The 70,840-nt window shown below is 45.3% G+C and overlaps 3 protein-coding genes across 5 annotated transcripts; 1 reads left to right on the top strand and 2 right to left on the bottom strand.

The window, feature by feature from the left end:
- Positions 1 to 2,560: 2,560 nt before the first annotated feature.
- On the bottom strand, positions 2,561 to 8,650 carry LOC115128665 (transformer-2 protein homolog alpha-like). Its single transcript, XM_029658732.2, has 9 exons — positions 8,498 to 8,650; positions 6,751 to 6,878; positions 6,439 to 6,583; positions 5,900 to 5,959; positions 5,445 to 5,633; positions 4,049 to 4,164; positions 3,571 to 3,762; positions 3,255 to 3,325; positions 2,561 to 3,141 (listed from the first exon to the last, which is right to left on the bottom strand). Exons 1-9 carry the CDS (start codon positions 8,531 to 8,533, stop codon positions 3,131 to 3,133), a joined length of 948 nt encoding a protein of 315 aa, XP_029514592.1. The 5' UTR covers positions 8,534 to 8,650; the 3' UTR covers positions 2,561 to 3,130.
- Positions 8,651 to 15,644: 6,994 nt separating this feature from the next.
- Positions 15,645 to 20,356, bottom strand: ccdc126 (coiled-coil domain containing 126). 2 transcript variants are annotated; one of them, XM_029658729.2, is made up of 4 exons: positions 20,003 to 20,356; positions 17,037 to 17,911; positions 16,648 to 16,880; positions 15,645 to 16,517 (listed from the first exon to the last, which is right to left on the bottom strand). In XM_029658729.2, exons 2-4 carry the CDS (start codon positions 17,260 to 17,262, stop codon positions 16,506 to 16,508), a joined length of 471 nt encoding a protein of 156 aa, XP_029514589.1. In that variant the 5' UTR covers positions 17,263 to 17,911; positions 20,003 to 20,356; the 3' UTR covers positions 15,645 to 16,505. The 2 variants fall into 2 exon arrangements, with proteins under 2 accessions (XP_029514589.1, XP_029514591.1); XM_029658731.2 differs by having other exon boundaries at positions 15,645 to 16,880; positions 20,003 to 20,354.
- A 194-nt stretch (positions 20,357 to 20,550) lies between these two features.
- fam221a (family with sequence similarity 221 member A) lies at positions 20,551 to 46,907 on the top strand. 2 transcript variants are annotated; one of them, XM_029658727.2, is made up of 7 exons: positions 20,551 to 21,367; positions 21,999 to 22,172; positions 22,394 to 22,584; positions 22,747 to 22,953; positions 23,126 to 23,227; positions 23,608 to 23,705; positions 46,575 to 46,907. In XM_029658727.2, exons 1-7 carry the CDS (start codon positions 21,303 to 21,305, stop codon positions 46,713 to 46,715), a joined length of 978 nt encoding a protein of 325 aa, XP_029514587.2. In that variant the 5' UTR covers positions 20,551 to 21,302; the 3' UTR covers positions 46,716 to 46,907. The 2 variants fall into 2 exon arrangements, with proteins under 2 accessions (XP_029514587.2, XP_029514588.2); XM_029658728.2 differs by lacking the exon at positions 23,608 to 23,705 and having other exon boundaries at positions 46,575 to 46,667.
- The last annotated feature ends 23,933 nt before the right edge of the window (positions 46,908 to 70,840 follow it).

Genomic DNA, 70,840 nt, shown 5'->3' with positions numbered 1-70,840 from the left:
ACCAATTGTGCAAGTTCTCCCGCTTAAAAAGATAAGAGAGGCCTGTAATTTTCATCATAGGTACACTTCAACTATGACAGACAAAATGAGAAAAAAAATCAGGAGAATCACATTGTAGGATTTTTTATGAATTTATTTGCAATTTATGGTGGAAAATAAGTATTTGGTCACCTACAAACAAGCAAGATTTCTGGCTCTCACAGACCTGTAACTTCTTCTCTAAGAGGCCCTTCTGTCCTCCACTCGATACCTGTATTAATGGCACCTGTTTGAACTTGTTATCAGTATAAAAGACACCTGTCCACAACCTCAAACAGTCACACTCCAAACTCCACTATGACCAAGACCAAAGAGCTGTCAAAGGACACCAGAAACAAAATTGTAGACCTGCACCAGGCTGGGAAGACTGCATCTGCAATAGGTAAGCAGCTTGGTTTGAAGAAATCAACCTTGGGAGCAATTATTAGGAAGTGGAAGACATACAAGACCATTGATAATCTCCCTTGATCTGGGGCTCCACGCAAGATCTCACCCCGTGGGGTCAAAATGATCACAAGAACGGTGAGCAAAAATCCCAGAACCACACGGGGGACCTAGTGAATGACCTGCAGAGAGCTGGAACCAAAGTAACAAAGCCTACCATCAGTAACACACTACGCCGCCAGGGATCCTGCAGTGCCAGACGTGTCCCCCTGCTTAAGCCAGTACATGTCCAGACTTACAGAAAACGTTTGACCTCTGTCATTGCCAACAAAGGGTATATAACAAAGTATTGAGATAAACTTTTGCTATTGATGAAGTACTTATTTTCCACCATAATTTGTAAATAAATTCATTAAAAATCCTACAATGTGATTTTCTGGATTTTTTTCTCTCATTTTGTCTGTCATAGTTGAAGTGTACCTATGATGACAATTACAGGCCTCTCTCATCTTTTTAAGTGGGAGAACTTGCACAATTGGTGGCTGACTAAATACTTTTTTTGCACCACTGTATATCTCAGTGGTCACCCCCAAAGCCAATTCCTCCTTTGGTCGTCTTTCCTTCCAATTCTCTGCTGCCATTGACTGGAATGAACTGCAAAAATCTCTGAAGCTGGAGACTCATATCTCCCTCACTAACTTTAAGCGCCAGCTGTCAGAGCAGCTCACAGATCACTGCACCTGTACATAGCCCATCTGTAAACAGCCCATCTACCTACCTCATCCCCATACAGTATTTTTTTTTATCTTGCTCCTTTGCACCCCAGTATCTCTACTTGCACATTCATCTTCTGCACATCTACCATTCCAGTGTTTTAATTTAATACTTCACCACCATTGCCTATTTATTCCCTTAACTCCCTTATCTTACCTAATTTCCACTAACTGTATATAGACTTTTCTTTTGTTCTACTGTATTATTGACTGTTTTGTTTATTCATGTGTAACTCTGTGTTCTTGTATGTGTCGAATTGCTATGCTTCATCTTGGCAGTAGCCTACCTGGTTAAATAAAGAGCAGACTCTAATGCCCCAAAAAGTTTTTAAATGGTCAGCGCCATTGAGAACTTTCACAAATTTGAAGTAATCAACTGGGGAGTCTTGCTATGGGTTAAGGAAGGATCACATAATTCCATCCAGGTTATCAGTAGGTATCAGCCAATGAAGTCTACTCATGAGGCAACATTCCATAACTGCAGGTAGCAGTAAATCACCAACCTTTACCTATTCAAACACACTCCAGGTGGCAGTATGCACCCTTTGTTTACAAACTCAGAATTGAAGAGACTTGACTACTTCAAAATGGAGATGGCCTCAATGGCACCATAATGGGGCACAAACAATGCTGTGTCCTCTAGCTCTATAGTGTATTGCTATCTGCAGTGTTGTGAATGCTTCACAGTGCTGAACACATCCTAAAAAAGGAGTTGGACTAGTGTATCATTACATAGTAAAACAGAGAGGCAAATAGGAAGCGTGATTTTTCACTTGTTTGATCAGAGATTTTTTTTTAACTAGGCAAGTCAGTTAAGAACAACTTCTTATTTTCAATGACAGCATAAGAACAGTGGGATAACTGCCTGTTCAGGGGCAGAACGACAGATTTGTCGTTCTTGTCAGCTCGGGGATTTGAACTTGCAAACTTCTGGTTACTAGTCCAACGCTCTAACCACTAGGCTACTCTGCCGCTGAATACAATGAAAAACAGGAAAGAGGATATAAGCTTGAGAAGTAGGTATATTTCAGTAAAATGATACATGTCTGAAAAGCAATGGCCACATTTATCAATCATGAGCAGCACAAATGTTTGTACCATTCTTATGAGCATTTCTTTCACATGTTATCACATTTGTTGCTCCAACAGGAAAACATAAATCTTGTGTGGGTTTTGGTATTTCTCCACAGAAGATATTTGAAATTGTATGCATGTTGATTAGGATGTGCATTGTGGTCTAGAAGTTCTTAATATCAATATAAACAAAACATCTGTAATGACTAATGCATATCTATGAGACATTTTTAGTGGTACCCCCACAGCTTCACTTTCATATCAGAATCAAGCTCAATCACCATCACACATCAAGATTTGGGTTTTTATTTTCATAAAAAGAAAAAAATCATACATCTAAATAAAAATCTCCGGAGGTATCCCGACAATAAACAACCAACTCAAAAACGAAGACCCTTCTCAATCCACTGATTCATTTCACATTTCCTCCTACTAAAACCAAAAAGCCTGTTTGAATATTAAATACATATTTTCTTCCCTTGAGGTAATCACTGATCTGTCAAGGCTGGATTGGTGAAAGCAATAAAATGTATACCATGCTTCCACTTATACAGTCACTTACAGATCAGGGATGGAGAAGGGTACGTTTTAAAGACACTCAAAACAGGCTCAATTAGTTTCATTACCACCCTCTAGGTCTTTAGCAAACACTACATGGATGCATCGAAAAGTTTAAAAAATGAAGACATCTACAGCACGTAAACAAACGACTGACTCCCTGTCCGAACTCTGACTTTCGTGCTAAGTCAGAGGAGATTTTGTCTGTTGATAAACACTTTAGTTAGCTTGACAAAGCTCCCAAACGGCTCCGTTCCAATGTGGGTCACGAAGAAGGAAAAGTTCATCTTGATGGAAGTCTGTTAGTATCGTCCTGCAAAGAGACAATGACGCATGTTAGTGTCTAAGGCTCTCTCAGACATCAAACACCAGAGTATGGTTTAAAAAGTTTACAAAAACTGTTGAGGTGTTTGTGTGTGTACTTACGTGGGCTGTATGAGCGAGACCTGGAGCGTGACCTGTATCGACTGTAGTAGGGAGAGGGAGAGCGCCTGCGACTGTAAGAGGGAGCGAGAGAACAAAAAGATGTACACTAGCGTAAGAAGGAATAACTCACAATATTAGCCAGCATTGGACAAGTAACCCCATTCATCCCCTCAAATTTAACATGAACACCAGCAATGTTGAGTTAGCCCTGGGGGAAAAAATATAATATTTTTTATTCCAAATATATTCGTAGATACTTAAGGTTATCTCCAATGTGAATCTCTTGAATAAAGTCAACATCCTGAGTATAACTCACCTGTACTTGTCGTACTCGTCATATCTGTCATATCCCCGGTCTCCACCTCTGTCTCCCCGATCGTATCCACGGTCATATCCACGGTCGTAGCCGCCGCCCCGTCGATCATCGTATCGGTCGTACGAGTCCCGGCCCCTCCTCCCTCCACCACTGCTGCCACTGTTTCGCTCTCCTCCTCCACCACCACCATTTCTGAAGAAGGGACAAGTTTATGTTTACTGAGCGTTACAAGATTCCCTAAAACAATCCTTGTCTGCATCCGATATGGCATCAGGTTCCCTATAAGGGACAGGGCGCCATTTCAGACACCCCATAACTACCAATAGGCTAAGTAATACGATCCCCCAGTATCACTACTTCACACAACGACATCCAAGAAAGAAAAAACAGACACACAAAACCCACAGGAGACAGAACACTGGCAGCAAGACATCTGTAAAATCACACAATGAGCAGAGATTAACCATCCCATATTTACTGTGTGGGTCGGCCCATGTAGATGCCAGGCGTAGGGGTGTGGGCCCTCTTGGTGATGGAAAAGTCCACTCTGATACGTCTCCCGTCCAGCTCCATACCGTTGGCACGCTCCATCGCCTAAAAAAAAAAAAAGACGAGGAACCAAATGATAAGAGTTTAAAATCAGTTACTCTGAAAATGAGCTTCTCTCCATGTCAACTCTGGGTTCTACTTGCCCAGGGATAGTTTTGTGGTGAAGGGTAAAGACACGGTTTAATGCGTGCGCATACTGAGCACGGCTTGCACTGTCCCATTGAGCTAGCACAGCCATTGAGACTGCTTCTCCGATAGAAATCCCAGATCACGCTTGTAGACAATGTCATGGTGACGTTGGCTAGCTATGCTCATATGCAGAAACACGTCATTGGGTCTAACGTATCACACCGAAACTGCGCATGTTGCAGGCCTTCAAATTAAATGCATTCCTTCGATATAAAGTTGTCACTGTCACGAGGTTTGAGCAACATTTTCAGTTACTTAAGACATTGGCGCAAATCCAAGCTGTGCCTTTAGATTTCAAGAAAATGAAGGAAGAATGACTTCTCAAACCGCAAACCCAGTCTACAGAGTCTGCTTCGCAAGCAATCCTCAAAGTCTTGCGATGATGGGCCTCTGGGTTTAGAACCTTCATCACAGTGAAGAGTTCCATGTGACTGGTACCACAGCAAACTTGGAGTGGCAGGCCTGACACCTGCTGGTGCTTATGAGAAGTCACACCTAACACGACAGATACAATATGAAAGCTAATACATAGACTAGTCCGCGTACAATATCAATTGTTCAAGATGAATTAGCAAATTAACAGGATTTTGAACCTTTTAGAAAGTCAAGGATTGAGGAATAAGGCGTTTGACACCACAAGTTACCGTCGCCTCTTAGGTATTACTGTATTCCCCAATGATTAACAGCACTTCTTATGACGATAAAATTGGTTCTGAATAAGACATCATCTTTTCCCCCAAACTCTCTCTCAATGAATCTTTCCTAGATTCCCATTTCCTTTCATCTTTATAAAAACCCATTGGACAAGGTGGTTTGATGGCAGGGACTTAGACCTCTCTACTCCAATAGGGGCGTCAGGTAGCCTAGTGGTTAGAGTGTTGGGCCAGTAACCGAAAGGTTGCTAGATCGAATCCCCAAGCTGACACGGTATAATTCTGTATTTCTGCCCCTGAATAAGGAAGTTAACCCACTGTTCCTAGGCCGTCATTGTGAATAATAATTTGTTCTTGACTGATTTGCCTAGTTAAATAAAGGTTAATTAAAAACATTTTTAAAATGGGTTGAGGAGCAAGGATGCAATAATCGAGGAAAGACAAATTGCGAAAGAGGTCCAGACTGCAACGTTTGTTCCATACCTCCTTGGAGTCGTCGATCCTCTCAAAGTAGACGAAGGCAAAGCCGCGGGAGCGCCCGGTGCGCTGGTCATACACCACGTTAACCCCGGCCAGCGGGCCATACCTGCCAAACACTTCCCTCAGGTCCTTCTCCGTGGTGTACAGGCTCAGCCCAAACACCCCCAGGCACTGGTTGGGGTCAGGGTTCGCCTAGAGGTCAAAGGGGTCAGATTTCACAGCAGCTGATAGGAACAAGTAGATTACCAGCCACTGGGAGTAGCATGTGAGTTACCTGTAAATCACTCATCGTCTCAGTCCCTCTCGCTCACACAACCCCTGATCTGAGTCATACATGGGACGGTATTCAAGAGCGTTACTGCTAGACCACAGGATTTGCATGTTGAGGTCCCCCTTCACATTAAAATACTCCAGTGCTCTTCTAATGTAGAAGATAAAAGGTAAGAATGTTTACATACCCTGGCATCCTCATCACCTCCTGCTCCCTGACCGAATGTCTCTTTTCTGAAGTCATGGCTCTATTGACATAAAGAGAGGGAGGGTTAAATAAAAGGGTTATTAAATAAGTCACAGCATTCTGTTTTCTGTAACAGACAATACAGCTTTGGTATTTTCTATACCATACTGAGCTGTAAATTAACACTACCTACAATTACCGATGTACACACATCCTAATAAAGTTCCACAATTACATAAAGCAGCGGCAAGCCCTTAACAAATGTGACAATTTTGTATTTTCTACACCCTACTGAGCTGTTCCTCCACCACAGGGTTTCCCAACCCTCTTCTTGGTAACCGTCATGTTTCACATACTAAAAACTGGAACACTTGCTGTAACTAGTCCACTAATAATCAAGCCCACGACTAGTTGAACCAAATGTGACAATTTAGGATTACAATAAATGTGACATCTGGTGGTTACCAAGGAGAGAGTTGCGAAGTACTGCTCTACTCATTCAGCAGTCAGACCCTGACCTGTCAGCAATGTGATACTCACTCTGCTGCTGGTATGGCGGCGGTTAGGTGACTCGCTTTGGCTCTTCTTCTTCCGGTATTCCGGGCTGTAGGAACGGGACTTCTTCCGGTTGGAGGGGGAGCGAGAGTGGCTGTACCTGCGGTTGGAGTGCCTCCGAGAGCGAGACCTGGAGAGAGGTTGGAGGAGAGAGGGCCATAGGAAGGAATGAGGGAAAGGGGAGAGCAAGAGAATTGTCAACTTGACCCACAGCACATTGAGACATCACTCTCCACAAATAGAATGGAAATCAATGAGTTATTTCTGCTAAGAGAAATAACAGGAGGACAGACTCACCTGGACTTAGAGCGGGACCGAGACTCTGAGTGTTTGGCGGCCCTGGATGGGCTCGCAGAGCCGGATCTGCTCTCTGACTTGACCCGGACAGGACTGCCACGGTCCGATTTGGATGGGGAGCGAGAGCCCTAATGTTACAGTAGCCGCGTGTTAAAGAGGCCTCCTCTTATACTTAAAACACACATTACTCAGAAGGAACACACACTAGCAACTTTTCAAAGCCAGACATAAACCACTAGAGCGCATACACTGTGGAGGAAAGGGTTAGCGCTCCACCACGTCTATTACATATGATAGAGAAGATTAACAAAAAAAACAAACAAAAAATCCTTCACTTGGATTAATAATATGTTAGAACCCTGTCAATGTTAACATATCCCGTGTCTCATTTCTTCTACCTGGGTCAAACTAAAGTCAACATGCATTTTTAAACTATAGAAATGGAGCATAGAAGTGTAAAGACACTTGGAACATATACTGTACATTTACTTAACCTAGGGATACATTCATTCTTTCTTCCAGATTCTTTATATACTCTACTTCCTTCTCTCAGGAATTCTACTGTTCTTCGTCGTTCTTCTTTTTTCCATTTTCATTTTCTGATTCCGGGTTCTCTTCCCCAAATAGAAACCATTTTCACCTTTAGCCATACACACTGCAAGCGCTTCTATATCTGACCACCAATCTTCCAGTTTCATTCATTTTCCCCTTCCCACTTCTATGTTCTGCTCTGTAACTGTTTTTCAAAAAAGCCTTCGTTTATTCTTGGATATTTTCTTCCACATTCTTGGATAAAACTCTTCACATCCTTCACGATCAATAACCTTAATGAAAAAAGAACATTCAATACAATTAAAGATCATGAATTTATAGAAAAATAAAAAATATTTCGTGAAATAACGAATATCTACAGCATCTCTAGTATATAGCAGGACAAACTATACTTGCAAAAATTGTTTAGTTATTACCCATCATCTCATAAGGGTTTAGTGATGAGTACAATTTTTCAATAGAACAACATTGTAATACATTGTTGCAGCATAACACTGAGTAAGTGAACATTGCGAGAGGACTTTAGAAAACGGTTTCACTCTCACCATTAGCTACGATGTGGGATGTTACGTTACTTTGACCGCTAATTTATTTAGCTACAAGATTATAATGAAAGATTGCTGTAAACAGGAAAGGAAGAGCGGCTTGAAGCTCAGATTGCCTGACTGCAACTGGTACGACAAAGGCACCAAACTTACCTCTTATAGCGAACTCGCTCATTTCTGTGTCATGTGCATAAAGTTACGTTTATGCTACCGATAGCATCATGTACGATAACCAAAGATAGCGATAACATTAGCCAGTTAGCTAGCTAGAAACGTCACCTAGCTAGCTTGCGAAGTAGCTAGTATTGTATTGTTCGGCTGGCAACTAGCGAAAGGTAAACGTTACGTAGCTACTACTATACTAGCTAACAGTAACGAACCAGTGTATCCTAGTAAGATTACAATAGTGTGCAGAACATTTTGTTTCTGTCTTACTACCTTTTTTAAATTACGAATTTTGTTGCGTTAATTAACGTTAGCTGCTCAAACCGCTAATTAGCCTACTAAGCTAGCTTGCCAGAACGTTGCTAACAAAGATAGCATGTTATTAACTTCGCCTGTTAGTTAGCTAGCTAGCTAGAGTACTGTATATAAGCAAGGGAGGGAAGATAGGACATTGTTTTGGGTTCCGTTGCAACGCTAATACTTACTCGTCCATCGAAGTTTCCATCCTCAATGTCACTCATTTTGCCAAGAGATTAACGATATAGCTAGTGAGCTAGCTAACGTTTCCAGACAAAATACAGTGTCCTCCTTTGCGCTTCTCTGCTCTTTCTCGTGGTGGAAGATGGCGGAGGAGGACGGAAGTTTTTAGTTTGTTTATCAACTGCAAATTTTGTGCCGACGTCATCTTGATTCCTGCCACGCCTGCTTTATACTACGGTTCCATAGGCCATCCATTTATTGATTCAATTCAAATGCGGATCTTGTAGGCCTATGTCTGAATAACAAACTAAGATTTACATTTACATTAAATTTAAGTCATTTAGCAGACGCTCTTATCCAGAGCGACTTACAAATTGGTGCGTTCACCTTAAGACATCCAGTGAAACAGCCACTTTACAATAGTGCATCTAAATCTTTTAAGGGGGGGTGAGAAGGATTACTTTATCCTATCCTAGGTAATTAAATTAAATTAAATAAGATTCTTGACCAGATGTAGCTACGGTATTACAATAGTGTTCCTGGCCATTTCTGTATGACCCAGAGGGTCCCCAAACATGTGTAAGCCATTGTAACTCTACTCATTTGCCATATGAACATTGTTGGATACTGACCACCCATACCCAGCCATGGCTATTTGTCTCTTAGTTGATCAACTGCTTTGTGAATACAGAACCCATGAAATAGGAAAATATTATCTACGATAATCGATAACTTCAATGATCGATTATCCTTCACCCAAATCCAGACAGCTGATGTTCTGAAAGAGCTGCAAAATCTGGATCCTAGACAATCAGGACCCTCTCTTTCTAAAATTATCCGCAGAAATTGTTGCAATCCCTATTACTAGCCTATTCAACCTCTTTCATATCGTCTGAGATCCCCAAAGATTGGAAAGCTGCCGCGGTCATCCCCCTCTTCAAAGGGGGAGACACTCTAGACCCAAACTGTTATAGATCTATATCCATTCTGCCCTGCCTTTCTAAAATATTCGAACGGCAAGTTAATAAACAGATCACCGACCATTTCGAATCCAACCGTACCTTCTCCACTATGCCATCTGGTTTCCGAGCTAGTCTGCCACGCTCAAGGTCCTAAACGATATCATAACCGCCATCGATAAAAGACAGTACTCTGCAGCCGTCTTCAATGACCTGGCCAAGGCTTTCGACTCTGTCAATCACTGCATTCTTATCGGCACACTCAATAGCTTTGGCTTCTCAAATGACTGCCTCGCCTGGTTCACCAACTACTTCTCAGATAGAGTTCAGTGGGTCAAATCGGAGGGCCTGTTGTCCGGACCTCTGGCAGTCTCTATGGGGGTGCCACAGGGTTAAATTCTCAGGCCTACTCTTTTCTCTGTATATATCAATGATGTCGCTCTTGCTGTGGGTGATTATCTGATCCACCTCTACGCAGACGACACCATTCTGTATACATGTGGCCCTTTTTTGGACACTGTACTAACAAACCTCCAAACGAGCTTCAACGCCATACAAATCTCCTTCCGTGGCATCCAACTGCTTTTAAATGCTAGTAAAACTAAGTGCATGCTCTTCAACCGATTGCTGCCCGCACCCTCCCGCCCGACTAGCATCACTACTCTGTCACCTAGAGATGAATGTACTTTGGTGCGGAAAGTGCAAATCAATCCCAGAATAACAGCAAAGTGCCTTGTAAAGATGCTGGTGGAAACCGGTACAAAAGTATCTATATCCACAGTAAAACGAGTCTTATATCGACATAACCTGAAAGGCCGCTCAGCAAGGAAGAAGCCACTGCTCCAAAACCGCCATAAAAAAGCCAGAGGTAGTTTGCCCCCGGTGATGCGTTGTGCAGACCTCACTACCCTCTGGAGAGCCTTACGGTTGTGGGCGGAGCAGTTGCCGTACCAGGCGGTGATACAGTCCGACAGGATGCTCTTGATTGTGCATCTGTAGAAGTTTGTGAGTGCTTTTGGTGACAAGCCGAATTTCTTCAGCCTCCTGAGGTTGAAGAGGCGCTGCTGCGCCTTCTTCACGATGCTGTCTGTGTGGGTGGACCAATTCAGTTTGTCTGTGATGTGTACACCGAGGAACTTAACACTTACTACCCTCTCCACTACTGTTCCATCGATGTGGATAGGGGGGTGTTCCCTCTGCTGTTTCCTGAAGTCCACAATCATCTCCTTAGTTTTGTTGACGTTGAGTGTGAGGTTATTTTCCTGACACCACACTCCGAGGGCCCTCACCTCCTCCCTGTAGGCCATCTCGTCGTTGTTGGTAATCAAGCCTACCACTGTTGTGTCGTCCGCAAACTTGATGATTGAGTTGGAGGCATGCGTGGCCACGCAGTCGTGGGTGAACAGGGAGTACAGGAGAGGGCTCAGAACGCACCCTTGTGGGGCCCCAGTGTTGAGGATCAGCGGGGTGGAGATGTTGTTGCCTACCCTCACCACCTGGGGGCGGCCCGTCAGGAAGTCCAGTACCCAGTTGCACAGGGCGGGGTCGAGACCCAGGGTCTCGAGCTTGATGACGAGCTTGGAGGGCACTATGGTGTTAAATGCCGAGCTGTAGTCGATGAACAGCATTCTCACATAGGTATTCCTCTTGTCCAGATGGGTTAGGGCAGTGTGGTTGCGATTGCGTCGTCTGTGGACCTATTGGGGCGGTAAGCAAATTGGAGTGTGTCTAGGGTGTCAGGTAGGGTGGAAGTGATATGGTCCTTGGCTTGATATGGTCTTTTTAAGTGGGAGAACTTGTACAATTGGTGGCTGACTAAATACTTTTTTGCCCCTTTGCTATGAAGCCGCTAAATAAGATCTGGTGCAACCACTTACCTTCAGAAGTCACATAATTAGTTAGATTGCACACAGGTGGACTTTATTTAAGTGTCACATGATCTCGGTATACATACACCTGTTCTGAAAGGCCCCTGAGTCTGCAACACCACTGAGCAAGGGGCACCACCAAGCAGCACCATGAAGACCAAGAAGCTCTCCAAACAGGTCAGGGACAAAGTTGTGGAGAAGTACAGATCAGGGTTGGGTTATAAAAAAATATCAGAAACTTTGAACATCCCACGGAGCACCATTAAATCAATTATTTAAAAAATGGAAAGAATATGGCACCACAACAAACCTGCCAAGAGCGGGCCGCCCACCAAAACTCACAGACCAGGCAAAGAAGGCATTAATCAGAGGCAACAAAGAGACCAAAGATAACCCTGAAGGAGCTGCAAAGCTCCACAGCAGAGATTGGAGTATCTGTCCTTAGGACCACTTTAAGCCGTACACTCCACAGAGCTGGGCTTTACGGAAGAGTGGCCAGAAAAAAGCCATTGAAAAAAAATAAGCAAACACGTTTGGTGTTCGCCAAAAGGCATGTGGGAGATTCCCCAAACATATGGAAGAAGGTACTCTGGTTAGATGATACTAAAATTGAGCTTTTTCGCCATCAAGAAAAATGCTATGTCTGGCGCAAACCCAACACCTCTCATCGCCCTGAGAAAACCACCCCCACAGTGAAGCATGGTGGTGGCAGCATCATGCTGTGGGTATGGACTAGGAAACTGGTCAGAATTGAAGGAATGATAGATGCCGCTAAATACAGGGAAATTCTTGAGGGAAACTTGTTTCAGTCTTAAGAGATTTGAGACTGGGACAGAGGTTCACCTTCCAGCAGGACAATGACCCTAAGCATACTGCTAAAGCAACACTTGAGTGGTTTAAGAGGACACAGCCTCCAGTATTTATGCTGCAGTAGTTTGTGTCGGGGGGCTAGGGTCAGTCTGTTATATCTGGAGTACTTCTGCCTTATCCTGTGTCCTGTGTGAATTGAAGTATGCTCTCTCTAGTTCTCTCTCTCGGAGGACCTGAGCCCTAGGACCATGCCTCAGGAGTACCTGGCATGATGACTCCTTGCTGTCCCCAGTCTACCTGGCCATGCTGCTGCTCCAGTTTCAACTGTTCTGCCTGCGGCTATGGAACCCTGACCCGTTCACCGGACGTGCTACCTGTCCCAGACCTGCTGTTTTCAACTCTCTAGAGACAGCAGGAGCGGTAGAGATACTCTTAATGATCGGCTATGAAAAGCCAGCTGACATTTACTCCTGAGGTGCTGACTTGCTGCACCCTCGACAACTACTGTGATTATTATTATTTGACCATGCTTGTCATTTATGAACATTTGAACATCTTGGCCATGTTCTGTTATAATCTCCACCCGGCACAGCCAGAAGAGGACTGGCCACCCCTCATAGCCTGATTCCTCTCTAGGTTTCTTCTTAGTTTTTGGCCTTTCTAGGTAGTTTTTCCTAGCCACCGTGCTTCTACACCTGCATTGCTTGCGGTTTGAGGTTTTAGGCTGGGTTTCTGTACAGCACTTTGAGATATCAGCTGATGTAAGAAGGGCTATATAAATACATTTGATTCGACACATTTAAATGTCTTGGAATGGCCTAGTCAAAGCCCAGACCTCAATCCAATCGAGAATCTGTGGTATGACTTAAAGATTGCTGTACACCAGCAGAACCCATCCAACTTGAAGGAGCTGGAGCAGTTTTGCCTTGAACAATGGGAAAAAATCCCAGTGGCTAGATGTGCCAAGCTGGGGGGGGGGGGGGGGGGTGAATAGCTATGCACACTCAAGTTCATTTTTTTGGTCTCATTTCTTGTTTGTTTCACCCCCAAAAATATTTTGCATATTTAAAGTGGTAGGCATGTTGTGTAATTCAAATGATACAACCCCCCCCAAACACAATTTTAATTCCAGGTTGTATGGCAACAAAATAGGAAAAATGCCAAGGGGGTGAATACTTTTGCAAGCCACTGTATGTAAATAAGGTATGTATTTTGTATGTGTGTAGATTGCTATGGATTTAAAATATATATTTAAGAATAAGGCTGTAATGTAACTAAATGTGGAAAAGACCTCGGTGTCTGAATACTTTCTGAAAGCACTGTACAAACATGTTAACATACAAGCATGACTCACAATTGCAAAAGGGCTAAATAACTGAAATGCTTCTCACATGCTGGACTGACAGGAAATATCCAGTCATTTGGCAGCAGCAAATTAACTTTAAAATCAACTAAAAAGGATCTTAAAACCAACATTTATAGACATTAATGGAAAGTCAGTCACACACAACATGGAAAGGAAAACATAAATTGGCCGCCCCATGCATTCACCAACAGGAATAAGCAAGACTGGAGGGAGAAACTGCTGCTTAAATATTCAAGGGTGCGAGTGAGCAGAGTTGAGAAACTTGATGTGAGTGGCAAGGGAGGGCCGTGGCCAGAGGTTATGGGTGAGGACATGAGCCTTAACACTTAGACATTCATTTAAATCTTGAATCCTTAGTTGCTACATCCATTTTGGGACTTGTAAATTAATGATATATAGCCATTAATTCTTGAATAATATAACTTATAAATTACTCATGAGTTTAGGTCAACTGTCGTACCCTATCAGAATCCATAATATTAGCTTGTTTTACTCCAATGATTGTAAACAAACATGTATAGCCTCAAAACATGGTTCGTACTACACTTTTGATATCATGTATGGTGAGTCCTTGCATCCATACCTCAGTCTATGAATTTGAGAGTGGTTACATTTCGCCTGGCCCATCCTTTAGCGTTGTTACCAAAACAGGAGCAGACAGCTTGTTGTTTCAATTAAGGATTCTAGGTTTATTAAATGATGGAAACACCCTCCAGCCAATGCTTAAACCAATCAAATGCTTTAAATGCATGCTGGTAAGGGTAGGCAACAACACATCTGCCACGCTGATCCTCAACACGAGGGCCCCTCGGGGGTGCGTGCTTAGTCCCCTCCTGTACTCCGTATTCACCCACTACTGCGTTAACACGCACAACTTCAACACCATCATTAAGTTTGATGGACGACACAACGGTGGTATGCCTGATCACCAATGATGTGACAGCCTACAGGGAGGTCAGAGACCTGACAGTCTGGTGCTAGGACAACAACCTCTTCCTCACCGTGAGCAAGGCAAAAGAGCTGATCGTGGACCACAGGAAAAGGGGGGCCGAGAACGCCCCCATTCACATCGACAGGGTTGTAGTGGAGCGGGTTGCGAGCTTCAAGTTCCTTGGCGTCCACATCACTAAGAAACTATCATGGTCCAAACACACCAAGACAGTCGTGAAGAAGGCGCGACAATGCCTATTCCCCCTCAGGAGACTGAAAAGATTTGGCATGGGTCCTCAGATCCTCAAAAAGTTCTACAGCTGCACCATCGAGAACATCCTGACCGGTTGCATCACCACTTAGTATGGAAACTGCTTGGTATGGCATTCCGACCAAAAGGCGCTAGAGTGTATTGCGTATGGCCCAGTACATCACTGGGGCCAAGCTTCCTGCCATCCGGGACCTCTATACCAGGCGGCGTCAGCGGAAGGCCCTAAAATTTGTCAAAGACTCCAGCCACCCTAGTCATAGACTGTTCTCTCTGCTACCTACGGCAAGCAGTACCGGAGCACCAAGTCTCAGTCCAAAAGGCTCCTTAACAGCTTCTAACCCCAAGCCATTAGACTGCTAAACAGTCCATCAAATGGCTAACCGGACTATTTGCATTGACCCCCTTTTTTTATGCTGCTGCTACTCACTGTTTCATCTATGCATAGTCACTTTACCCCTACCTACATGTACATTTTACCTCAACTAACCTGTACCCCCGCACATTCACCCGGTACCAGTACCCCCTGTATATAGCCTCTTTATTGTTGTTGTGTTACATTATTTTGTTTAAATATTTTCTTACTTAAAAAGAAAATCGGCATTGTTGGTTAAGGGCTTGATAGTAAGCATTTCACAGTAAGGTCCTATACCGGTTGTATTCGGGGCATGTGACAAATAAACTTTGATTTGAAAGATCATGTTTAAGTGCACATTTCTGTAAGGGTGGAGAATCAGGATGCAGCCAATGGTTTGTAGTAAAGGGGGTAAGGGTGTTCCATAGACAGGCAGTCCCATAAGTTAAAAGTATAACCATTGGGTTAGCCCACAATTTTTAGGACATCCCCCAACAATCGCTGTGTAATATGAGCTCAGACTGATATGTGGAAGAAATAGACAAGCAACTTCATCAGAGGGCTAAACTGAGACAAAAAAACAGGTTGTACATTGATTGGGATAAGATTTTTTACTGGTCAGTCAGGAAAAAGTCCTGGCCCTAACCATTCGTATCTGCAAGGGGAATCAACAAGGACTAACAGTCTGGGTACTGACAAAGAGGATAGAGATGAAGTTGGAATTGATCAATTGTAACCACTTGGTAATCATCTGCTTATTGACAGTTACATTCGACTTGTTATACACAATCTAAAATCAAAGTAAAAATACATTTTTGAAGCCTTCAAGGAGAGTGCAAATAAAATTCTTTGGATTATCACTTTTATCCTTAAAAAAAAAAGTATAATGTACAACAGCTAAATAGTTTTTTATATCATATATATATAAAACAGCTAAAAAGGGACTCTTCAAATCTACATATTAACACCAGGAGCTTCTGCAAACTCAAATACATAATTTCCAAAACTACCATGAGTGCATTCTTTAGTTGAGCAACTTCTGATATGGATGAGATTTAAAGAAGCAGTACAGCAAATTCGTAGTCGGTCTGTCCAAGGGATAAAATATCAGGGTGGCTGTGCCATTCATATTCATCATCAGCTTCCTTGAAGACTCCACAGAGTACAAACATTTGTTCATTTCCTCTACTGTTGTTGATGCTTTGTTGCTGCCCACAGACATCCTCAAAGACAGCCGCAGTTTGTAGACCCTTTCATGAAAAAACAATTAGGGAATCTAAAATGTATGCCTAAGAGTCCATGACTGAGTATTAAAAAAGATGCTCAAATGTCTATGTAAAAAAATGTCAATCAACCAAGTAGTTATTGGAAAGGTACAGGCAGTCAGTCCTTTCTCGGGGTTAGGTTAGTTTTAAATGATCTAGAATACATCCTCACTCTTTTCTTCCTCCCATGAGCTAATCACTGATCTGTAAATGAATGGATAAGCGAAAGGAAAGTTACCACCTGACCATCCTTATTAGATCAGTGACTACCTAAAGAAGAAAGGATGCACTTTTTACTTGAACAAGGCCTCAATCACTACCCACACTACTATACCCCTGGGCGAGGTCTGTTGGGTGTTTGTGGAGGGAGGCGAGGCGTTTCCAGGCGGTGGTTGCCTGGCGTGTCCTGCTTGTGTAAGGCAACTGGAGCTGAGGCCAGGGAGCCTGCTGCAGGATGGGAGGAGTTAGTGGCTGAAGTGTTGGCGACTAGCTCCATCTTCCCCTCCAGCTTGACCAGGCGCGTCAGGATGTCGTCCAGCAACACTGCTATGGTCCTCTTCAGATCAGCTGTGTGTGTGTGTGTGTTTGTGAGAGAGAGCAAGAGAAAAAAATAAAACAATCCATTTTTGTTCAAGTAGTAAATTAGCATTCCCTTTCATTTCATTTCCAGAGCCATAACCAGAGAAAAGTGTAGCTTCAGGGTTTCTCTAAAACAGCCCTTACCATAACCGGCCATGGAGGGGCCCTGCGGTCCTCCCAGTGTGTTCTGGTTCTCCTCGTTGAGCACCTTGACATATCGCCGGCTCAGCTCCAGGATCTGTTGGCGTAGCTCGCCACTGCTCTTGTGGCGCGGCTGCTGCACGGTGTAGCGCAGCAACATGAGCCCCCACGCCAGCCCCAAGATTATCAGCAGCCCACTCAGCTTCTGGGACATGTTTCTCCCCAGCATGGTACGGAGGCTGGACGTGGGCTGGAGATAGATGGTGGTGGGCCAGGAGAGAGGGGTAGGGGATAGAGCGTTGGGCTGGCGGATAGAGTGTGCGGCTGGGGGAACAGGGTTGGGAGTGGGGCTGGTGCTAGGTCTGGAAGTGGGTGATTTGAATTGAATGGGTAAGGGGGCTGGTGTGAGGAAAGGAAGGATAAGGATCTAGGGGAAAAGGTGCACGGGTTTGGAGCTGGGGCTAGGGCTTAAGACAGGGGATAGTCCAAGCAAAATACTCTGACACAGGGTTAAGCGGGCTGGGGCTAGGACTGGGGGATATGGGGCTAGGGTTTTGGACTGGGGGATATGGGGCTAGGGTTTTGGACTGGGGGATATGGGGCTAGGGTTTTGGACTGGGGGATATGGGGCTAGGGTTTTGGACTGGGGGATATGGGGCTAGGGTTTTGGACTGGGGGATATGGGGCTAGGGTTTTGGACTGGGGGATATGGGGCTAGGGTTTTGGACTGGGGGATATGGTGCTAGGGTTTTGGACTGGGGGATATGGGGCTGGGCTTGGCTATGGAGGAGCACGGGGAATAAAAACACTACACACACCTGGCAGTCAACCATGGGGCCCAAACACATACATAGCTGCGTCACTCAGAGACGGAGGATCTGAAGGAGAGAGACAGACAGACAGGCGAGTCATCCATGTCACCTTTCACTGTGGGGAATCCATGACACAGACACAATTAATCATGAACCTGGGCCGGGGTCAGACAGGCACAACAATGTTGTAGAACATACTTCGTTCTTCAGATAGAAAAGCATTGTGTAGAACTGACATTTCTCTCAGAAATGTAAAAATCATGAGTGAAGATGAATCATGTCAGCTCTATCATGGCATTTATATCTACAATGTTCAGTATTGCATCATTCGGAAGGCTGTTTAGAAAGAAAAGCATGGAGTAGAACTGAAATTATGCTCTGTTGTGCAGATTAAGAATACATGAAAGTTGCTATATAAATTATATTTAGCAAATATCCTATGTTTCTCTGCATTGTTTAAATCCCTGGCATGGATTTGGCCTATGGATTATAAACAGGGCCATATTGCCTATCCCAGTAGTAGGCCTATTTTCTATTTATAAAATAATATATTTTAAAAAACATTTAATTTAACCTTTATTTAACTAGGCAAGTCAGTTAAGAATTTGTTCTTATTTACAATGACAGCCTACCCCAGCCAAACCCGGACGACACTGGGCTAATTGTGCGCTGTCCTATGGGATGTGATCCAGCCTGGATTTGAACCAGGGACTGTAGTGACGCCTCTTGCTCTGAGATGCAGAGCCTTTGACCGCTGCGTCACTCAGAAGTAGTCAGTGCTATCCAGGATCCTCAGGACATCCCTACCCTAAACCATCAAGTAGGGATGTCCCAAGGATTTCACAGATCATGTTCTAATACAGACAACAATATATAGGCTACCTTCATTTTCTAATCAAGGCTGCGTAATACATGCAGGTAAAAAAAAAACAGAAATCAAATGATCATATTTCGCTTTTCACAGCAGCTCTGTCAATGCTTTAATTATTTCTCTGAGATCTCATGAGTGTGGGAGTGGCATACCCTATAGAGAGCAGATATGCATTGGAATAGCCATGGCATTGGCTTAGAAGCACAGAATGCTTGGTCATTCTTAATGACATTAGATAAGAGTGCAAAGGCTCTCATCTATCTCTTACTGCTTTCATGGGAGGATCTAGTTTGCTGCATAAAAGCAGACACTTGGTGTTTGACATCAAGGCCTAATTGTGTCATCGTGAAAAGGTCTACTGAAGAAGTGAATGCAGAAACAAACACCTAGGCAATCCTACTTGCACAGGGCTGAGATGACAATGGAAAGGACCACTGTCCACTGGACTTTTGTGCTTATTCAGTGTATCATTGTTCTTTACAAAAGTACACTATCAACTTCGGACACTGACTTCCTGTTCCACGTATGTTAGTGTTCAAACAAAAAGGGCGTGTGCGGGGAATGATGTGATAAGATATGCTGCCCACTTCACCCAATCATCTGTCAAGCATTGTTATAGACAGCACAAGTTGGGGCAACAAATCCACCAGTTAAACATTGACCTACACAGCTGCCATCTGGGGGTTTAGGTTTGAATTTATTTTCAACAAAGAAAATAAGTGATAAACAATACAGATCAAACAAATACATAAAAACGGTGTGCAGGTGTGGTTGGAAGCCCGAGGGTTTGTATAAAAAAAACAGTATAGAATACATAAGTACAAAAATAAAAAACGGTATTGTCATCACCTCAACTAGGCAACGCAAGGTTTGGCTCAGGTTTGTGGAAGGAAAAGTTAGCTAGCTAGTGCATGACAGAACAGTTAGTGGAACACTAAGTAAGCTAGCCAATAAGACATAACTAGCTATGTTAGCAAATAAGTAATACTTTAATAGTTTCTTAAACACACATTTAAGCTTGATGGTAGCAGAGACATGTAGCGAAACAGTTAGCTAGATTTCTAGAAAACTAGCTGACTATAGGCTCTTGCAGTGCTGAGTTTGCTAGCTAGCTGCTAGACTAGCTTGTTGATAGCGTGCATGATGTAGAAATGCTAGCTAGTCTTTATAGCTTATCGAACATGATAACTTGGCCAGTAAGACATCCACAAAGTTGTCTCACACCTCGAACAGTACTTCATTGACTTGTATCAAACCAATCTAAAAGCAAACTAACGTTATATTACCTGGATTTGTTCGTTTGAATCACTAAGCTGTTCGGAACATCAGTTTGTGATCCCATTCCAAGAAGGAGAACACAGCACAAGGCAGAGACATAAATGTCACTGTCAGAAGATGCTTGATAGGTAGCTAGCTAGCTCACTGCTAACACGGAATCTAATATCTCAATAATATTAAGCATTACAACTGAAATAAATGGCCTGTTCTTAAATTGAGTAGCAATGCATAATTGTTCGCATGCCTAGGCGAAATTTGTTCATAATGCAATCGGTCTCGAGCACAGTCCGTTTCCTGAGCGACGAATAGCGGTCTTGTGTGTACTGCGTCACCGCTTTTTTTCTGTATGGATTGAAGGGAAATGTATTGCGCATAAACACAGAATATCAGAGAGTAAAAGGAAGAGAGAGGCCCAACTCGGCGGAAAATCTGTCTCCCTCCAGCAGGTGGCGGTTTTTCGTTGTTTCGCCCATCAAACAAGGAGCTAGGGGGTAAACAGAGGACAAAAGGGTGGACAATCTCGAAGAAATTCGTTTTTGTATGGAGGTCAGTGAGTTTAGAATTTGGTCAACGAAAAAAACTGTTGCTACGTGAGATTTATATGATCGATTAGAAGTTCCACACGGCTTAAGTTGTTACAAGTTACTGATATATGTACGACACGTGACATCCCGGGCAACTTTTAGAAAAAAAAACACTTTATTTTGGACTTGAGTTGGCTATGCATATTCATGTCATGAGGCCAGCATCTCTCTCCATTGTTTACAGGTGGTTAAAGTCAACAACCCTCATCGAATATTTACAATACAGAAGTTATCACCAAACCAAAGAAAGGATAGGCGGGTGCTAGACAGGCCGCCGTGCCGCTTTGTGAACAACGACTCCATTAGGGCGGAGAGACGGTTTAACCTTTGGTGAGAGGGTAGATACGCAGGACCACGACGGTTACCACAGCCACAAAGTAGAACATATTTAAATTTCACGAAAACAAAAATGAATTCATCCTCGTGGCAATATTGGGAAAAAAACTAAAACAATAACTTACAAACATTATTTTTCTTTGCTGATTGTAATAATTTTGGAAAGGAATGAATGGATGAAATATGACCCACTGAAAGAATAAACCAAGGACAAGGTTCCCGCCCACCAGCCTAAAGCAAGGGAGAGAGAAAGGGAAGGGGGAGAATGGTGCAGATCGCTTAGCAACGTGGACGCTTGGTCCTCAACCGGATACGAGCACAGGATTTCAGTCGAAAAGCTGAAGGATTTTACAACATCTAGCTAAAACAGTATCTCAAAATTTGAGCGATGGAGAGAATATGTCTTGACAAGACTGCATCTAAGGCAGTGGACGACTATCTGGAGTACAGGAGGTTTGTCTTGCTTGCCAATGAAAATGTGTTCTAGGATTATATTCAATCTGGAGCACTTCAGAAAAGTTCCTCTGTCACCTGACTGACTTTATAGGCCTATTTGCTTTGTTATGTTTGCCTTCAGACAATTTAGAAAGTGCACACATCCCTTGTATGTAGAATGTCACTACTGGCATTTTTTTGGAGTCAGTTTATTTTACACTAGCCTTCCTTCCTTTCCTTTCTCAGCAGATCAATCTAATGGTACTACATAGGTGGAACTGTAATGAAGTTGAAAGTATAAGCTTTGGAGTGTGAATGTCTATTTCACCATACTACTTGTGTATCAGTGTTATATTTGAGGAGGAAATGGGAAATTAATAATTTGCAGAATCAGGCTACTCTATGATCAGAACTACTAATCATGAACACCATTAACTTGGAAAAGATTTGTTGTAACTGTCACTGTTGCTCTATTCTTGTCCCATGTCTTGCTTATGCAATACTTTATTTCATATGTCTGGCAGCTGTGTTTTTGTGTTATTTTTTTGTGTGTTCTTGTTTTGAACTAAATTGCAAAAGAAAATCCTTTAAAAAAAAAGTTGACTTCTAATCATACCCCTGTGCTCTGGCACCTGTTGTTGTGTGTCAGGATCGTGGGTGAAGACGATGGCGGCAGACTATTCTCCCCAGAGGAATATGAAGAATACAAGAGAGCAGTGTTTCCCCAGAGACTACACAACAGGCTGTATGTGAGCTTTGGAGTGCCAGGGGGAATAGACTGTAAACTCATCGGCCCAGAGACACCTTGCTTCTGCACACACAGGTACGCTTTAGCAACATCCTCCATCGCTAATACAACACTGTGATTAGTTCATTAGTTGTGTGCCTCCAAAATGCAAGTGCACTATGACCTCTGCAAAGTGGTCTGAACCTTTATGGCTGAGGAGGAAGCATGGTTTCCCAGGAACTGCATGGTCACTGATTCAAGCATCACTCCAGCTATCCTTCTTATTCGCTACACTTGTCTTGGTTGAATCCCTCCAGGTACAAACAGCATCAGACAGACTTTGAGGAGGTTCCTTCGGAGCGCCCGATAGCACTACCATGCCGAGTTCAAGGGTGTCAGTGTTTGGCCTTTCAGTACGTGCACCTGAACGGGTCGCAGCCTGTACGTTGCAGGTGCAAACACTCTGCCTACGACCACAGTGAGACCTCAGAACACCTCTGTGGGAAATGTGAGTCTCAGTTGTCCCCTCGCTTAAGCACTGAGGTATTGTTATAATACTCCTTCTATACTCCCTGACTTCCAATTTGTTGTGTTGAAAGTAGTGTCAGTGTTGTATAGGGTATGGTTGAGGCCACATTGACCTACCTCCCTATTTACTCTCTGTCCTCAGGCTCATCCTGCTCTGGGTTCCGGAGCCCCTACAGCTGTGGGTGTGGCCAGCCTAGCTTCGCCCACCAGACGCTGGTGGAGACGAAGGCAGAACGGGAGGCCCGGGGTTGTCCGGTGGGCAGAGACGTTCCATACGCAGCCATGGGGGGTCTGACAGGGTTCAGCTCCCTGGCTGACGGGTACCTGAGACTGGACGATAGCGGGGCAGGTGAGACCTCCAGGCTGCATCACAGACTCATCACAGACTCACTGACAAGAGACAGCCACAAGATGAATTACAGCAAAGGCATCCCAGTCATTCTAATGAGTCTAATTTCAGCCTTTAGATATGAGATATCTAATTGTTACCCATGACCTTGTGCATGCGTGTGCCTGCGTAGGTGCCCCTCACCTGTCTGTTCTGTCGTCTCAACAACCAAGAGCTTTCCAGGAGCATGTGTTTGAGAAAGCCTCAGGACCAGCAGCAGCCTCCGGACATACAGGTCAGAACCCAACCAAGCTATAGGAGGCTTTGGAGGGCATAATTATGACTGTGCTTTGAAGTCTAGCCTGGGAAGCACATGCTTGTCACGTACAATCTTTGGAAGGGTGGCCAGGAGAGACTATGAAATGCCTAATCTGAGTGTAAATGAGGATGCAATTATCCTGTAGGTCAGCATTTCCCAAACTTGGTCCTGCCCCCCCAAGTTGCCCTAGTACTACACAGCTGATTCAAATAATCCAAGCCTGAGTATGAGGTGGCTATTTTAATCAGCTGTGTAGTGCTAGGGGGAAAACCTGAAGCGGAAATCCTAAACAGAGATGATATTTGTCTCATAATAGATGTATTGCGTTAATTGAATAGTTTCCCTCTGATATGTAGAGGAGAGTTCAGTGATGTCCGTGACCAGGGCTCTGTCTGACCTCAGCACCAGAGAGGAAGAAGACATGGCGTACTTGGAGAGACGCTACCAGGACAGGGTGAGGAGGACAGTTCTCTAACGAAACACTGGAGGCCAGCAAAGAGCAGTAGAAACAGAATTGTACAGATGAAAAATAAGTGAGATCAAGGAAGCAAGAGCGACACATACTGTGCCTTCAGAAAGTATTCATACACCTTGACTTATTCCACATTTCGTTGTGTTACAGCTTGAATTCAAAATTGATTAAATATATTTTTTTCTCTGACCCATCTACAAACAATAGCCCCGTAATGACAAAGTGAAAACATGTTTTTAGAAACTGTTGCAAATTGATTGAAAATGAAATACAGAAGTATTTTGTATTTATTAAGGATCCCCTTTTAGTTGCTGCCAAGGCAGCAGCTACTCTTCATGGGGTCCAGCAACATTAAGACAGTTATTAAGACAGTTATATCCAATTTAAAATATTATATGACATTTCATAACACTTTTCACAACACATTAAGTATGTTCCCTCAGACCACTACTCTACTACCACATATCTACAATACAAAATCCATGTGTACGTGCAGGGGCGGGCTGAAACAATAATTCAGGCTGGGAATTTGACTCCATCCCAGGCCAACCTGTTCACGCAAACCACCAGACCGCTAATTTTGTAGGCTAAACCCTATTTGTTGATGTACTTGGTTTAGGAGACTCTCCTGTGAGCAATGCAGAGAAGCCCCTGTAATGTCCCTGCATATTAGCTGCTCCGTCTGTTGCATTACCAACACACTGTTTGATATCTATATCCATCTTCTCAAGAGTGTTTCACAAGGTCCACAAAGTACTATCTAGTCGATGACTCACAGTCAATGACCGCAATGAGTCTCTCGTGGACAACATCAGTGACATATCGCAGAACTACTGCACACTGGTCTTTGGATGTTAAATCCTGTGTTGTGCCCATTTGTATTGAGAACATCCCTGCTTTTCTCACTTCAACTGTTATGCAGGTGAGTGAGGACCCAACAGCGAGTCAACAGAAACAGTCTTTTAATGTCCAAACAGGGAAAACATAAATCCTCTATCTTTGCAGGGGAGTCCTCCTACTAGTAGTAGAGGAGAATTGCAGGGCTAGCGGCAACAGACTGCAGGTCCCTCTGGGTAGGTGCGGGCCGTAGAGGACAGAGACACCTGCTCACACGCAGCATCTAATGAAGAGGCAGATAACGACAGGACGGGACAAGGGCAAAGCAAACAAGAATCCGACAAGGACAGAAGCAGAAACAGAGAGAGAAATAGAGACATAATCAGAGGGCAAAAGAGGAGACAGGTGAGAGAGTAAACGAGGTCGTTAGGAGAATGGGGAACAGCTGGGAGCAGGAACGGAACGAAAGAGAGAGAGAAAGATAGTAACCTAATACGACCAGCAGGGGGAAACGAAGAGAAGAGAAAGCACAGGGACAAGACATAACATGACAGTACCCCCCCACTCACCGAGCGCCTCCTGGCGCACTCGAGGAGGAAACCTGGCGGCAACGGAGGAAATCATCGATCAGCGAACGGTCCAGCACGTCCCGAGATGGAACCCAACTTCTTTCCTCAGGACCGTAACCCTCCCAATCCACTAGGTACTGATGACCACGGCCCCGAGGACGCATGTCCATAATCTTCCTGACCCTGTAGATAGGTGCGCCCTCGACAAGGACGGGGGGGGGGGGGGAGACGAACGGGGGCGCGAAGAAAAGGCTTGACACAGGAGACATGGAAGACCGGGTGGACGCGACGAAGATGTCGCGGAAGAAGTCGCACTGCGACAGGATTAACGACCTGAGAAATACGGAACGGACCAATGAACCGCGGGGTCAACTTGCGAGAAGCTGTCGTAAGGGGAAGGTTACGAGTGGAGAGCCATACTCTCTGACCGCGACAATACCTAGGACTCTTAGTCCTACGCTTATTAGCGGCTCTCACAGTCTGCGCCCTATAACGGCAAAGTGCAGACCTGACCCTCTTCCAGGTGCGCTCACAACGTTGAACAAAAGCCTGAGCGGAGGGGACGCTGGACTCGGCGAGCTGGGACGAGAACAGAGGAGGCTGGTACCCGAGGCTACTCTGAAAAGGAGATAGCCCGGTCGCAGACGAAGGAAGCGAGTTGTGAGCGTATTCTGCCCAGGGGAGCTGTTCTGCCCAAGACGCAGGGTTTCGAAAGGAAAGACTGCGTAAGATGCGACCAATCGTCTGATTGGCCCGTTCTGCTTGACCGTTAGACTGGGGGTGAAAACCGGAAGAGAGACTGACGGAAGCCCCAATCAAACGGCAAAACTCCTCCAAAATTGAGACGTGAATTGCGGACCCCTGTCCGAAACGGCGTCTGACGGAAGGCCATGAATTCTGAAAACATTCTCAATGATGATTTGTGCCGTCTCTTTAGCAGAAGGAAGCTTAGCGAGGGGAATAAAATGAGCCGCCTTAGAGAACCTATCGACAACCGTTAGAATAACAGTCTTCCCGCTGACGAAGGAAGGCCGGTAATAAAGTCTAAGGCGATGTGAGACCACGGTCGAGAGGGAATGGAAAGCGGTCTGAGACGACCGGCAGGAGGAGAGTTACCGGACTTAGTCTGCGCGCAGTCCGAACAAGCAGCCACGAAACGACGCGTGTCACGCTCCTGAGTGGGCCACCAGAAACGCTGGCGAATAGAAGCAAGCGTACCCCGAACGCCGGGATGGCCGGCTAACTTGGCAGAGTGAGCCCACTGAAGAACGGCCAGACGAGTAGGAACGGGAACGAAAAGAAGGTTCCTAGGACAAGCGCGCGGCGACGGAGTGTGAGTGAGTGCTTGTTTACCTGCCTCTCAATTCCCCAGACAGTCAACCCGACAACACGCCCCTCAGGGAGAATCCCCTCGGGGTCGGAGGAGGCTACTGAAGAACTGAAGAGACGGGACAAAGCATCAGGCTTGGTGTTCTTAGAGCCCGGACGATAAGAAATAACGAACTCGAAACGAGCGAAAAACAGCGCCCAACGAGCCTGACGCGCATTAAGTCGTTTGGCAGAACGGATGTACTCAAGGTTCTTATGGTCAGTCCAAACGACAAAAGGAACGGTCGCCCCCTCCAACCACTGTCGCCATTCGCCTAGGGCTAAGCGGATGGCGAGCAGTTCGCGGTTTCCCACATCATAGTTACGTTCCGACGGCGACAGGCGATGAGAAAAATACGCGCAAGGATGGACCTTATCGTCAGATTGGGAGCGCTGGGACAGAATGGCTCCCACGCCCACCTCTGACGCGTCAACCTCGACAATGAACTGTCTAGAGACGTCAGGAGTAACAAGGATAGGAGCGGATGTAAAACGCTTCTTGAGGAGATCAAAAGCTCCCTGGGCGGAAACGGACCACTTAAAGCACGTCTTGACAGAAGTAAGGGCTGTGAGAGGAGCTGCCACCTGACCGAAATTACGAATGAAACGATGATAGAAATTCGCGAAACCGAGAAAGCGCTGCAGCTCGACACGTGACTTAGGGACGGGCCAATCACTGACAGCTTGGACCTTAGCGGAATCCATCTGAATGCCTTCAGCGGAAATAACAGAACCGAGAAATGTGACGGAGGAGACATGAAAAGCGCACTTCTCAGCCTTCACATAAAGACAATTCTCTAAAAGGCGCTGGAGGACACGTCGAACGTGCTGAACATGAATCTGGAGTGACGGTGAAAAAAATCAGGATATCGTCAAGGTAAACGAAAACAAAGATGTTCAGCATGTCTCTCAGTACATCATTCACTAATGCCTGAAAGACAGCTGGAGCGTTAGCGAGACCGAACGGCAGAACCCGGTATTCAAAGTGCCCTAACGGAGTGTTAAACGCCGTTTTCCACTCGTCCCCCTCCCTGATACGCACGAGATGGTAAGCGTTACGAAGGTCCAACTTAGTGAAAAACCTGGCTCCCTGCAGGATCTCGAAGGCTGAAGACATAAGGGGAAGCGGATAACGATTCTTAACCGTTATGTCATTCAGCCCTCGATAATCCACGCAGGGACGCAGGGTCCCGTCCTTTTTCTTAACAAAAAAACCCTGCTCCGGCGGGAGAGGAGGAAGGGACTACGGTACCGGCGTCGAGAGCTACAGACAAATAATCTTCGAGAGCCTTACGTTCGGGAGCCGACAGAGAGTATAGTCTACCCCGGGGGGGAGTGGTACCCGGAAGGAGATCTATACTACAATCATACGACCGGTGAGGAGGAAGGGAGGTGGCCCTGGACCGACTGAAGACCGTGCGCAGATCATGATATTCCTCCGGCACCCCTGTCAAATCACCAGGCTCCTCCTGTGAAGAGGGGGCAGAAGAAACAGGAGGGATAGCAGACATTAAACATTTCACATGACAAGAGACGTTCCAGGAGAGGATAGAATTACTAGACCAATTAATAGAAGGATTATGACACACTAGCCAGGGATGGCCCAAAACAACAGGTGTAAAAGGTGAACGAAAAATCAAAAAAGAAATGGTTTCGCTATGATTACCAGAGACAGTGAGGGTTAAAGGTAGCGTTTCACGCTGAATCCTGGGGAGAGGACTACCATCCAAGGCGAACATGGCCGTGGGCTCCCCCTAACTGTCTGAGAGGAATGTCATGTTCCCGAGCCCAGGCTTCGTCCATAAAACAACCCTCCGCCCCAGAGTCTATCAAGGCACTGCAGGAAGCTGCCGAACCGGTCCAGCGTAGATGGACCGACAAGGTAGTACAGGATCTTGAAGGAGAGACCTGAGTAGAAGCGCTCACCAGTAGCCCTCCGCTTACTGATGAGCTCAGGCCTTTTACTGGACATGAAATGACAAAATGACCAGCGGAACCGCAATAGAGACAGAGGCGGTTGGTGATTCTCCGTTCCCTCTCCTTAGTCGAGATGCGAATACCCCCCAGCTGCATGGGCTCAGCACCTGAGCCAGTAGAGGAAGATGGTAGTGATGCGGAGAGGGGGGGAAACGGATAACGCGAGCTCTCTTCCACGAGCTCGGTGACGAAGATCTACCCGTCGTTCTATGCGAATAGCGAGTTCAATCAAAGAATCCACGCTGGAAGGAACCTCCCGGGAGAGAATCTCATCCTTTACCTCCGCGTGGAGACCCTCCAGAAAACGAGCGAGCAACGCTGGCTCGTTCCAGTCACTGGAGGCAGCAAGAGTGCGAAACTCTATAGAGTAGTCCGTTATGGATCGATTACCTTGACATAGGGAAGACAAGGCCCTGGAAGCTTCTTTCCCAAAAACTGAACGATCAAAAACCCGTATCATCTCCTCCTTAAAGTTCTGATACTGGTTAGTACACTCAGCCCTTGCCTCCCAGATTGCCGTGCCCCACTCACGAGCCCGTCCAGTAAGGAGAGATATGACGTAGGCGATACGAGCTGTACCCCTGGAGTACGTGTTGGGCTGGAGAGAGAACACAATATCACACTGGGTGAGGAACGAGCGGCATTCAGTGGGCTCCCCAGAGTAACACGGTGGGTTATTAATTCTGGGCTCCGGAGACTCGGAAGCCCTGGAAGTAGCCGGTGGATCGAGGCGGAGATTGTGAATATGTTTCGAGAGGTCGGAGACTTGGGCGGCCAGGGTCTCAACGGCATGTTGAGCAGCAGACAATTCCTGCTCGTGTCTGCCTAGCATCGCTCCCTGGATCTCGACGGCTGAGTAGAGAGGATCCGAAGTCGCTGGGTCCATTCTTGGTCGGATTCTTCTGTTATGCAGGTGAGTGAGGACCCAACAGCGATTCAACAGAAACAGTCTTTTAATGTCCAAACAGGGAAAACATAAATCCTCTATCTTTGCAGGGGAGTCCTCCTACTAGTAGTAGAGGAGAATTGCAGGGCTAGCGGCAACAGACTGCAGGTCCCTCTGGATAGGTGCGGGCCGTAGAGGACAGAGACACCTTCTCACACGCAGCATCTAATGAAGAGGCAGATAACGACAGGACGGGACAAGGGCAAAGCAAACAAGAATCCGACAAGGACAGAAGCAGAAACAGAGAGAGAAATAGAGACATAATCAGAGGGCAAAAGAGGAGACAGGTGAGAGAGAGTAAACGAGGTCGTTAGGAGAATGGGGAACAGCTGGGAGCAGGAACGGAACGAAAGAGAGAGAGAAAGATAGTAACCTAATACGACCAGCAGGGGGAAACGAAGAGAAGAGAAAGCACAGGGACAAGACATAACATGACATCAACAGCAACTGTCTGCTGAATCAACATTCTGATGACTTCAATTACTTTATTTGCTGTTGTTTTGGACATCATAGTTACCAAGGACCCTCTTCCTTTACTTCCCATCTGCTTCTTGCTCTACTCAATGCTCCACCAACATGCTCTTGTAGGCAGACATCATATTTGCTTAGAAACAATATAATCTCAAGAAACTTGCCATGATTGACAGCCATGTTTTCCATGTTATATGCAGCTTTGTGTCTGTGTCCTCTGTAGCTAAGCCCACATTTACCAATAACTTTAACTACATCAATCACACGTTCCATGACCTGCCTCCTCTTTCTGACCTGGTCTAGTTGAACTGACATTTGCTTATCACTCAGAAGGGTACAGATGTCTGCTTTGCTGGCTCTGATGAAAAAGGCTTCTGCACTTTCTCTATTGGTCTTGCTTCTCTCATGTTCCTGTACTCTCTGATGGGCATGTTTCCCGGCCTGCATGCCTCCTTTGACAAATGCACTATCACTGGCTGAAGGATTTGCAAATGCAAGACATACTGAGCAGAACAAGGAGGGAGTTACTTCATTGTATATCAGCCATTTTCTCTTTGTGCCATCTTTGGAGTGGAATACATTGGGAATTACTCTTTGAGGGGTTTGTTTTGGTGGTACTGAAAAAATAAGTCAAAATCCTTGAACTGAGGAAGGGAAAAATAAATGGATTTTCAGTGCTTTCGCTGCCTCTTTCTGTTTTCCCTGTACTGGGCTCTGAACCTCTCTCTATCTAAACATCTGGTTGCTCTGCAGAATGAGATTAACATTGTAAATAACCTAAACGTAAACTTGTATTACTTGTGCAGTCATTGATTGTATGTCCCTGATTACAGTCCTACTAATAATCTTATAAATAAAGCACATATTCATCTAAAATCATAGCCTACATGTATGTTTAGGTTTGTGCTCTTAAGTTGTTCCTGCTCTGAGTCTTACTCTGAGCTGACCACCATCTCCAGTTTTGCAGGAGCACCTGAAGCTCTAGTGCTGCTTCCTTCTCCACCTTTGCAAAGAAAAGACTCTTATTATCATACTCTCTATCATTAGTGCTACATTAATACAGCTCTGGGAAAAATTAAGAGTGTTCTCTTAATTTGGAGGGGTCTCTTAATTTTTCCCAGAGCTGTATATTATTGTAGTAACTTGTAATGTTGGTACTAATGGCGCTAATGATCTTTGTCATTGCCTGTGCTGTGTCACACAGGCTACTGTGTTGCTGTGTCACACAGGCTACTGTGATACACAGGCTACGTTCATTGATGTATTGTGGTTAGGTTACTGTAGCCTGTTTCTCTGTACAGTGTATGTGCACTTTCCCTAGCTTATGTGGCATGAGTAATCACCTAATGCTGGCAATTCCATAGTCTAGGTTTACAGTTTTTTACTAGTTGAAACATATTGCCTTCAATGTCATATTATGATCGCTATGCTGCAGTCATTACTATGATATAATTCCTCCACGAAGATATAAAACGTGCACATTGTTTAGCCTACCGGCCGTTGTGTCACTATTGTTGGCTAGGCTACTTAGCTAGCCATGCTGGGTGTCGTGCGTGTCTTAGTTAGTGTCGCTTATTTTGCAGCATTTAGCTGCGTCTGTGGCAAGGGCCTTTCTCTTTTTTATTCTCTCCCTCTCTGCTCCATCTTTTCTGACCGTCCATTTTGCCGTACGACTTGTCTAAAATGTTATCGGTAGAGAAGACGGTCGTTATGTGCGTTGCGGAGAGACATTTTTGGTGTGCAAGGGGACACTGCAGCAAGAGTGAGATTCTCAGTCAACTCATTCCTGTTTGCTATATTATCGCTGGTCAAGTTGACTATTCACCCCAGGAGTGAGTTACCTCAGGCCACCGGAAATGTCCCGGTGCTCCGGACGGCCAGTGTATAGTGTATCTAGTGCGCGTGTCTGTACCTGTGTGTGTGTGTGTGTCTTCACAGTCCCCACTGTAACATAAGGTGTATTTTTATCTGTTTTTAAATGTGGAATATAATTCCATGTAGTCATGGCTCTATGTAGTACTGTGTGCCTCCCATAGTCTGTTCTTGACTTGGGGATTGTGAAGAGACCTCTGGTGGCATGTGTTGTGGGGTATGTATGGGTGTCCAAGCTGTGTGCTAGTAGTTTAAACAGACACCTCCGTGTATTCAGCATGTCAATGTAACCGATGTGAAATGGCTAGCTAGTTAGAGGGGTGCGCACTAACAGCGTTTCAATTGGTGACATCACTCGCTCTGAGACCTTGAAGTAGTTTTTCCCCTTGCTCTGCAAGGGACGATTTTGTGGAGCGATTGGTAACGATACTTTGTGGGGGGTAGTTCTTGATATGTGCAGAACCAGTCCCTGGTTCGAGCCCAGGTAGGGGCGAGGAGAAGGATGGAAGCAAAACTGTTACATCAACACATCTTACAAAAACAAGTAGTGATGAAGTCAATCTCTCCTCCACTTTGAGCAATGGGAGATTTACATGCATATTATTAATGTTAGCGCTCCATGTGCATGGAGGGGCCTGCCGTGCGGCCCCCTTTCTGAGCCAATTGTCATATTCCGAGGTCCCTTTTCATGGCACCTGACCACACGACTGAACAGTAGTCCAGGTGCAACAAACCTAGGGCCTGTAGAACCTGCTTTGTTGATAGTGTTGTTAAGAAGGTAGAGCAGTGCTTTATTATGGACAGACTTCTACCCATTTTAACTACTATTGTATCAACATGTTTTGACCATGACAGTTTACAATCCAGAGTTACTCCAAGCAGTTTAGTCACCTCAACATTCTCAATTTCATGCAATTGTTTTAATGCTTAACATGCTCAACATGCTCAATTTACTTAAAGCCAGTGGCATGTCATTAGTAAAACACATTTTTAAGTAAGGGGCAGAGACAGCTGCCTTAAGGAATTCCTGATTCTACCTGGATTATGTTGGAGAGGTTTACATTAAAGAACACCCTTTGTGTTCTGTTAGACCGGTAACTCTTTATCCACAATATAGCAGGGGGTGTAAAGCCATAACACGTATGTTTTTCCAGCAGCAGACTATGATCGATAATGTCAAAAGCCTCACTGAAGTCTAACAAAACAGCTCCCACAATCTTTGTATCATCAATTTCTCTCAGCCAATCATCAGTCATTTGTGTAAGTGCCGTTCTTTTTATCTTTCCCTATGTCGTGACGTTGTATTGGTTAATGTGACGACTGTTGCTAATCGAATGATTACAAGTTTTTAATTACGTGATTAACTGAATCAAGCAATTATTAACTCATTAACCTGGGGCACCATGGGAAAACTAGTTTATATTGAGTTTCTATTTCCCAAATTAACTCAAAGAATATCAGAATATCGATTTTACAACGCTAATTAACCAGTTTCCTCTATCAGTCTCACAATCTGATCGTCGTATAGCCCTCGAATCTGCACGGACCCGGGTCCTACTAATGAATTCGTACCACACCAATCTTAATTGAATATTTATTTACTAAAAAGCTCAAATGATGATAAAAGATGCACATAGACAAAACACATTATAGGCTATTGATTAGAACTTAGTATAACGGGCCAACATACTATGGCGCGTGTTACCCGCAATGGGAATTTCAAAAGAGAGAGAAAAAGAAGTACACAAGAGAAATATACATTTGGGTGAATTTGTCAGCTATGCTATTCTAACCCTAGCCATGCCTCAAACTGCCGCTCTTATGGGTCAGAATATAATGATGTAATTACGTGGGGGGTGATCTCCGGGGATTCTCGGCGTGGACCGTTCCGTTGTTCGATGACGCACTTCTCCTGCGCACCTCGTTGCTCGTCCTCCCGGTGTCACTGTCCCTTTTGACTTAGGAGTCTGCCCCCCCCCCCCCCCCTTTCTCTGGAAGGGCTCTTCTGAGGACAGACAGCTCTGTAGCTCAGAGCTCACAGCATAGGAATGAAACCCTTTAGATACGACGATTCGATGGGAGATGGAGGCTAGGCGGTTCGACTTGAATTCACCCGCTTAGACACTGCTACTCATCCGTAGCTTGGGTAGAAAAGGATTTCTTTGTCCTCAAACTTGCGTTGCGTTCTGGGTTGGTTGACTTTTTCAGACCCTGCTGCAGCTGGGGTCACGTAGTCTTGTCGTAGATTCTATACTCACAGGTTTTATACCCTTGGGTCAGAAGTGGGCGTAACCGCATTTAGGGCAATTCTCTGGGCGTACCAAGTTAATGAGGCAAGGCTAGATTTTCTCAAATCCCATTTTAGACAACTAACTTAACATTTCATCTTCCCCAAAACATTTGGATATTTTCCATACAACGTACAATGTGTAAACATCAAACATATATTGGGAAAACCCTTCACATTACAATGTTTTCGTAATAACGTAATCTATTAACCTTTAATAACAGAACAAAAATGACATACATTTTCATAGTCCACCTATCGTCATGACCACCAAATGACATATATTCTCATAGTCCACCTATCGTCATGACCACCATTGTGGCTGACGGAAACCATTGTTCCAAAGTCCCTTTATTTCATGTTTAATGTTCTGAAGCTGGTTCTCCATAGTGACAGGACAAAGGAATTTGTCTGTGGCCTGAGATTTACCAGGGGCATGAGGGGCAATAAAACCACGTCTTCAGACCCAGATCTCTCCTCCTCTGTTGTGGTTGAGAGATAATCTGTAGGGTTGTGGTCTCCTGTAACCTGACCTGATCAAGACAGTCATGACACCTATAAGTGTCCTGAAAGTCTGTTGTCCATTTTTTTTACAGTAAAATAGCAATATTTTTTTTTTTCTGAAAGTTTACTAAGGGCAGGTTAAAGGTTGATTGATTGGTCTGCTATTTGAGCCAGTAAAGGGGACTTTACTATTCTTGGATGTGCAGTGTCAGTGTTTGTTGCTGGCATGTCATGCTTAAATTTGCTTATCTTGTCAATGAAAAAACATTTAAGTAATTGGCAATATCAGTGGGTTTTGTGATGAATGAGCCATCTGATTCAATGAATGATGAAGCTGAGTTAGTCTTTTTCCCTAAAATGTCATTTAAAGTGCCCCAACGCTTTTTTACTAGAATTATTTCTATAATTTATCTTTGTTTCATACTATAGTTTGTACTACTTATTTAAATTTAAATTATTTTTTTAGAATTTTACCCCCTTTTCTCCCCAATTTCGTGGTATCCAATTGTTAGTAGTTACTATCTTGTCTCATCGCTACAACTCCCGTACGGGCTCGGGAGAGACGAAGCTTGAAAGCCATGCGTCCCCCAAAACACAACCCAACAAAGCCGCACTGCTTCTTAACACAGCGCGCATACAACCCGGAAGCCAGCCGCACCAATGTGTTGGAGGAAACACTGTGCACCTGGCGACCTGGTTAGTGTGCATTGCGCCCGGCCCGCCACAGGAGTCGCTAGTGCGCGATGAGACAAGGATATCCCTACCGGCCAAACCCTCCCTAACCCGAACGACGCTAGGCCAATTGTGTGTCGCCCCACGGACCTCCCGGTCGCGGCCAACCATACCATTTTTCAATTCCTCATCAATCCATGAGGATTTAAGTTTTGCAGTCATTTTTTTTATGGGTGCATGCTTATTAGTAACTGGAATAAGCACTTTCATAAATATGTCAAGTGCAGTGTCTGGTTTCTTTACATCAACAACATAGGAATCACTACAAAACGTATTGTATGACCTCTTATACACTATATTAGGCCCAGCCTTTGGAACTTTGGTTTTCCTATATATGGCTACTATATTGTGATCACTACATCCAATTGATTTGGATACTGCTTTAAAGCTAATTTCTGCTGCATTAGTAAAGATGTGATTAATACATGTTGATAATTTCATTCCTGTGCTGTTTGTAACTACCCTGGTAGGTTGACTGATAACCTGAGCCAGGTTGCAGCCACTGGTTACAGTTTGAAGCTTTTTCTTGAGTGGGCATCTTGATGAAAGCAGGTCAATATTTAAATCACCCAGAAAATAGCTCTCTGTTGATAACACATACATTATCAAGCATTTCACACGTTATCCAGATACGGACTGTTAGCACTTGGTCGCGGACGAGGATGTCTTGCTCCCAGACAGACTAAACAACTTCGTTGCTCGTTTTGAGGACAATACAGTGCCACTGACACGGCCCGCTACCAAAACCTGCGGACTCTCCTTCACTGCAGCTGACGTGAGTAAAAGATTTAAACGTGTTAACCCTCGCAAGGCTGCAGGCCCAGACGGCATCCCCAGCCGCGTCCTCAGAGCATGCGCAGACCAGCTGACTGGTGTGTTTTACGGACATATTCAATCAATCCTTATCCCAGTCTGCTGTTCCCACATGCTTCAAGAGGGCCACCATTGTTCCTGTTCCCAAGAAAGCTAAGGTAACTGAGCTAAACGACTATCGACCCATAGCACTCACTTCCGTCATCATGAAGTGCTTTGAGAGATTAGTCAAGGACCATATCACCTCCACCCTACCTGACACCCTAGACCCACTCCAATTTGCTTACCGCCACAATAGGTCCACAGACGACGCAATCGCAACCACACTGCACACTGCCCTAACCCATCTGGACAAGAGGAATACCTATGTGAGAATGCTGTTCATCGACTACAGCTCAGCATTTAACACCATAGTACCCTCCAAACTCGTCATCAAGTTCGAGACCCTGGGTCTCGACCCCGCCCTGTGCAACTGGGTACTGGACTTCCTGACGAGCCGCCCCCAGGTGGTGAGGGTAGGTAACAACATCTCCACGCCGCTGATCCTCAATACTGGGGCCCCACAGTAATATTGAAAACTGGAACAAAACAGGAAATTGTCTACAATTGGAGTGGAGGACACGTGTGTAAATCGTAATGAATGGCTTCTTTTTGGGATGCGGTTGTTGAGTAAGGATGGCGGTGTTGAAAATGGTGAAGTATGTGCTTGGAAAAGTGGAGTCTGTCAGAGTGACCAGAAGGGATCTTATTTTGATGAATTGTATTTCTGACGAGCCGACTGACGATTGGAGTGAGCCTCAAAAGAATCCGGACAACAGAAGTTTTGTGTTTGGAACTTCGGAGAAGAGCACCCGTCAAAGGTGTCATCTCATGGTGACGACGGATGTTCAGGTTGAATACCTGAAGACAATTCCTGGTGTGGTTGGTGCACGGCGTCTGACCCGCTGTGTGAATGGGGGGAAAAAAGAAAGTCTGTCAGTCCTGTTGTTTTTTGATAAAGAGCAATTACCGACACATGTGAAGCTTTGTTATGTAATATACGCTGTAAGAACTTTCATTCCCAAACCACTGCAGTGTAAGAATTGTAAAGGATTTGGCCATGTTTCAATTGTGTGCAGACAGAGTATACTGAAGAACGGTGTGTAGAAGGACGACGGTGTTGCAATTGTAGTGGGGATCATGATCCTGAGTTCCTGAAGTGGCCAGTAAAGGTGAAGGAAATTGAGCTGGCAAATGTTAGAACGGTCAATTGAATCTCCTATGGGGAGGCGATCAAAAGAATTGAGGAAACGAGTGATGCCAATGAAGAGATGGTAGTGGATATACCTACCACTGCTTGTAGTAAGTGTTTTCTGCCAGACAAAAGGTGGATTTTGTTGTGTTCATTGCCACAGTTATAAACTGTACAGCACAAGTCTCAAAGAAGTCGAAGAAACTAGACTATATTGTGGCTCCAGCAGAAATGGTTTTTGGACTCAGAAGACTTGCAGGTTCCCCTTGAGTTCAGGTGCCCCTTTAGCCTGTGTAGGGATCAGATCTTTTATTTCTTTTTAACAGAAGTTGTTTGATATACACTGCTCAAAAAAATAAAGGGAAGAGTAAAATAACACATCCTAGATCTGAATGAATGAAATATTCTTATTAAATACTTTTTTCTTTACATAGTTGAATGTGCTGACAACGAAATTACACAAAAATTATCAATGGAAATCAAATTTATCAACCCATGGAGGTCTGGATTTGGAGTCACACTCAAAATGAAAGTGGAAAACCACACTACAGGCTGATCCAACTTTGATGTAATGTCCTTAAAACAAGTCAAAATGAGGCTCAGTAGTGTGTGTGGCCTCCACGTGCCTGTATGACCTCCCTACAACGCCTGGGCATGCTCCTGATGAGGTGGCGGATGGTCTCCTGAGGGATCTCCTCCCAGACCTGGACTAAAGCATCCGCCAACTCCTGGACAGTCTGTGGTGCAATGTGGCGTTGGTGGATGGAGCAAGACATGATGTCCCAGATGTGCTCAATTGGATTCAGGTCTGGGGAACGGGCGGGCCAGTCCATAGCATCAATGCCTTCCTCTTGCAGGAACTGCTGACACACTCCAGCCACATGAGGTCTAGCATTGTATTGCATTAGGAGGAACCCAGGGCCAACCGCACCAGCATATGTTCTCACAAGGGGTCTGAGGATCTCATCTCGGTACCTAATGGCAGTCAGGCTACCTCTGGCGAGTACATGGAGGGCTGTGCCGCCCCCCAAAGAAATGCCACCCCACACCATGACTGACCCACCGCCAAACCGGTCATGCTGGAGGATGTTGCAGGCAGCAGAACGTTCTCCACGGCGTCTCCAGACTCTGTCACGTCTGTCACATGTGCTCAGTGTGAACCTGCTTTCATCTGTGAAGAGCACAGGGCGCCAGTGGCGAATTTGCCAAACTTGGTGTTTTCTGGAAAGTGCCAAACGTCCTGCACGGTGTTGGGCTGTAAGCACAACCCCCACCTGTGGACGTCGGGCCCTCATAGAACCCCCATGGAGTCTATTTCTGACCGTTTGAGCAGACACATGCACATTGGTGGCCTGCTGGAGGTCATTTTGCAGGGCTCTGGCAGTGCTCCTCCTGCTCCTCCTTGCACAAAGGCAGAGGTAGCGGTCCTGCTGCTGGGTTGTTGCCCTCCTACGGCCTAGTCCACGTCTCCTGATGTACTGGCCTGTCTCCTGGTAGCGCCTCCATGCTCTGGACACTACGCTGACAGACACAGCAAACCTTCTTGCCACAACTCGCATTGATGTGCCATCCTGGATGAGCTGCAATACCTGAGCCACTTGTGTGGGTTGTAAACTCCGTCTCATGCTACCACTAGAGTGAAAGCACCGCCAGCATTCAAAAGTGACCAAAACATCAGCCAGGAAGCATAGGAACTGAGAAGTGGTCTGTGGTCACTACCTGCAGAACCACTCCTTTATTGGGGGTGTCTTGCTAATTGCCTATAATTTCCACCTGTTGTCTATTCCATTTGCACAACAGCATGTGAAATTTATTGTCAGCGTTTCTTCCTAAGTGGATAGTTTGATTTCACAGAAGTGTGATTGACTTGGAGTTACATTGTGTTGTTTAAGTGTTCCCACTATTTTTTTGAGCAGTGTATATACACAGTGTAAGTCAAAACTTTACATACACTTAGGTTGGTGTCATTAAAACTAGTTTTTCAACCACTCCACAAATTTCTTGTTAACAAACTATAATTTGGCAAGTTGCTTTGGACTTTGTGCATGACACAAGACATTTTTCCAACAATTGTTTACAGACAGATTATTTGACTTATAATTCACTGCATCACAATTCCAGTGGGTCAGAAGTTTAAATACACTAAGTTGACTGTGCCTTTAAACAGCTTGGACAATTCCAGAAAATGATGTCATAGCTTTAGAAGCTTCTGATAGGCTAATTGACATAATTTGAGTCAATTGGGGGTGTACCTGTGGATGTATTTCAAGGCCTACCTTCAATCAAACTCAGTGCCTCTTTGCTTGACATCATGGGAAAATCAAAAGAAATCAGCCAAGACCTCAGAAAAAAATTGTAAACCTCCACAAGTCTGGTTCATCCTTGGGAGCAAATTCCAAATGCCTGAAGGTACCACGTTCATCTGTACAAACAATAGTACGCAAGTATAAACACCATGGGACCACGCAGCCGTCATACTGCTCAGGAAGGAGACGTGTTCTGTCTCCTAGAGATGAACATACTTTGGTGCGAAAAGTGCAAATCAATCCCAGAACAACGGCAAAGGACCTTGTGAAGATGCTGGAGGAAACCGGTACAAAAGTATCTACAAGCTTGTGGAAGGCTCCCCGAAACATTTACCCAAGTTAAACAATTAAAAGGTGATGCTTCCAAATACTAATTGAGTGTATGTAAACTTCTGACACACTGGGAATGTGATTAAAGAAATAAAAGTTGAAATAAATAATTCTCTCTTCTATTATTCTGAAATTTCACATTTTTTAAAATAAAGTGGTGATCATAACTGACCTAAAACAGGGAATTTCTACTAGGATTAAATGTCAGGAATCGTGAAACTGAGTTTAAATGTATTTGGCTAAGGTGTATGTAAACTTCCAACTTCGACTTTATGTATACTATATATATATAGTGGCAGACCAGGGGGTTTGGTCAAAACGTTTACACAGATCAGACACGGACAGAGTCTCAATTTCAAGCTCAGTTTCAAAGGTGTTTATTAAAATAATAGACCAAAAGAAAAGAATTAGGTCTCCCCCAAGAGACCCTCTCCGGTATACCGTCTTCTGGGCTCTGGTACCGTCAGCAACTATATGGGAGTCCTTTCCTCCCCCAGTCTCTCCCCTGTGTGCTGCCCTTCTGGCAGCTTTGTGGGATTTGTACAGCTGGTGGGCAATCAGCCCCAATTATTCCTGGCCGGAGATCTCGTCGAGACCTGGCTCGTCCAGCAGATGGAGCCATCACCTCGTGATGTATACTCCGTCTGTCACCAGGCCTCGACGAGTCTCCCCCTGGTGGCTGACCTGCTGTATGTCACAATATATATATCTTTTTTTTGGTGTTTCATTTTTTGGGTGCATAGTAGGTGGTGGGATGCACATTAAATTGTGTAATTGCCAATAAATCATATAAGTGCATGTTAGAGCAGAAACTATACCACGAAGTCCAAAAAACTGTCTGAAAATCGCCAAGATAGAATTGTGATGAGGCATATATCTGGGGAAGTGTATAAAACTATTTCTAGAGTGTTGAAAGTTTCCAAGAGCACAGTAGTCTCCATCAATAGGAAATTGAAAAAAATATGGAACTACCCAGACTCTGCCTAGCTCTGTCCGTCAGAGATCCTACAGAGTTCCTTGGCTGAGATGGAAGAACCTGCCAGAAGGACAACGGTCTCTACAGCACTTGACCAATCTGGGCTTTATGGGAGAGTGGCCAGATGGAAGCCACTCCTAAGGAAAGAGGCACATGACAGCACGCCAGGAGTTTGTAAAACGGCACATGAAAGACAGAGCACAAGGAAAATGTAAGATAAGACAAAAATGTAACTATTTGGCCTGAATGCAAAGTGCTATGTCTGGAGAAAACAGGCACAACTCATCACCTGTCTAACACCATCCCAACCGTGAAGCATGTTGGTGGCAGCATCCTGCTATGGGGATGCTTTTCAGCGGCAGGGACTGGGAGACTGGTACGGATAGAGGGAACAATGAATGGTGCCAAATTACAAGCAAATCCTTAATGAGAACCTGCCTCAGAGTGCAAACAACCTTAGACTAGTGCAGAGATTTATGTTCCAACAGGACAATGACCCCAAGCATACAGCCAAAGCAACACGAATGGCTTCAGAACAAGAATGTGAAAGTCACTGAGTGGCCCAGCCAAAGCCCAGGCATGAATACCATTGAAAAACTTGAAGATTGCTGTTCACCACCGCTCCAACTTAAAAGAGCTTGACATAATCTGCAAGGAAGAATGAGAGAAAATTCCCAAATCCAGATGTGCAAAGCTGATACATACCCAAGACAACGCATAGCTGTAATCGCCTACAAAGGTGCTTCTACAAAGTATTGACTCAGGGGTGTGAATACTTATGTAAATTAGATATTTCTGTATTTCATTTTCAATACATTTGCTAAAATGTATAAACATGTTTTCACTTTGTGATTATGGGGTGTTGTGTGTAGATGGGTGAGAATATTATTATATTTTTTTGTATACTTTCAGGCTGTAACACAATGTGGAATAAGTCAAGGGGTATGAATACTTTCTGACAGCACTGTATGTAGTTTAATGTAGAGCAACCAGTGCAGCAAATAAGATAACAATTCATTGACAATATATTTACTGCAGACACCCCTTTTTTGTACAATGGATATCTTATGATGTTGAACAATAAAATACACTAGACAATATATACAAAAGTATGTGGACACCCCTTCAAATGAGTGGATTTGGCTATTTCAGCCACACCCATTGCTGACAGGTGTATAAAATCGAGCACACAGCCATGCAATCTCCAAAGACAAACATTGGCAGTAGAATGGCGTTACTGAAGAGCTCAGTGACTTTCCATGTGGCATCATCACAGGTCGGTTTGTCAAATTTCTGCCCTGCTAGAGCTGCCCCGGTCAACTATTTAATTCTTTTTTTTATTTCACTTTTATTTAACCTGGTAAGCTAGTTGAGAACAAGTTCTCATTTGCAACTGCAACATGGCCAAGATAAAGCATATCAGTTCGACACATACAAAAACACTGAGTTACACATGGAATGAACAAAACATACAGTCAATAATACAGTAGAAAAAAAAGTCTATATACAGTGAGTGCAAATAAGGGAGTTAAGGCAATACATAGGCCATGGTGGAGAAGTAATTACAATATAGCAATTAAACACTGGAATGATAGATGTGCAAGTAGAGATACTGTGGTGCAAAAGGAGCAAAATAAATAAATACAGTATAGGAATGAGGTAGATAGATGGGCTGTATACAGATGGGCTATGAACAGGTGCAGTGATCTGTGAGCTGCTCTGACAGATGGTTCTTAAAGTTAGTGAGGGAGATGGGAATCTCCAGCTTCAGTGATTTTTGCAGTTCGTTCCCGTCAGTGGCAGCAGAGAACTGGAAGGAAAGACGACCAAGGAGGAATTGGCTTTGGGGGTGACCATTGAGATATACCTGCTGGAGTGTGTGCTACGAGTGGGTGCTGCTATGGTGACCAGTGAGCTGAGATAAGGCGGGGCTTTACCTAGCAGAGACTTGTAGATAACCTGTAGCCAGTGGGTTTGGCGACGAGTATGAAGCGAGGGGCAGCCAATGAGAGCGTACAGGTCGCAGTGGTGGGTAGTATATGGGGCTTTGGTGACCAAACAGATGGCACTGTGATAGACTACATCCAGTTTGCTGAGTGTTGGAGGCTATTTTATAGATGACATCGCCGAAGTCAAGGATCGGTAGGATGGTCAGTTTCACGAGGATATGTTTGGCAGCATGAGTAAAGCTTTGTTGCGAAATAGGAAGCCGATTCTAGATTTAATCTTTGATTGGAGATGCTTAATGTGAGTCTGGAAGGAGAGTTTACAGTCTAGCCAGACACCTAGGTATTTGTAGTTATCCACGTATTCTAAGTCAGAGCCGTCCAGAGTAGTGATGCTGGATGGGCGGGCAGGTGCCGGCAATGATCGGTTGAATAGCATGCATTTAGTTTTATTTGCGTTTAAGAGCAGTTGGAGGCCACGGAAGGCGAGTTGTATGGCATTGAAGCTCGTCTGGAGGTTAGTTAACACAGTGTCCAAAGAAGGGCCAGAAGTATACAGAATGGTGTCGTCTGCGTAGAGGTGGATTAGAGAATCACCAGCAGCAAGAGCGACATCATTGATGTATACAGAGAAGAGAGTCGGCCCGGGAATTGAACCCTGTGGCACCCCCATAGAGACTGCCAGAGGTCCGGACAACAGGCTGTCCGATTTGACACACTGAGCTCTATCAGAGAAGTAGTTGGTGAACCAGGTGAGGCAATCATTTGAGAAATCAAGGCTGTTGAATCTGCCAATAAGAATGTGGTGATTGACAGAGTCGAAAGCCTTGGCCAGGTCGATGAATACACCTGCACATTAATGTCTCTTATCGATGGCGGTTATGATATCGTTAAGGACCTTGAGCATGGCTGAGGTGCACCCATGACCAGCTCGGAAACCAGATTGCATAGCGGAGAAGGTACGATGTGATTGGTCAGTAATGGCCAGTAATCTGTTTGTTAACTTGGCTTTCGAAGACCTTAGAGATGCAGGGTAGGATAAATATAGGTCTGTAGCAGTTTGGGTCTAGAGTGTCTCCCCCTTTGAAAAGGGGGATGACCACGGCAGCTTTCCAATCTTTGGGAATCTCAGACGATACAAAAGAGAGGTTGAACAGGCTAGTAATAGGGGTTGCAACAATTTCAGCAGATAATTTAAGAAAGAGAGGGTCCAGATTGTCTAGCCCGGATGATTTGTAGGGGTCCAGATTTTGCAGCTCTTTCAGAACATCAGCTATCTGGATATCGGTGAAGGAGAAATGGTGGGGGCTTGGGCGGGTTGCTGTGGAGGATGCCGGGCAGTTGACCAGGGTAGGGGTAGCCAGGTGGAAAGCATGGCCAGCCATAGAGAAATGCTTATTGAAATTCTCAATTATAGTGGATTTGTCGGTTGTAACAGTGTTTCCTAGCCTCAGAGCAGTGGGCAGCTGGGAGGAGGTGCTCCATGGACTTTACAGTGTCCCAGAACTTTTTTGAGTTTGTACTGCAGGATGCAAATTTCTGTTTAAAAAAGCTAGCCTTAGCTTTCCTAACTGCCTGTGTATATTGGTTCTTAACTTCCCTGAAAATGTGCATAACACTGGGGCTATTCGATGCTAATGCAGAACGCCACAGGATGGTTTTGTGCTGGTCAAGGGCAGACAGGTCTGGAGTGAACCAAGGGCTATATCTATTCCTGGTTCTACATTTTTTGAACGGGGCATGCCTATTTAAGATGGTGAGGAAGGCACTTTTAAAGAATAACCAGGCATCCTCTACTGTCGGGATGAGGTCAATGTTGTTCCAGGATACCCCGGCCAGGTCGATTAGAAAGGCCTGCTCGCAGAAGTGTTTTAGGGAGCGTTTGACAGTGATGAGGGGTGGTCGTTTGCTCGCAGACCCATTACGGATGCAGGCAATGAGGCAGTGATCGCTGAGATCTTGGTTGAAAACAGCAGAGGTGTATTTGGAGGGTGAGTTAGTTAGGATGATATCTATGAGGGTGCCCGTGTTTAGGGATTTGGGGTTATATCTGGTAGGTTCATTGTGGCTAGGCCCCAAGTTGTGTGAGATTGAGGGCATCAAGCTTAGATTGTAGGATGGCCAGGGTGTTAAGCATGTCCCAGTTTAGGTCACCTAGCAGCACGAGCTCAGAAGATAGATGGGGGGCAATCAATCAAACCACCCTCAGCTGGGGGCAGAAGGAGGTCTATAGCAGGCGGCAACAGTGAGAGACTTGTTTCTGAAAAGGTACATTTTTAGAAGTAGAAGCTCAAATTGTTTGGGTACAGACCTGGATAGTAAGACAACCTGCAGAGTTCAATCTTTGCAGTAAATTGCAACACCGCCCCCTTTGGCAGTTCTATCTTGTCGGAAAATGTTATAGTTAGGAATGGAAATTTTAAGGTTTTTGGTGGTCTTCCTAAGCCAGGATTCAGACACGGCTAGGACATCTGGATTGGTGGAGTGTGCTAGGGCAGTGAATAAAACAAATTTAGGGAGGAGGCTTCTAATGTTAACATGCATGAAACCAAGGCTTTTACGGTTGCAGAAGTCAACAAATGAGAGAGCCTGGGGGATGGGAGTGGGGGTAGACACTGCAGGGCCTGGATTAACCTCTACATCATCAACTATAAGCACTGTTATTGTGAAGTGGAAACATCTAGGAGCACCAACGACTCAGCCACGAAGTGGTAGGCCACACAAGCTCACGTAACAGGGCCACCAAGTGCTGAAGCGCGTAGCGCTAAAAATCGTCTGTCCCCGGTTACAGCACTCACTACAGAGTTCCAAACTTCTTCTGGAAGCAAAGTCAGCACAAGAACTGTTCGTCATGAGATTCATGAAATGGGTTTCCATGGCCGAGCAGCAGCACACAAGCCTAAGATCACCATGCGCAATGCAAAGCTTCGTCTGGAGTAGTGTAAAGCTCGTGGACTTTGGAGAAGTGGAAACGCCTTCTCCGGAGTGATGACTCAAGCTTCACCGTCTGGCAGTCTGATGGACGATTTTGGATTTGGCGGATGCCAGGAGAACACTACCTTTCCAATGCATAGTGCCAAATGTTTGATGGAGGAGGAATAATGGTCAGGGGCTGTTATTCAGTTCGGGCTAGGCCCCTTAGTTCAAGTAAAGGGAAATCTTAATGCTACAGCATACAATGACATTCTAGACAATTATATTTTGTGGTCACAGTTTGGGGAAGGCCCTTTCCTGTTTTAGCTTGACAATGCCCCTGTGCACAAAGCGAGGTCCATACAGAATGGTTTGTTGAGATCATTGTGGAAGAACTTGACTGGCCTGCACAGAGCCCTGACCTCGACCCTATTGAACATCTTTGGGATGAATTGGAACACCGACTGTGAGCCAGGCCTAATCCCCCAACATCAGTGTCTGACCTCACTAATACTCTTGTGGCTGAATGTAAACAAGTCCCCACAGGTATGTTCCAACATCTAGTGAAGATATTCCCAGAAGAGTGGAGGCTGTTATAGCAGCAAAGGGGGGACCGACTCCATATCCCATGATTTTGGAATGAATGTTCGATGAGCAGGTGTCCACATACTTTGTAGTGTATATTTATGTGTGAATGTGGTACTCAAATGAGCATGTGACATGTAAATGAATGACTGGAAACCTGAATGCCATAATCATAGTTTCTGTTTCAGATGAAGGCTGAGAAAATGGCAGTCAAACAGAAGGCATCATCATCAAGAGGAAGACCATCCACCAAACCAGCCAGCCTACCATCCACCAAACCAACCACCTCCCTATGCAGTAAGCAACCTACCAAACAGCCTACCAAATAATTGACCAAACTGGAGAAGAGGACGAACACACTTAGTTTAATGAGGTATTCCACTCCACACAGATAATGATATAATTGCACTATGGATAATAGATCATCAAACAGTCTCACCTGGGGAAATGATCATTAGATCATAAACATCAAGGCTTTTGTGATGTTTCCAAGATCAATTGACAATAAATGTTCAAATCCATGTTGATTCTTTTACCACCTTCCACTCGGACCTCATTCTCAGGGTTTCTTTTGTTTTAATTTGTTGATAGTTTCACCTCACTAAATAACACTGGTTCTACCTGCACTGTACCATTCAAAAACAGGATATGGAAAATGCGTTCATTTTATTGATCAGGATGCCCTTACTGTAATCAACTACAGATAAAGACATGGAAAGCCAAGAGGCCAATCAGTGTCATGCTAGCAATTTAATTAACAAAAAGCCAAGGATGAACACACACACACACAGACTGGCAGAGGACTGAGGATGTGTCTATATAACAGTGCATCCTAGTACTCACTAAAAATTTACTAATGTGGTCAAGAAATCAACTCATTTCCTCATCAATTAACTGATCGATCCAATCAGTGCACTATTTTGAGTGTGGACGTTTAGCACAGGGTCAGTCACAGTTATTAACAGTTTTGTTACAACCCAAATTGTTACAACCTAAATGGCACCCTATTCCCTATATAGTGCACTACTTTTGACCAGGGCCTATGGGGATCCATAGGGGCCTATGGGCTTTTGTCAAAAGTAGTGCACTATATAGGGAATAGGGTGCCATTTGGGACGTAGGCCTTGGAATATTGATTTGCTCAGTCCTTTGGACGTTTCTAAACTCAGAAAAAAAAGAAATGTCCTCTCAATCCGATGATGCTGTGACACACCGCCCCAGACCATGACAGACCCTCCACCTCCAAATCGATCACACTCCAGAGTACAGGCCTCGGTGTAACGCTCATTCCTTCGATGAAAAACACAAATTTGACCATCACCCCTGGTGAGACAAAACCGCGACTCGTCAGTGAAGATCACTTTTTGTCAGTCCTGTCTGGTCAGCGACGGTGGGTTTGTGCCCATAGACGACGTTGTTGCCGGTGATGTCTGGTGAGGACCTGCCTTACAACAGGCCTACAAGCCCTCAGTCCAGCCTCTCTCAGCCTATTGCGGACAGTCTGAGCAGTGATGGAGGGATTGTGCATTCCTGATGTAACCCGGGCAGTTGTTGTTGCCATCCTGTACCTGTCCCGCAGGTGTGATGTTTGGATGTACCAATCCTGTGCAAGTGTTGTTACACGTGGTCTGCCACTGCGAGGACGATCAGCTCTCCGTCCTGTCTCCCTATAGCGCTGTCTTAGGCGTCTCACAGTACGGACATTGCCATTTATTTCCCTGGCCACATCTGCAGTCCTCATGCATCCTTGCAGCATGCCTAAGGCATCTTCGCGCAGATGAGCAGGGACCCTGGGCATCTTTCTTTTGGTGTTTTTCAGAGTCAGTAGAAAGGCCTCTAGTGTCCTAAGTTTTCATAACTGTGACCTTAATTGCCTACCGTCTGTAAGCTGTTAGTGTCTTAACGACTGTTCCACAGGTGCATGTTCATGAATTGTTTATGGTTCATTGAACAAGCATGGGAAACAGTGTTTAAACCCTTTACAATGAAGATCTGTGAAGTTATTTAGATTTTTACGAATTCTCTTGGAAAGACAGGGTCCGGAAAAAGGGCTGTTTATTTTTTTGCTAAGTTTGTGTAAAATGTCTACGTAAAAGTCCTAAAGTTTGGCACTGTATGTAGATAAAGGATATGCATTCACATACGACATCTCATGCTGTTTCACTAACCTGAGATCACACAGCACATACAGAGTTATGGAAATATTTCAAACATTAAATGACACCCAAATGTGATACACAGAATAAAATAGAAAATGTATTTCAGAGGAGCTACCGTGCATATCAATATGCAGAAAGATGTAAGGATTAATTAATCAAATTCTTCATGGCAGATCAGTGTTCATGGAAACAGGTTTAATCCAGAGTTTAAATGGAATAATGAGCAATGCTCCTTCACAGGCAACCTTTAATGTTTTAGTAAAGATTCACATGTTCTCTACATGTCGGGCCTGAGTCCAAGTCACACTGAATCGCTCTCTGATTGGTGTGGCTGCATCACTGAACATGGTCACATCACATGTGTCGTCATCCTGGTAGTCACCGGTTGAGTTGTGCCTCGTGTGTGTGTGTGCGCGCGTGTGCACATGTGTGTGTGTGTTGAACAGGTGTTAGTGGAGGGTAGCGGGATGTTGGTGAGGTGCGGTGCGGTGCGAGGGTGGCACGGTTGCACCTGTGTCCTCCTGGTGTGGGACCGAAGAGGAAGCCAGTGGAAGAGATCTTGTCTGAAAGCTGACACTTTGATTTCAGTTGTGTGATGTCAGGAATATCAGGACACTCACACACACACACACACACACACACACACACACACACACACACAGAGTGTTGGTCGCAAAGTAGAAATACAAGGAAATCATCAGGAAATTGTATGTGTAGTAGATGGGGATGTGTGAAACTTGCTCCTCAGCCTGAAGTGTCCCCACTTGTTCCAGTGAATAGCTAGCTTTTCGCGTGGCGCCGACTGTTAGGACGCTTCAGGAGAGCGGTCACTTGGCAGAGGTCCCGAGTTTGTTCCAGGTATGGGCCGAATCGGGAGGAAGTGGTACTCGCAAAGCAAGCAGCAATGACGTCCTTTACATATGCCTATTTCTACATGTCAGCATTTCAAATAAAATACATACGATCTGGGCCTGGTTTCCAAAATTCATCTTAATGTAGACTATTCTGTTTAGCGTAATTGCCTCGCCATAGCTACCCTATTCATGGCTGAAAGTTAATTGGTAGGGATTGACTTTGATCGTCAACTGAAGAGGAGCATGACTACCTCTACTCCTCTATTGCCATGGGAACCACTCTTATCTTCACTGACTGGGCCCTTCACCTGGAATCAGACAGCAACAACAAGAGATTAAGAGGTAAATTACTCTGATGGTAAACTCTCTATACAACAACATGACAGGTTGTAACTCACAGGTTTAATTGGAGCTGTTTTTATATGCCCACAGGAGGAGAGGAAGGAGAGGGAAAGAATTGTAACGTGCAGTTTGGATGGTTCGGAGAGTGTAAAAGCAACTATAAGGACAATTAAGACTAGATTGGCAGCATGAAGGAAAGCTTATCATACGTGAAGCGTCCACCATCTCACTAATCCATGATCATCAACTCCAATGTTCCACTCTTACAGAATTAAAGAACCACAATGAGGTGAGGTGACACACAAATAATTAGGGAATATCTTCAACAATTCAGCCCATATCTCACATTTGAGTTAGGACCTGGTCCATTTTCTGGCTTCCTAACCTCTCTACTCTACTGAGGCAACAGACCAACATGTTCTATGGCTCTCCCTGAATTGTTGTGAAGACAGGATGATTTTACATTTTGCAATGCTTTCTCTTTCTAAGCAACATTGGTTTGTTTTTTTCTCTCCAAGATCTTTGTCAAACAAATAGAACGATTTGTCCTACCCCGTCATACAACAAAGGACCAGAATCCAATAGAACGATGTGTCCTACCCCGTCATACAACAAAGGACCAGAATCCAATAGAACGATGTGTCCTACCCCGTCATACAACAAAGGACCAGAATCCAATAGAACGATGTGTCCTACCCCGTCATACAACAAAGGACCAGAATTCAATAGAACGATGTGTCCTACCCCGTCATACAACAAAGGACCAGAATCCAATAGAACGATGTGTCCTACCCCGTCATACAACAAAGGACCAGAATCCAATAGAACGGTGTGTCCTACCCCGTCATACAACAAAGGACCAGAATCCAATAGAACGGTGTGTCCTACCCCGTCATACAACAAAGGACCAGAATCCAATAGAACGATGTGTCCTACCCCGTCATACAACAAAGGACCAGAATCCAATAGAACGATGTGTCCTACCCCGTCATACAACAAAGGACCAGAATCCAATAGAACGATGTGTCCTACCCCGTCATACAACAAAGGACCAGAATCCAATAGAACGATGTGTCCTACCCCGTCATACAACAAAGGACCAGAATCCAATAGAACGATGTGTCCTACTCCGTCATACAACAAAGGACCAGAATCCAATAACTTCAAAGCTCCATTTTCTAATGGAGATACTTGGAAAATGCTGTGATTTCACGGGGGCTGTTTGTTTTGAGTATTTCGATCGCCGCAACCGTTTTCAGGATCTTTGAAGGATATGAGGATGTATGATGGAAGGATGGAGAAAAAGAGTGAAGGAATGAGGACTAAAATAATGTTTTTGTTTATTCACAAAGCGTTCTGGTGTCAAAGAGAAGGTGACGTCGTGAAGCTGTGTAAAATCAATATCAATTCCTGACTAAAATATGACTTCTATATCAAACCACACACACACATAGTCCCCCCCAACACCCCCACCCACCCACCCACACTCCTAATCTGTATGTAGAAACTATACCCAAAGTCTGAGTAAGACTGAAAGCAATTGCACACCCTTCAGTCCTACTCAGACAATTAAGGTAGCGTCTCAACCGGTGGAGAACAAGGACTAGTGTTACGGATACAGTTATCCTGTGTGTATGTGTATCCTGTGTGTGTGTTTCTTTTCTCTCCTTCTCCCCTCACAGGTGAAAATCATCACTCCCCAATCAGTCAACAATCAATCATCAATCAGAAGACACACCTCCTCCTATTTCCTACCCTATCACAGTTCCTTCCCCATGGTTTAAAAACCCCATCATTTGTTTGTTCTAGAGCTCAATCTCTCTGTAAATGCCATGTCTGTAGGTCTCTGTGTTTCACTCTCGCTTTGTGTCTTAACCTCTCTTTTGTTTAAGCACCTCCCTAGCACTTTGTCATCACCTGTGAGTATTGTTTTTGGTTATGGTGTTTGTTTGTTGCTGGTGGGAAAAGGGGGAAACCAAGACAAGTCGCCCATGGGCATACACTACCCGTAGGTGAACTTTGTTAAATACACTAGTTAGAACTGGGCGGACCACCCACTGTATTTTTGGTTAGTCAGCTGTTGTTAAAGTAGGCTAGTCTAGCTTAGGGGTGTTTTTGAATACTTATTGTTTCTTTCCTTGGGTCCAGCTCAGCCCCTTTTCCTGCTCCCCCCATTACCGTGTGTTTATAAATAAACCTGGAGTTTGACGGTAGATTTCTGTTGTCGTGGTTATTTCGTTCACACTTTTACTTTGTCACAATAATAATTTGCATGAGTTATGTTACGGGTCTCATTTACCATCCCCCCTAGACTGTCGGGCCAAAAGGGATTCGTAACAACTAGTTAGAAGCATTAAAGTAGCTGGAAGGAAGTCTCTGATTATGCATCTAATGGGAAGTATTTTACACACCTCTCATTGGAGGTGATTCTCAAATGTGTAGGCACAAAATCAAGTGATGGGATGCTCTCTGACTTGAGTGAGAGGACAAGAAAGACAGTAGAGGGAGAGGGCTGAAGGGAGAGGTAAAATGAAAAACAAAGAAGTGGGGGGGGGGGAGAAATAAAAAGAGAGAGGGATTTTTCCCCCACCTTTTATTTAACCAGGTAGGCTAGTTGAGAACAATTTCTCACTGTCCAGGGTGGTGATGTTAGTCGGGCGGGTGGGGGCGGGCAGCGAACGGTTGAAAAGCATGCATTTGCTTTTACTAGCGTTTAAGAGCAGTTGGAGGCCACGGAAAGAGTGTTGTATGGCATTGAAGCTCGTTTGGAGGTTAGTTAGCAGAGTGTTCAAGGAAAGGCCAGAAGTATACAGAATGGTGTCGTCTGAGTAGAGGTGGATCAGGGAATCGCCCGCAGCAAGAGCGACATCATTGATATATACAGAGAAAAGAGTCGGCCATTGAACCCTGTGGTACCCCCATAGAGACTGCCAGAGGTCCGGACATGGCTGAGCGTGGCTGAGGTGCACCCGTGACTGGCTCGGAAGCCGTATTGCACAGCGGAGAAGGTATGGTGGGATTCGAAATGGTCAGTGATCTGTTTATTTACTTGGCTTTCAAAGACTTTAGATGGGCAGGGCAGGATGGATATAGGTCTGTAACAGTTTGGGTCTAGAGTGTCTCCCCCTTTGAAGAGGGGGATGACCGCAGCAGCTTTCCAATCTTTAGGGATCTCAGACGATACGAAAGAGAGGTTGAACAGGCTGGTAATAGGGGTTGCAACAATGGCGGCGGATAGTTTTAGAAAGAGAGGGTCCAGATTGTCTAGCCCAGCTGATTTGTACGGGTCCAGGTTTTGCAGCTCTTTCAGAACATCTGCTGTCTGGATTTGGGTGAAGGAGAAGCTGGGGAGGCTTGGGCGAGTAGTTGCGGGGGGGGGGGGAGTTGTTGGCCGGGGTTGGAGTAGCCAGGAGGAAGGCATGGCCAGCCGTTGAGAAATGCTTATTGAAATTTTCGATTTTCATGGATTTATTAGTGGTGACCGTGTTACCTAGCCTCAGTGCAGTGGGCAGCTGGGAGGAGGTGCACTTGTTCTCCATGGACGTTACAGTGTCCCAAAACCTTTTGGAGTTGGAGCTACAGGATGCGAATTTCTGCTTGAAAGCTAGCCTTTGCTTTCCCATGTTAACGGATTTAGGGTTGTACTTGGTGGGTTTGAGATTTAGGGCATCTAGCTTAGATTGTAGGACTGCCGGGGTGTTAAGCATATCCCAGTTTAGGTCACCTAACAGCACGAACTCTGAAGCTAGATGTGGGGCGATCAATTCACAAATGGTGTCCAGGGCACAGCTGGGAGCGGAGGGGGTCGATAGCAGGCGGCAACAGTGAGAGACTTATTTCTGGAGAGATTCATTTAAAATGAGAAGTTCAAACTGTTTGGGTATAGACCTGGAAAGTATGACAGAACTTTGCAGGCTATCTCTGCAGTAGATTGCAACTCCTCCCCCTTTGGCAGTTCTATCTTGACGGAAAATGTTGTAGTTGGGTATGGAAATCTCAGAATTGTTGGTGGCCTTCCTAAGCCAGGATTCAGACACGGCAAGGACATCAGGGTTGGCGGAGTGTGCTAAAGCAGTGAGTAAAACAAATTTAGGGAGGAGGCTTCTGATGTTGACATGCATGAAACCAAGGTTTTTTCGATCACATAAGTCAACAAATGAGGGTGCATGGGGACACGCGGGGCCTGGGTTTACCTCCACATCACCCGCGGAACAGAGGAGGAGTAGTATGAGGGTGCGGCTAAAGGCTATCAAAACTGGTCGCCTAGAGCGTTGTGGACAAAAAGTCAAAGGAGCAGATTTCTGGGCGTGGTAGAATAGATTCAGGGCATAATGTGCAGACAGGGGTATGGTGGGGTGCGGGTACAGCGGAGGTAAGCCCAGGAACTGAGTGATGATAAGAGAGGTTGTATCTCTGGTTATAATGGGTGAGGTCCCCGCATGTGTGGGAGGTGGGACAAAGGAGGTATAAGAGGTATAATGAGTGGAACTAGGGGCTCCGCAGTAAACTAAAACAATGATAACTAACCTAAACAACAGTATACAAGGCATATTGCCATATGAGAGAGACATACAGCGAGGCATAAAGTAATCACAGGTGTTGATTTGGAGAGCTAACTAAGACAACAACGGGTGAAACAACAACAGCTAATCAGCTAAAACAACAACAGTTAAATGGTGATGACTGGGCAGAGAGGGTCAGTTAACTACACACAGAGCCTGAGTTTGCGGCTGGGGCCGAAAGATAAAAAATGTAAAACATTCATGAGAGGATGAGAGGAACGGTGGTGTTTCTTTAGATTAGAAGCCAGTTGATCCACTGCTATCTCTGTCCATTCTCTACCTCATCATCACATGGCACCCTGTTCCCTGTATGGTGCACTACTTTTGACCAGGGTCCATAGGGGTTTGGTCAAGAGTAGTGCACTACTTAGAGAATAGGTTGCCATTTCAGATGCATCCTAAACCATTTCACTATTTAAAACCCTCTCAAAACCCTTTCACTCACCCAGAATACACAGAATAAAGATGAAATGAGAGTAACAAGAACAGAAAGAGATTTTGACAGGAAGAATTTAAAAGACAGACAGACAAAGGAAGAGAGGACGAGAATAAGTATAGGAAAATGTGAAAGAGAAAGTGATAACGGTGTGAGTGGCTGTCTGTCTCTGTCTGCCTGTCTGTCACAAGCCTTCCATTCTCACACAAGGAAGAGTTGTGCACCTACTGGAACGTCCATGTAGTAGTTAAACCTTGTCTAACACCAGCCAAACACAATCACTTTCTTCCTTCCCCATGAAAGCATCACCCTTGAGACTGAAGATAACAAAGTGCTTTTTAATGCATTTGATGGACACTTAATTAGTCTGTAAAACCTTCAAATAAATGCTATTCAGGTGTAATGTGACTGTCTGTGTTAATCAAGTGGTTGGCATGTACTTTACTGTCAAGACCAATAGTTAGTGTGATGAAATTCATCTACATCTATTCGACAGAGACATATACCGTTTCTTCAGAAAGTATCCACACCCCTGGACTTTTTCCACATTTTGTTGTGTTGCAAAGTGGGATTCAAATGGATTTAATTGTAATTGTTTGTTAACGATCTAAACAAAATACCCTGTAATATCAAAGTGGAAGAAAAATTCTTAACATTTTATTTAAAAAATATCTTGATTAGATCAATATTCAACCCCCTAAGTCAATACATGTTAGAATCACTTTTGGCAGCTATTACAGCTGTGAGTGTTTCTGGGTAATTCTCCTGGAGCTTTCCACACCTGGATTGTACAACATTTGCCTATTATTCTTTAAAGGATTCTTCAAGCTCTGTCAAGTTGGTTGATGATCATTGCTAAACAGACATTTTCAAGTCTTGCCATAGATTTTCAATACGGTTTATGTCAAAACTGTAATTAGGTCACTCAGGAGCATTCAATGTCGTCTTGATAAGCAACTCCAGTGTACACTGAACAAAAATATAAACGCAACATGCAACAATTTCTAATATTTTTACAATTCATATCAGGAAATCAGTCGATTGAAATAAATTCATTAGGCCCTAATTTATGGATTTTACATGACTGGGAATACAGATATGCATCTGTTGGTCACAGATACCTTTAAAAAAAAGTAGGGGTGTGGATCAGAAAACCAGTCAGTATCTAGTGTGACCACCATTTGCCTCATGCAGGACGACACATCGCCTTTGCATATAGTTCATAGGGCTGTTGATTGTGGCCTGTGGATTGTTGTCCCAATCCTCTTCAATGGCTGTGCGAAAGTTGCTGGATATTGGTGGGAATTGGAACACTCTTTCGTACATGTCGATCCATAGCATTCCACACATACTCAATGTCTGGTGAGTATGCAGGCCATGGAAGAGCTGGGACGTTTTCAGCTTCCAGGAATTGTGTCCAGATCCTTGCACATTATCATGCTGAAACATGAAGTGATGGCGGCGGATAAATGGCAGAACAATGGATCTCATCACATTATCTCAGTGCATTCAAATTTCCATAGATACAGTGCAATTTATGCCAGCAGCATACCACCCTGCATATCACTGCTGGCTTGCTTCTGAAGCTAAGCAGGGTTGGTCCTGGTCAGTTCCTGGATGGGAGACCAGATGCTGCTGGAAGTGGTGTTGGAGGGCCAGTAGGAGGCACTCTTTCCTCTTGTCTAAAAAAATGTCCCAATGCCCCATGGCAGTGATTGGGGACGCTGCCCTGTGTAGGGTGCCGTCTTTCGGATGGGACGTTAAACGGGTGTCCTGACTCTCTGAGGTCATTAAAGATCCCATGGCACTTATCGTAAGAGTAGGGGTGTTAACCCCAGTGTCCTGGCTAAATTCCCAATCTGGCCCTCAAACCATCACGGTCACCTAATAATCCCCAGTTTACAATTGGCTCATTCATCCCCCTCCTCTTCCCTGTAACTATTCCCCAGGTTGTTGCTGCAAATGAGAACGTGTTCTCAGTCAACTTACCTGGTAAAATAACGAATAAATAATTGAGTTCGTTGTCCGTAGCGTATGCCTGCTCATACCATAACCCCACCGCCACTATGGGGTACTCCTGTTCAAAACATTCACATCAACAAACCGCTGTGCCATCTGCCCAGTATAGTTGACACTGAGGTTCATCTGCGAAAAGCACACTTTTTGTTCAGTATATATTTGCTGAAAGGTGATTTTTTTTCCCCTCTAGGATTTTGCCTGTGCTTAGCTTTATTACGTTTTTTTTATCCTAAAAAACTCCCAAGTCCCTGCCGATGACAAGCATACCCATAACATGGTGCAGTAACCACCATAATCGAAAATATGAAGAGTGGTACTTAGTGATGTGTTGTTTGGGATTTTCTCCCAAACGTAACGGTTCGTAAACATGACAAACAGTTAATGTCTTTTCCACATTCTTTGCAGTATTACTTTAGTGCCTTACTGCAAACAGGATGCATGTTTTGGAAGTAGTAGATGGGGATGTGTGAAACTTGCTCCTCAGCCTGAAGTGTCCCCACTTGTTCCAGTGAATAGCTAGCTTTTCGCGTGGCGCCGACTGTTAGGACGCTTCAGGAGAGCGGTCACTTGGCAGAGGTCCCGAGTTTGTTCCAGGTATGGGCCGAATCGGGAGGAAGTGGTACTCGCAAAGCAAGCAGCAATGACGTCCTTTACATATGCCTATTTCTACATGTCAGCATTTCAAATAAAATACATACGATCTGGGCCTGGTTTCCAAAATTCATCTTAATGTAGACTATTCTGTTTAGCGTAATTGCCTCGCCATAGCTACCCTATTCATGGCTGAAAGTTAATTGGTAGGGATTGACTTTGATCGTCAACTGAAGAGGAGCATGACTACCTCTACTCCTCTATTGCCATGGGAACCACTCTTATCTTCACTGACTGGGCCCTTCACCTGGAATCAGACAGCAACAACAAGAGATTAAGAGGTAAATTACTCTGATGGTAAACTCTCTATACAACAACATGACAGGTTGTAACTCACAGGTTTAATTGGAGCTGTTTTTATATGCCCACAGGAGGAGAGGAAGGAGAGGGAAAGAATTGTAACGTGCAGTTTGGATGGTTCGGAGAGTGTAAAAGCAACTATAAGGACAATTAAGACTAGATTGGCAGCATGAAGGAAAGCTTATCATACGTGAAGCGTCCACCATCTCACTAATCAATGATCATCAACTCCAATGTTCCACTCTTACAGAATTAAAGAACCACAATGAGGTGAGGTGACACACAAATAATTAGGGAATATCTTCAACAATTCAGCCCATATCTCACATTTGAGTTAGGACCTGGTCCATTTTCTGGCTTCCTAACCTCTCTACTCTACTGAGGCAACAGACCAACATGTTCTGATGATCATGGGCCTCTTGGCTGCATCTCTGATCAGTCTTCTCCTTGTATGAGCTGAAAGTTTAGAGGGACGGCCAGGTCTTGGTAGATTTGCAGTGGTCTGATACTCCTTCCATTTCAATATTATCGCTTGCACAGTGCTCCTTGGGATGTTTAAAGCTTGGGAAATCTTTTTGTATCCAAATCCGGCTTTAAACTTCTTCACAACAGTATCTCGGACCTGCCTGGTGTGTTCCTTGTTCTTCATGATGCTCTCTGCGCTTTTAACGGACCTCTGAGACTATCACAGTGCAGGTGCATTTATACGGAGACTTGATTACACACAGGTGGATTGTATTTATCATCATTAGTCATTTAGGTCAACATTGGATCATTCAGAGATCCTCACTGAACTTCTGGAGAGAGTTTGCTGCACTGAAAGTAAAGGGGCTGGATAATTTTGCACGCCCAATTTTTCAGTTTTTGATTTGTTAAAAAAGTTTGAAATATCCAATAAATGTCGTTCCACTTCATGATTGTGTCCCACTTGTTGTTGATTCTTCACAAAAAAATACAGTTTTATATCTTTATGTTTGAAGCCTGAAATGTGGCAAAAGGTCGCAAAGTTCAAGGGGGCCGAATACTTTCACAAGGCACTGTAGTTACTTGGTGAATTGATACATCATCCAAACGGGATGTTCAACGGGATATTCAGTGTCTCCTATTTTTACCCAACTACCAATAGGTGCCCTTTGCGAACCATTGGAAAACCTCCCTGGTCTTTGTGGTTGAATCTGTGCTTGAAATTCAATGCTCGACTGAGGGACATTACTGATAACTGTATGTGTGGGGTGCAGAGATGGAGTAGTCATTTAAAAATCATGTTAAACACAATTATTGCAAACAGAGTGAGTCCATGAAACGTATTATGTGACTTGTTAAGCACATTTTTACTCCTGAACTTATTTAGGCTTGACATAACAAAAGGCTTGAATACTTATTGACGTTTCAGCTTTTCATTTTTTATTAATTTGTAAACATTTCTAAAAACATAATTCCATTTTGACATTATGGGGTATTGTGTGTAGATCAGTGACAAGACATCTCAATTTAATACATTTTAAGTTCAGGCTGTAACACAACAAAATGTGGAAAAAGTCCAGGGTTGTGAATACTTTCTGAAGGCCCTGCAGGTGGGAATATTCATGCACACACAATCCCCGCATACATCAACTTCCAAACCCCTCTTGACATTGTTTGTCTCGCTGGCAAGTATAGGTGTCAGATGGATGTCAACGTTTTATTAGTCCACAATGGTTGAATGATGTTCAATGGTTCAAGTGACTTTCATTAGATCACTCAGTATCAGTGCTTCTGACAGCTATGACCCATGAGGTCACAGCTGTGCTGGACACAGGTGTAACATCATCGTCAGCATCCTCCATATTTGTCCTGATCTGTCAGTCAAAATGTTTTGTTTTGCAGGTTGTCTCTATGGTACCTATTATTTGTAAGGTCCTCTTCCTGATATTATGAAAATCAACTGCTCTCAAAAACATTAACAGAAGACTTGCAAAGGTCAGATATATAAACAGACTGCACATGAATGGATAAACACACATAGACACACGCAGAACGTTCTAATAATGATCATGGTAAAAACAGCACAATTGGAAGAGAATTACAAAATACATACATTTTTGGTTATTGCCTCAACTTTAAATAAAGCTGCTAGAACATTGTAATCGCAAAATTAGATGATTTTTCCCTATATAATTTGCCTTAAAAGCTGTTGTTTAACGTTTAAAGTTATCTCTCTTGTATTTGGTGAAAGACCACCTTTGGATAAACATTTATTTTAAGCCATTCTTTTCCCCAAGGATACACCCTTTCTTTCTGGTCTGTTGTAGGTTTGAATTGGTATGTGTGTCTGTCTCTCTCTCTCTCTCTCCTCCTCCTTTCTCTCTTCATCTTTCTTCCTTCTGTTTCTCATAGTGTTGAAGGAGTGATGGTAGAGGGTCTAATGCCCACTGACCTGTCTCAGCCTGTAACCATGCAGGTTTCTGATCCAGACCCTCCACTGACTCTGTGATGCAGGTCACATGCGCACCCACACAAACACACGCGCACGCGCACGCACACGCACACACACACACACCGAACATGCACACACACAGACATACACCGAACATGCACACACACACACACACACCGAACATGCACACACACACACAGACACACACCGAACATGCACACACACAGACACACACCGAACATGCACACACACACACACCGAACATACACACACACACACACTACCAGATTTCCTTTGGAACATGTTATTTACAGCTTCGGCCAAAGACCCCCTCAGGGTATCAGTTAAAACATGAGTGGAGTGTTCTGATTGTTCTAAATTTGGTTCTGATTTTGCTTCCTCCTTTGAATAAGGAAGAGGAAAGTAAAATATTAGTGAATTAGTCATGTCAGTGGTGTATTTACTCCTTGGGGACAGATGTTTTGGTCCAGCACCAAGGGGACCACAAGTCCCTTTTTCAACAGAAATATGTCGATGTGCCCTTGAGCAAGGCACTTAACCCTAATTTGCTCCAGGGGTGCCGTACTACTATGGCTGACTCTGTAAAACAACACATTTCTCTGCACCTATCCAGTGTATGTAACAATATATTCTTAGAGAATTCCCCTCATCGTTGTAGCGTAGACTATGACATCTGCTGTGTGTGCGAGACATAGGGTCTGTAATCCTGACATGATCCACATGTAATAATGTTTGTAACATTATGTCCAACATGTAATGTTTCACTCTCCACCAACCCTGGACCGATAGATACAGATATGAGTTCAATATACTGTCACTGCAGTTCATTCAGGTCACAAACACACTTGTACGCGCTCACACACACACACACACCGAACATGCACACACACACACACACACCGAACATGCACACACACAGACATACACCGAACATGCACACACACACACACACACACCGAACATGCACACACACAGACACACACCGAACATGCACACACACAGACACACACCGAACATGCACACACACACACACACACCGAACATGCACACACACACACACACCGAACATGCACACACACACACACACACACCGAACATGCACACACACACACACACACCGAACATGCACACACACACACACACACACACACACACACACACACACACCGAACATGCACACACACACACACACCGAACATGCACACACACACAAACACACCGAACATGCACACACACACACACCGAACATGCACACACACACACACACACCGAACATGCACACACACACACACACACACCGAACATGCACACACACACACCGAACATGCACACACACACACACACACCGAACATGCACACACACACACACACACACACCGAACATGCACACACACACACAGACACACATCGAACATGCACACACACAGACACACACCGAACATGTACACACACACACACACACCGAACATGCACACACACACACACACCGAACATGCACACACACACACACACACACCGAACATGCACACACACAGACACACACCGAACATGCACACACACACACACACACACACACACACCGAACATGCACACACACACACACGAACATGCACACACACACACACCGAACATGCACACACACACACACCGAACATGCACACACACACACACACACACACCGAACATGCACACACACACACACACACACCGAACATGCACACACACACACAGACACACACCGAACATGCACACACACACACACACACCGAACATGCACACACACACACACACACACCGAACATGCACACACACACACAGACACACACCGAACATGCACACACACACACACACACCGAACATGCACACACACACACACACACACCGAACATGCACACACACAGACACACACCGAACATGCACACACACACACACACACACCGAACATGCACACACACACACACCGAACATGCACACACACACACACACACACCGAACATGCACACACACACACACACACCGAACATGCACACACACAGACATACACCGAACATGCACACACACACACACACACCGAACATGCACACACCGAACATGCACACACACACACCGAACATGCACACACACACACACCGAACATGCACACACACACACACACACACACCGAACATGCACACACACACACCGAACATGCACACACACACACACACACAGACACACACCGAACAAGCACACACACACACACACACACCGAACATGCACACACACACACACACCGAACATGCACACACACACACACACACCGAACATGCACACACACACACACACACACACCACCGAACATGCACACACACACACAGACACACACCGAACATGCACACACACACACACACACACACACCGAACATGCACACACACACACACACCGAACATGCACACACACACACACCGAACATGCACACACACACACACACACCGAACATGCACACACACACACACACACCGAACATGCACACACACACACAGACACACACCGAACATGCACACACAGAGACACACACCGAACATGCACACACACACACACACCGAACATGCACACACACACACACACACACACACACCGAACATGCACACACACACACACACACACACACCGAACATGCACACACACAGACACACACCGAACATGCACACACACACACACACACACCGAACATGCACACACACAGACACACACCGAACATGCACACACACACACACACACCGAACATGCACACACACACACACACACACCGAACATGCACACACACACACACCGAACATGCACACACACACACACCGAACATGCACACACACACACACACACCGAACATGCACACACACACACACACACACCGAACATGCACACACACACCGAACATGCACACACACACACACACACACACACACACACCGAACATGCACACACACACACCGAACATGCACACACACACACACACACCGAACATGCACACACACACACACCGAACATGCACACACACACACACACACCGAACATGCACACACACACACAGACACACACCGAACATGCACACACACACACACACACACCCATGAACGCTGTGATGTGAGTTTCATTGAACAGCAGCTTTTATAACCTTCGCATTCCACCACATCCGACAGAGAGAAAAGAGAACAGCGTTACAACAGAATACCTTCACTCAAGTGTGATGTGATAGCTTGGCACGTCATCCACCCAGCTGACGCACTATCTACACAAACCTCTTACTGTAATAACACTTTAAATAGCATTCAGGGGAAGTTCATCTACGATTTGAGAGCGTCATTCAATATCCACTCATAATTCCTTTAACTCCGTATCAGGCTCAATGGTATAGCTTGTCTATAGAATTATCTGGGATTCGGTGCTCGGATGTGCTGCCCATCCTAAAGTTGCAATCAGGAGGATGTGTTTTGTGCTGTCATGACGTGAGATATGTTGGAGGACGTAGGATGGGGATGATGCTCAGGCTATGACCATATTCAGTTTTCACATCAGAATAATAATTATCTTCAGTTGAGGGGGCGATTTAAGGATAGTGTTACAACACATTTCATTGAACCGATCCTGTGTATGTGACAATGAAATACAGTATATACTGAACAAAAATATAAACGCAACATGTTAAGTGTCGGTCCCATGTTTCATGAGCTGCAATAAAAGATCCCAGAAATGTTCCATACGCACAGAAAGCTTTTTCTCTCCATTTTTTTGCACACATTTGTTGTCATCCCTGTTGCTGAGCATTTCTCCTTTGCCAAGATAATCTATTCACCTGACAGGTATGGCATGACGAGAAGCTGATTAAACAGCATGATCATTACACAGGTGCACCTTGTGCTGGGGACAATAAAAGTACACTCTAAAATGTGCAGTTTTGTCACACAACACTATGCGGCAGATTTTTGAGTTTTGAGAGAGCATGCAATTCGCATGCTAACTGCAGGAATGTTCAGCAGAGCTGTTGCCAGAGAATTTGATGTTGATTTCTCTATCATAAGTCGCCTCTAACGTTGTTTTAGAGAATTTTGCAGTACGTCCAACCAACCTCACAACCACAGACCACGTGTAGCCACACCAGCCCAGGACCTCCACATTCGGCTTCTTCACCTGCAGGATCATCTGAGACCAGCCACCTGGACAGCTGATAAAACTGTGGGTTTGTCTGAGACCAGCCACCTGGACAGCTGATAAAACTGTGGGTTTGCACAAACAAAGAATTCCTGCACAAACTGTCAGAAACCGTCTCGGGGAAGGTCATCTGCGTGCTCGTCATCCTCACCAGGGTCATGGCCTGACTGCAATTCGGCGTCGTAACCGACTTCAGTGGGCAAATGCTTACGTTCGATGGCCACTGGCACGCTGGTGTGCTCTTCAAGGATGAATCCCCGTTTCAACTGTACCGGGCAGATGGCAGACAGAGTGTATGGCGTTGTGTGGACGAGTGGTTTGCTGATGTCAACGTTGTGAACAGAGTGCCCCAAGGTTGGCGGTGGGGTTTTGGGGTTATGACCATAAGCTATTCACAACAAACACAATTGCATTTTACAGTACACGTCAGAGCAAAAACGAAGCCATGAGGTCGAAGGAATTGTCCGTAGAGGTCCGAGACAGGATTGTGTCAATGCACAGATCTGGGGAAAGGTACAAATAAATGTCTGCAGCGTTGAAGCTTCCCAAGAACACAGTGGCCTCCATCATTCTTAAATGGAAGAAGTTTGGAACCACCAAGACTCTTCCTAGAGCTGGCCGCCCGGCCAAACTGAGCAATCGGGGAAGAAGGGCCTTGGTCAGGGAGGTGACCAAAAATCCGATGGTCACTCTGACAGAGCTCCAGAGTTCCTCTGTGGAGATGGGAGAACCTTCCAGAAGGACAACCTTTTCTGCAGCACTCCACCAATCAGGCCTTTATGGTAGAGTGGCCAGACGGACGCCACTCTTCAGTAAAAGGCACGACAGCCTGCTTGGAGTTTGCCAAAAGTCACCTAAAGACTCTCAGACCATGAGAAACAGGATTCCATGATTTAACTATTTGGCCTGAATGCCAAGCATCATGTCTGGAGTAAACCTAGTACCATCCCTACGTTGAAGCACGGTGGTAGCAGCATCATGCTGTTGGGATGTTTTTCAGAGACAGGGACTGACAGAAACTAGTCAGGATTGAGGGAATGATGGAAGGAGCAAAGAAAAATAAAATCTAATTTTATTGGTCACATACACATGGTTAGCAGATGTTTTTGTGAGTGTAGCGAAATGCTTGTACTTCTACATTTACATTTACATTTAAGTCATTTAGCAGACGCTCTTATCCAGAGCGACTTACAAATTGGTGCAATCACCTTATGACATCCAGTGGAACAGTAGTGCATCTAAATCTTTTAAGGGGGGTGAGAGGGATTACTTTATCCTATCCTAGGTATTCCTTAAAGAGGTGGGGTTTCAGGTGTCTCCGGAAGGTGGTGATTGACTCCGCTGTCCTGGCGTCGTGAGGGAGTTTGTTCCACCATTGGGGGGCCAGAGCAGCGAACAGTTTTGATTGGGCTGAGCGGGAACTGTACTTCCTCAGTGGTAGGGAGGCGAGCAGGCCAGAGGTGGATGAACGCAGTGCCCTTGTTTGGGTGTAGGGCCTGATCAGAGCCTGGAGGTACTGAGGTGCCGTTCCCTCACAGCTCCGTAGGCAAGCACCATGGTCTTGTAGCGGATGCGAGCTTCAACTGGAAGCCAGTGGAGAGAGCGGAGGAGCGGGGTGACGTGAGAGAACTTGGGAAGGTTGAACACCAGACGGGCTGCGGCGTTCTGGACGAGTTGTACGGGTTTAATGGCACAGGCAGGGAGCCCAGCCAACAGCGAGTTGCAGTAATCCAGACGGGAGATGACAAGTGCCTGGATTAGGACCTGCGCCGCTTCCTGTGTGAGGCAGGGTCGTACTCTGCGGATGTTGTAGAGCATGAACCTACATGAACGGGCCACCGCCTTGATGTTAGTTGAGAACGACAGGGTGTTGTCCAGGATCACGCCAAGGTTCTTAGCGCTCTGGGAGGAGGACACAATGGAGTTGTCAACCGTGATGGCGAGATCATGGAACGGGCAGTCCTTCCCGGGAGGAAGAGCAGCTCCGTCTTGCCGAGGTTCAGCTTGAGGTGGTGATCCGTCATCCACACTGATATGTCTGCCAGACATGCAGAGATGCGATCGCCACCTGGTCATCAGAAGGGGGAAAGGAGAAGATTAATTGTGTGTCGTCTGCATAGCAATGATAGGAGAGACCATGTGAGGTTATGACAGAGCCAAGTGACTTGGTGTATAGCGAGAATAGGAGAGGGCCTAGAACAGAGCCCTGGGGGACACCAGTGGTGAGAGCACGTGGTGTGGAGACCGATTCTCGCCACGCCACCTGGTAGGAGCGACCTGTCAGGTAGGACGCAATCCAAGCGTGGGCCGCGCCGGAGATGCCCAACTCGGAGAGGGTGGAAAGGAGGATCTGATGGTTCACAGTATCGAAGGCAGCCGATAGGTCTAGAAGGATGAGAGCAGAGGAGAGAGAGTTAGCTTTAGCAGTGCGGAGCGCCTCCGTGATACAGAGAAGAGCAGTCTCAGTTGAATGACTAGTCTTGAAACCTGACTGATTTGGATCAAGAAGGTCATTCTGAGAGAGATAGCGGGAGAGCTGGCCAAGGACGGCACGTTCAAGAGTTTTGGAGAGAAAAGAAAGAAGGGATACTGGTCTGTAGTTGTTGACATCGGAGGGATCGAGTGTAGGTTTTTTTCAGAAGGGGTGCAACTCTCGCTCTCTTGAAGACGGAAGGGACGTAGCCAGCGGTCAGGGATGAGTTGATGAGCGAGGTGAGGTAAGGGAGAAGGTCTCCGGAAATGGTCTGGAGAAGAGAGGAGGGGATAGGGTCAAGCGGGCAGGTTGTTGGGCGGCCGGCCGTCACAAGACGCGAGATTTCATCTGGAGAGAGAGGGGAGAAAGAGGTCAGAGCACAGGGTAGGGCAGTGTGAGCAGAACCAGCGGTGTCGTTTGACTTAGCAAATGAGGATCGGATGTCGTCGACCTTCTTTTCAAAATGGTTGACGAAGTCATCTGCAGAGAGGGAGGAGGGGGGGGAGGAGGATTCAGGAGGGAGGAGAAGGTGGCAAAGAGCTTCCTAGGGTTAGAGGCAGATGCTTGGAATTTAGAGTGGTAGAAAGTGGCTTTAGCAGCAGAGAGAGAAGAGGAAAATGTAGAGAGGAGGGAGTGAAAGGATGTCAGGTCCGCAGGGAGGCGAGTTTTCCTCCATTTCCGCTCGGCTGCCCGGAGCCCTGTTCTGACAGTGCAGCAATATAAGTCATATCTAACAATTCCACAAAAAATACCTAATACACACAAATCTAAGTAAAGGAATGGAATAAGAATAATAAATATGGATGAGCAATGTCAGAGCGGCACAGGCTAAGATGCAATAGATAGTATAGAATACAGTATATACATATAAGATGAGTAATGCAAGATATTGTCGCAGACCAGGGGGTTTGGTCAAAACATTTACACAGAGCAGACACGGACAGAGTAGGATTAGCTCGGTTTCAAGGGTGTTTATTTGAATAACAAACCAAAAGAAAAGAATAGGTCCCCCGCATGAGACCCTCTCCGGGATGCCGTCTTCTGGGCTCTGGGTCTTGCTGTATTCTGTGGGGAACAAAAACTGAGCTCCCTCCTTTTATCTCTCAAACCGTCCCCAACTATACGGGAGCAACCTTTCTTCCCCCAGTCCCTTCTCCCGAGTGCTGCCCTTCTGGCAGCTTTATGGGACTCGTCCAGCTGGTGAACAATCAGCCCCTAATTACTCACCAACCCCAATCAGCCCCAATTAATCCTGGCCGGAGAGCCTGTCGAGGCCTGCATGTCCAGCAGAGGGAGCCATCGCCTCGTGATGTAGACTCTGTCTGTCACCAGGCCTCGACGAGTCTCCCCCTTGGTGGCTGATCTGCTGTACGCCCCCCCCCCACCCCCTTAGCTCTGTCGGGGAGGGGGCTGTCATCAGTGTGATGTATGTCTCCCTTCTCGATAGGGCATCTGCGTTTCCATGCTTCGCCCCTGACCTGTACAGTGTGTTTCCATGCTTCGCCCCTGACCTGTACAGTGTGTTTCCATGCTTCGCCCCTGACCTGTACAGTGTGTTTCCATGCTTCGCCCCTGACCTGTACAGTGTGTTTCCATGCTTCGCCCCTGACCTGTACAGTGTTTCCATGCTTCGCCCCTGACCTGTGCAGTGTGTTTCCATGCTTCGCCCCTGACCTGTACAGTGTGTTTCCATGCTTCGCCCCTGACCTGTACAGTGTTTCCATGCTTCGCCCCTGACCTGTACAGTGTTTCCATGCTTCGCCCCTGACCTGTACAGTGTTTCCATGCTTCGCCCCTGACCTGTACAGTGTGTTTCCATGCTTCGCCCCTGACCTGTGCAGTGTGTTTCCATGCTTCGCCCCTGACCTGTACAGTGTTTCCATGCTTCGCCCCTGACCTGTGCAGTGTGTTTCCATGCTTCGCCCCTGACCTGTACAGTGTGTTTCCATGCTTCGCCCCTGACCTGTACAGTGTTTCCATGCTTCGCCCCTGACCTGTACAGTGTTTCCATGCTTCGCCCCTGACCTGTACAGTGTTTCCATGCTTCGCCCCTGACCTGTACAGTGTGTTTCCATGCTTCGCCCCTGACCTGTGCAGTGTGTTTCCATGCTTCGCCCCTGACCTGTACAGTGTTTCCATGCTTCGCCCCTGACCTGTGCAGTGTGTTTCCATGCTTCGCCCCTGACCTGTACAGTGTGTTTCCATGCTTCGCCCCTGACCTGTACAGTGTTTCCATGCTTCGCCCCTGACCTGTACAGTGTTTCCATGCTTCGCCCCTGACCTGTACAGTGTTTCCATGCTTCGCCCCTGACCTGTACAGTGTGTTTCCATGCTTCGCCCCTGACCTGTGCAGTGTGTTTCCATGCTTCGCCCCTGACCTGTGCAGTGTGTTTCCATGCTTCGCCCCTGACCTGTGCACAACAGAAAAAGAGAAGCGTTGAAGGGACAAGAACCACCTGGTGACCCGATCGTTTGTGTCTTTTCCCCTGGACATCCAGACCAGGGGAGCATGGTCAGTGACCAGGGGGAAGTGGGTACCTAACAGGTAATACTTGAGAGTGTCTAGCATCCACTTCAACGCTAGACACTCTTTCTCAACAATACAGTGCTTTCGTCTTATGTACATGATGGGGTGCTCCTCCCCATCGTGTATCAGGGACAGAACGGCCCCTAGTCCCGTGTCACATGCATCCGTCTGGACCAACATTGGCACCTGGAAATTGGGCTTTACGAGAATCGGATAGGGGGAAAAGCGCTTCCTTCAGGCGCCTGAAAGCCGCTTCTATCTTGCCCGTCCATTTCACTGTTTTCGGGAGGCGGGCCCTGGTTAGATTGGTGAGGGGGAGGCTATAGCCACAAAGTTGGGGATAAACTGGCTATATTATCCTGCCAGTCCCAGGAAAGACTTGACCTGTGTCTTGGTGCGTGGAACGGGCCAGTCACATATCGCATGAACCTTCCTATCCTGGGGCTTGACGTTCACCCGTCCGATCAAATACCCCAGGTACTCCACCTCCTCGAATCCTAGTTTGCATTTCTTAGGGTTCGCTGTCAACCCAGCTTGCCTGAGCGCGTTCAGCACCGCCTGGAGGCATGTCAGGTGCTCTTCCCAACCTTGGCTGTGGATGATGATATCATCCAAATAGGCCGCTGCATACTGCTGGTGGGGTCGAAGTACTTTGTCCCAGGCCTTGACGAGTTTTCCCTTGGTGGCTGACCTGCTGTACGCCACAATATGTAAACATTATTAAAGTGCCATTATTAAAGTGACTAGAGTTCCATTTATTAAAGTGGCTAATGATTTCAAGTCTGTATGTAGACAGCAGCCTCTCTGTGCTAGTGATGGCTATTTAACAGTCTGATGGCCTTGAGATAGAAGCTGTTTTTCAGTCTCTCTGTCCCAGCTTTGATGCACCTGTACTGACCTCACCTTCTGGATGGTAGCGGGGTGAACAGGCAGTGACTCGAGTGGTTGTTGTCCTTGATATTTTTGGCCGTCCTGTGACATTGGGTGCTATAGGTGTCCTGGAGGACAGGTAGTTTGCCCACTGTGACACGTTATGCAGACCGCACCACCCTCTGGAGAGCCCTGTGGTTGTGGGTGGTGCAGTTGCAGTTGGTGATACAGCCCGACAGGATGCTCTCAATTGTGCATCTGTTTGTGAGGGTTTTAGGTGACAAGCCAAATTTCTTCAGCCTCCTGAGGTTGTAAAGAGAGTTCCTTGATGAAAACCTTCTCCAGAGCGCTCAGGACCTCAGACTAGGGTGAAGGTTCACCTTCCAACAGGACAAATGACCCAAAGCACAAAGCCAAGACTGTAGTGAGGTGTGTACTGGCGGCAGAGAAGTCAGGCGCAGGAGAGCGAAAACTGATTTACAACGGTGTCCTTTAATATCCATAAACCACCGTCAACAGAACAATACAATAAATGGGTTAAGCAAAACCCGGTAATACCAGCATACCGTGCACAAGCACTACAAGAAACGATTACGGACAAGGACATGGGGGGGGGGGGGGCAGAGGGTTAAATA

Source organism: Oncorhynchus nerka, linkage group LG4 (genome assembly GCF_034236695.1).
Source record: "Oncorhynchus nerka isolate Pitt River linkage group LG4, Oner_Uvic_2.0, whole genome shotgun sequence".
NCBI classification, from domain to species: Eukaryota; Metazoa; Chordata; class Actinopteri; order Salmoniformes; family Salmonidae; genus Oncorhynchus; species Oncorhynchus nerka.
Note: the sequence above shows the minus strand (reverse complement) of the source record. Positions and strands in the feature narration are given on the sequence as shown.

Excerpts from the sequence above, each read along its gene's own strand:
- ccdc126 (XM_029658729.2), bottom strand. The coding sequence starts at position 17,262 with ATGCTGGGGAGAAACATGTCCCAGAAGCTGAGTGGGCTGCTGATAATC. Across the intron at positions 16,881-17,036 it reads CCCCTCCATGGCCGGTTATG|CTGATCTGAAGAGGACCATA; the intron begins GTAAGGGCTGTT and ends ACACACACACAG.
- LOC115128665 (XM_029658732.2), bottom strand. The coding sequence starts at position 8,533 with ATGAGTGACATTGAGGATGGAAACTTCGATGGACGA. Across the intron at positions 4,165-5,444 it reads GGATCGACGACTCCAAGGAG|GCGATGGAGCGTGCCAACGG; the intron begins GTATGGAACAAA and ends TTTTTTTTTTAG. Across the intron at positions 3,763-4,048 it reads TACATGGGCCGACCCACACA|AAATGGTGGTGGTGGAGGAG; the intron begins GTAAATATGGGA and ends TCCCTTCTTCAG.
- fam221a (XM_029658727.2), top strand. The coding sequence starts at position 21,303 with ATGGAGAGAATATGTCTTGACAAGACTGCATCTAAGGCAGTGGACGAC. Across the intron at positions 22,585-22,746 it reads AGAACACCTCTGTGGGAAAT|GCTCATCCTGCTCTGGGTTC; the intron begins GTGAGTCTCAGT and ends CTCTGTCCTCAG. Across the intron at positions 23,228-23,607 it reads AGCAGCCTCCGGACATACAG|AGGAGAGTTCAGTGATGTCC; the intron begins GTCAGAACCCAA and ends TCTGATATGTAG.